This window comes from Pinus tabuliformis, chromosome 2_2 (genome assembly GCF_031772625.1).
Source record: "Pinus tabuliformis cultivar Carrire ecotype Pingquan chromosome 2_2, CPIR1, whole genome shotgun sequence".
NCBI lineage: Eukaryota > Viridiplantae > Streptophyta > Pinopsida > Pinales > Pinaceae > Pinus > Pinus tabuliformis.
Window position 1 is genome coordinate 797,134,651 of NC_142300.1, and position 72,089 is coordinate 797,206,739.

General features: G+C 36.3%; 1 pseudogene; it reads right to left on the reverse strand.

Moving 5' to 3' along the window:
- Positions 1-5,571: 5,571 nt before the first annotated feature.
- Positions 5,572-53,811, reverse strand: LOC149195100 (2,3-bisphosphoglycerate-dependent phosphoglycerate mutase 1-like; annotated as a pseudogene).
- Positions 53,812-72,089: the final 18,278 nt, after the last annotated feature.

The following is a 72,089-nucleotide window of genomic DNA, read 5'->3' on the forward strand; positions in this document are numbered from 1 at the left end:
TAGAGCTTGTGCATACAGATGTATGGGGACCTACTCAGGTATCATCTCTCGGTCGCTCTCATTATTATGTTACTTTTATTGATGATGCAACTAGAAAAACTTGGATTTATTATATTAAGAATAAATCTGATGTATTTGATACTTTCAAGAAATGGAAAGCTTTGGTTGAGATTGAGACAGGAAAGAAATTGAAGTGTCTTAGGTCAGAAAATGGAGGTGAATATTGCAGCAAAGAGTTTGATAGGTACTGTTCAGAACATGGAATTCGCAGAGAGAAGACAGTTCCAAGAACACCACAAGAAAATGGTGTGTTAGAAAGGATGAACAGAACAATCATGGAGCGTGCAAGGTGCATGAGATTTCATGCAGGATTGCCTTTACAGTTTTGGGCAGATGCTGTAGATACTGCTGTTTATCTAATAAACAGAGGGCCTTCAGGTTCCTTGGATGGTGGTGTTCCAGAGGAAGCATAGACAGGTAAAAAGGTAAACTACTCTATTTTAAAGCCTTTTGGTTGTGAGGCCTTTGTCCATATTGATAAAGAAAATAGAACAAAGCTTGAGGCAAAGTCAAAGAAATGTACTTTTATTGGATATGGTGTTAATGATTTTGGTTATCGCTTATATGATTACGAAAATCACAAAATCATTAGGAGCAGAGCTGTAATATTCAATGAAAAGGTCTTATATAAGAAACAGTTGCAGGAAAAGAAACAGGAAAAGGAAAACAAGGAATACACAGTTCTTGATGAAATCACTCAAAAAGGAAAGGTGCCTGAAAATAATAATAATCAACAACCACAACAACAGCAACCACCACAACAACAACAAGCACCCCAAACACCTGAAAGTGGTGTTAGAAGATCTACCAGGATAAGTAGACCTCCTGAACGATACTCTCCTTCATTATATTATTTATTGTTGACTGGTTCCGGTGAACCCGAATGTTATGAAGAAGAAATGCAGGTTGAAAGCAGGAAGAAGTGGGAGGTAGCCATGGAAGAAGAGATGGACTCCTTAATGCATAACCAGACTTGGGATTTAGTCAGGTTGCCTGTAGGAAAAACTACATTGAAGAATAAATGGGTTTACAAGCTGAAGGAAGAAGATGGAGGAAAACAAAGGTATAAAGCTAGACTTGTGGTGAAGGGGTTTGCATAGAAGAAAGGTATTGATTTTGATGAAATATTTTCTCCTGTTGTTAAAATGACTTCAATTAGAACCATTTTAAGTCTTGTAGCAGCTGAAGATTTGCATCTTGAGCAGTTAGATGTAAAGACAGTCTTTCTCCATGGGGATTTGGAGGAAGAGATATATATGCAGTAGCCACAAGGATATGAGGTGAAAGGGAAGGATAAACTAGTGTGCAAGTTGAAGAAGAGCTTGTATGGCTTAAAACAAGCTCCAAGGCAGTGGTATCTAAAATTTGACAAGTTTATGTCTGAACAAGGTTATACTAGATGTCACTCTGATCATTGTGTTTATTTGAAAAAGCAAAATGATGGCAGCTATATTATATTGTTATTGTATGTAGATGACATGCTTGTTGCAAGATCTAACATGCAAGAAATAAATGTGCTCAAAAGAAAATTGGCAAATTCATTTTCAATGAAGGATTTGGGAGCTACAAAACAAATCCTTGGTATGAGAATAACTAGAGACAGGAAAAATAGTAAATTAACATTGTCTCAGAATGAGTACATACAAAAGGTGTTGAAAAGATTTAACATGCACAATGCAAAACCAGTTAGTACACCTTTTGCTAGCCATTTCAAACTTAGCAAGGAAATGTGCCCAAAGACCCAAGAAGACATGGATTATATGTCTAAAGTTCCATATGCATCAGCAGTTGGAAGCTTAATGTATGCAATGGTTTGCACAAGGCCTGATATTGCACATGCAGTGGGAGTTGTAAGCAGGTACATGAACAATCCAGGAAAGGAACATTGGATGGCAGTGAAATGGATTCTCAGATATTTGAAAGGTACCACAAATCAAGCATTATGCTTTGGTGGTTCAAACATCTCCCTACAAGGATATGTTGATGCAGATATGGCAGGTGACAGAGATAACAGGAGGAGCACTACAAGATATGTATTTACTGTTGGAGGAACAGCTGTCAGTTGGGTTTCAAAAATCCAAAGTGTTGTTGCACTTTCAACAGCATAAGCAGAGTATGTTGCTGCTACAGAGGCTAGTAAAGAAATGATTTGGTTACAAAGGTTTATGGGTGAATTGGGTATGGAGCATGATATGGGCACGTTATACAGTGATAGTCAAAGTGCCATTCATCTTGCAAAGAACTCAGCATTTCATTCCAGGACTAAACACATACAGCTCAAGTACCATTTCATATGATCAGTGTTGGAAGATGGAGAGTTGAAGCTGGAAAAGATACACACTAGCAAGAATCCTGCAGATATGCTAACAAAAGTTGTAACCAGGGAGAAACTGAGAACATGCTCAGTTTCAATTGGTCTTCAAGGATGACGATGAAGATGAAAAACAACTAGGTCCAAAGAGGAGTCATTGTCCAGCAAATGAAGCAGCAGTGGAGTTGCTACAATCATTCTCCAAGTGGGAGATTGTTGTGTGTGGAGCATGATTGTTCAAAGGTCTTTGTTTCAGCCGGATGTATACCCCAGGAAGTCTTGTACACCCCTCCACGCGGGGGGGACTTGTCCCCCCCGCGGGGGTCCGGGGGGGCCGATCCCCCCTGGCTGGGGGGTCCGGGGGCCAGCGGTCCCCCAGCGGGGGCTCGGGGGCAGCGCCCCCAAAGCTAAAAAAAGATGTAAAATTTCCTTGTAAAAGTATAGTAATTTCTAGTCAATCTGGGCCGTTCATTAGGCAGATGATCTGACGGTAGAACTTATCTTTAGTTTAGGGGTTTTTTCCCTAGAAGGCAACCCCTCTCTTTGTATGAGGGTATTGTATTTGAGGCTGTGAAATAGATGTGTATTTTGTGAGTGAGAAACAGAGAGGTGAGACTGTGAGAGAAAAAAGAGGATATTACAGCGGATTTGCTGTAGGTTGTGTCTCTTCATTTTGCTGGATAATAGAAAGGAAGGACTGGCTGTTCGGGGTGGACGTATCCCAAACTGGGTGAACCACGTATATCTGTATCTCTCTTGTTTTGTGCGTTTTCTGTGTTTATATTTCTGCAATATTTTATGTGTTCCATTGCTCCGTAATATATAATTTTCTAACACCATCTCATTTATAGTTTGAAACTGAAATATTCCATCCTTGAGCCACCTTTCAGGTTTAAACTCCTCAGCATCGCTTCCCCAAAGATATGCCATTCTTCCCATAGAATAAGGAAGACAACACATGACACATGCTCTCTTGATTTTGAATCCATTTGGAAACATATCATTAGAAGCTACATACTTCCCATTCTGCAAAATGTTTTCAATTGTTGATAAGCTATATATTTGATCTTTGAACTAAAATAAAATGGTATTTTACAATCCAAAATTCATGTGAACTTATCTATGTCATGAGAGAAAATAATTTGGGGAAACACAAAGAAGCAACAGAAATTAGTATGCATTATATCCAGGTACCACGTGCAGTTATGGACCTCTACCAAGGGTGTTCTTATAGAAGGGGGTGATCAGGATGGTCTCACTTCCTGAGTGATTTTCTTTAGATGCGGCCTACATGACAACCGTCCTAATTTTTTAGCTGTATTCTGAAAGAGTGTTCAAAACATCCGATTTTATCACCAAAAAAATATAAAAAAATTTCTTTTTGACCCTGTGTTGGACATGTGGACATTGTGAAATCTAAAGTTAGAGTTGGTTTGGAAAAACATTTTGCACAATCCATTTAATATTTTTATTAGTTGTAATTAGATACTTGATACAATTTATACAATTCATAATTTGGTTTTATTAATTATATTTTTAATTAAAATAAGCAATAGATATCAATTTTTTTCAGAATAATAAGAATTAAATGGTATTAATGTTGTACATTATCTCTATATAATATATATTGGGAAAGTCATACATATATATTTTGTATTTTTCATTACATTGTAAAAGAAATGCAAAAATATTTTACATTATTATTTAATATTGTTATTATGATGTGTAATTATTTTTTTTATATATATATATTATTAATTATTTTTTATTTAAACTAATCAATAAATTGTTATTAATAGTGATATTAAAAATTAAATTTTATATCTATTTATCTATCTATATATATTGGAAAAAATGATTATTATTGGCTTATAAAGAATCTATTTTCCCAAGGATATAATTAGCAATTGCAACAAATGTTGCAAAGGAAACATCATAACGCATAAATTCGATAAGAGTTGTGACATATAAAAGAATATAAAATTTAGTGAAAAAAATGTATTTCAAAAGTAGAAGAGAAAGACAAAACACTTACATTAAGCCAAATTGATAGATTCTATAAACTTTCCAACACAGATTGCTTCTTAATCTTCAAATATGGTCTTTCAAGTTCCAATATAAAATATTTGATAGATTTTGAAAAAGTACAGGTAATAGATCACATCAAATAAGCTAAATAAAATAATATTAATTCATGAACAATACGATGATTAGCAAGCTAGTTACTTGCTTTTAGCTAGCTCTCGAATTTGGCAAGAGGGGATAGGATATCAAACAACTATTGAAGACATTTACTACTCCTATGATATCATATATATTTCTAGGTATGGAAAGAACAATTATAGTGATGGAAACGTAATGATGGTGGGTCATCATAGCTACATTTTGTATCAATAATCTATATTCAAATTAAATTTAAAATTAAAATTACAGCTATGAATTTACCAAAAAGTTTTTCCTCCAGAGCTGAGAGACAGAAAAGTTGCATTTGTATTTATAAATACAAAACTATAAAAAAAACCATCAATGGAACTTTGGCACCTGGGCATGCCAGGGAAGAAATAGGTCTAGGTTCTTTGCTTGGCCATCTTTCCATTTAATGGTACGTCGTGCTCCAACTGCATTCGAATAGAAAAGGGCTCAGCAACAATTCTTCGAGAAGCCTCGTAAAACATTAGGGTTTGAGAAGAGGTGGGTTGCAGAATGTCAAGTTGTTTACCTTGTTCCCTTGACGACCAATGTTAAAACCCTCACCACCAAATTCCTCAAAAGACCCAACAGTTGTCGTATATTTTCTTCTGTAACCTGCCGAAGTTTGTAATATCTCTTTGAATAACAATCCTAAAATTACATGAGAACCAATGACAGTGTCAAAAAGGAATTTACTAGAGTAACATTCCACGTACCTGGGTCCATTATCAACGGATAGAGGGTATATACATTTCAATTTAAATGTGTAGAGTTCAAACAAAACCCTTGCAGCTACACCAAATTTTTTGGAGAGAAAAATGAAAGTAAGGTACAGTAACCAGTGTGAATTATGTGCTGAGAGCAAAACATATAATATTACCCTGAAAAATTAAAAACTGTAAATGAATTTATGAATTTGCGTTGATTGGCTTTGGCCTCAGTCTTAGTCTTACCTTAGCAGCAGTTGCTACTACCACACGCCTACGCCATCCTGGTTGTAGAGTTCGAATCTAAGGAATCTTTGGTGCAAATGAATGAGCTGAACAGTGGACAGGCCATCGAGACGGTTTGGGGGCAACCGTTTTCTTCGAATTTGTTTCACCATGTAGATCAAACCAATCACATTGAATATCACACATCACTTTTCTCTGGCTCAATCTCACGCTCAGTCTCAGGCTCTTAACAGAGACCTGCAACAACTCATCCAAATTCCTCCTGTAAAGAGCCAAATTTTGCATCACACGAGTTAATGATGACTCAATTTATATCCACAGTAACAAAGATATATTAACAACGGTTTCAATATATTCTTATTAAGTTAATATTATCATAAATCAATGACCTTTTTATGGGACAACTAACACTACAGATCAGATGATATAATGAAAGATAAAATATACCTTCGTAACATCATAAACTCTAGCTTCTGAAGGTCCAATAGGAATTCCTCTTCTAAGAAATTTTAGGAATTCCTCTTCTAAGAAATTTTCCTTCCTTGAAGATATAAAGAATGGGGATCCTGGTGGATAGCTCTAGACTTATAACCTGTGTTAATGAAAGCTTCAAGCTAACTCTAATCGCTAGAACAAGTCGAATATATCAAAAAAAGAATACCACAATCCTAAAAGAATCTGTAATGAAGAGACCATAATCTAGAGGCATGTTAAATGATCAATAGACCTCCTGAGAAGATAACTTGTCCAAATACATTATTATAGACCGCAGAGAATTTCCACGAGAAGCAATCAACACATTTTTCCCACAATGAAGTTTAGCCACAATTTGTGAAGGCATATACCAAGATGTTACAATATCTCCTTTGCTCAAAAGAATTCAAACAAACAGAACAATATTTATGGTGGTTTTCATTCTATAGATAATGGAGGTCCAAACCCTCTAAGAAAAGTACATCCATCCATACAGTTATATTTAGTGTGTTGTGGAAGTGATATTAGTCTAAAGGAGCTAAATGACCAATAACAATTTCACAAATATTAAAATTGAATTTTCCTTATGACCACCAATTCAAAAATATAAAGCAAAGAAATTCAAGAGACATTGACAGTCATATCGAGCTACTTATACCACTCCGTAAAAGATCAGTAAAAGAAAATAAAACCGCTACAATGCAAGTGCAAGTAGTTTTGTGTAACTGTTCTTTGAAGTAGGAAACCACTCATTCTGCACACATCTAAAGGTTCTCACCATTTGGAGGAGGGATATCATAATTACGATGCCATTGATGGACCTTTTCCTTCCCAAATCTACCAGTTGTCTCTTGTTTATTGAGTCCTTGCAATTCGACATACCTACATTTCATTGAAAACATAAGCTTATAATAGTCATAACAACTTAGAAATAAACCTAATTGACAACCTATTATTAAATAAAAACAAGAAAAATAAAGTCCAAGGCCAAATTCCAAAAGTATTTTACATGCGCTCATTGAGTTGCCAAGCTATTATTACTGGAATAGACTAATTATTAGTATCTTCAGTGTATATTGTACTCCATGCGTTCTCGTGTTGACTCTCATTATGTGTTATCACTCGTACCTAAACCAATTTGCATTTAAATATTCAATATTTAGTCTTGTTTCACATCATGATAGATTTTTTTTTGTCCAAACTATGAAAACCAGATATAGAATGCTTCCAGGGATATAGTCAAATTGTATAAAAATTGTGGGTAACTAGAAATCCCCGAAGTTGTAACCCTGCCATGATAAGGACCAATGTTGCATGAAACTCGGATGTTTTTTTTGGAAGCAAAGCCTCTCATGAGCACAAATATATATATACACACACACACACATATATATATATATATCATCTATAGTATATCAATTATTAATTATTCAAGCATCAACCATCTAGATTCTAGCAATTACAAACATACGTCAAATTTTTAAGCATATAACAGAAAGTAGACATTTATAAGATAAAGCATTCAAATAACTTATCTAACAAGTGAGAAACTATCAACATGAGTCATGACCAAATAATAATATTTACAAAATAGCCCACCTTGCCACCACCAACTGTACAGTGAACTAGGAAGACTCAAAAGTTCAAAATCACAACACTAAAGTCTAACATTCTAATCTATCATCTATAGACTCCTCCAAGCTCCTCCTTCTTCACTCCTCCAAGCTCTCCTTCTCTCTATCCTCAAACCTCTCACAAATATTATCTCAAAATAGTTCTATCTCCACTCTTCTCCAAGCTCAAGCCAAAGATGCAAGAATAAGGAAAAGAGAGGAGGAAGAGGCCTTTTAATCTCATCTTCCCTTTCCCCTAACTCAACCTAGGCCCCACTTAGACCACAAGTAAAAAAAAAAAAGAAAAAAAAAGTCACCCGTGGAACCATGCGGGAGGGTTTCAGAACTGATCGACAACTGTGCTAAAAAATATAATATCAAAAGATTGCTATCTCCTCTCTTCTCAACAAATTATTTTCCAACAAAAGGCTTTGAAAATATTTCTATACCATGGTATTGTATCCGCATTGCCTTTTATTTTTATTGGCTATTTATTTAGCTTCTTTTCTGATTTCGATAGATTAGTGAGAAGATTTATTTTCACACTCCCGCCGTGAATTTACGCTAGTTGTACCTTTGAGTTGCATTGACCTATTTATTGAGGTCATTTGTGGGACACCAATAAAATTATATTAGATGTATCTAAATAGCTATGATGAAACCCCACCATTTACCAGTGTCAAGAGAAACCAATAGTGAAACCAATCTCTGTCCAATTTAATGAATGCAGCTACAAGTGATGTTTCCCTTGCACAATAGTGAGGGACTTGGGGCCATAGCCATGTAATGAAGCTCTAAATAGTTTGGATTCCATTCAACATGTCAAGAGTGGAGTTAACTAAGAATAACAAGAAAGTAAAAGTGAAACTAAAATCACATTAAGGATTACTACATGCATTAGACTATTTTACATTTTCAATAGAGTATCCCTTATTTTTAAATATTTTTCCCATAATGATATACTGTGTTTTAGCATCATTGAAAAATTAAATTGTTTCAAAATGTGAAAATATAAACCAGAAGTAATAACACTATTAAACACCTTGCCTTGCACTTCATACCAGGGCGACTAAGTAAAACAAAGAAGCCCCCAATAAAAATATTTAAGCCATCATCATTTGGAGATTTTGGGTGCTAACCTTTTTCCTACGGTGCTAAGTCATTGGAAGCATAACAATCATCTGAGCCCGAACCAATGTAGAAGTAAATATGGCATCGACAAGAATATTTCTAATCCTATTTTCTGCTTCAATATATTCTTCTACCCCTCTTTGTGTTAATGGTACATCAACACACGATGGAAACAAAATTTTCTCGTTCCACAGTGACTCTCCATGATGAATCAAAATCATGGCTACTTCAGCTGCAAACCCCCAAAAAAAAGAAAGGAGTTGGAATTAATGACAAATCCACCATATAGACTACCTAATTCAAAGACAGTTTCATATTTGCATCATTAAAGCCACTTTTTATGAAGTGTAAAATGCTATTTAATTATTGAAAGAGCATTCATATAACATAGATTATTAGTTGAAATAACTAAATAAGATGGAAACACTATACAATTTCATTATGTTTCTCTTTCATAAAATAATACATGATTTTGTTTCATGGAAAAGATGTGCTCCATGGAAAGCCAAATGTAAAGTGTTTGGGTTCAAAAGAAGTTGCAGTAAAAAACGCGCTGAAAATGCCAAAATCAGAAAATGAAAGGTTTCCATTCATTAGATGCAGGGCTTGTTAGTGTCAGTCTTTCCAGCCTTCCTACAGTGATCAAATATGCTCTTACAAAGTGGTCTCAGAGTGTCAAGGTCAAATTTTGTCATTTCAGTGAGTCTTCAAGCAAAATTTGGTCACTAGGCATTAGGTCTAGGGTTTGCCCAAATGCCAATCTATGTCACTATTCAGCTGAGTCTATCATCATTCATAGGGTTGTCATTATCATGTCAGTGTCTAATGAGTCATTTTACATCTTGTTCATGCTTCAGTTGTGCTTTGGCAAGTTCATTTCCCTCTCCTAGGGTTTTGAAGCCAATTTCTCTTGGACGGTCAAATAATCGGCAAAACTTGTATCCAGATGTTCATACACCTTCCCCTATCCTTAAAATACCTTATCAAACACTTCCCATCCCTTAGATCCGCCAAATTCCTCATTTTTGCACAAACCCTAGTTTCTAGAGACAACTTGGCAATTTTCTAGGTTTGGCCTGTGTTTTTCCCTTTTGGACCCCTTCCCCTTGCTCAATCTCTGAGATTCCACTTTCCCCTGCTTCCTAACAACCCCCCCCACTCCCAAAAATTTCCCCAAGAATTTAGAAGCCCCCTATCCCCTTCATTTCGCTTCATTTCGACAAAATCCCTTGTTTCACACATCGGGACAAGTTGCACTCAAATGATGTTTCAGAGAAATAAAAGATAAATTTTGGAAAACTGAGAGAGGTTTTTGTCCATAACATGCCAAAGAAGAAAAACCTCCTTCACTTTTTTCACAGGTGTCATGGTTTTAGAGAAATGCCAAAATTACAATCGCCGGATCCAAGGAGTTTGACCAAGGCACAAAAAAGGAGAAAGAGGCCCGATCCCCTCCGTATCTTGGCCGAGGCCTCTCTCACTCACCATGATACTCATTAGCATCCTCCTAGCAGCGAACCCAAGAAATTTTGAGAGTTTTGAAGCATTTTTGGGAATTTTACAGGTTTTGGCCAGTTGACTGGTCTCACCCCGCGCGCGACCATACATGGGGGCAACTCAGAACGGGGAAAACTTTGCATTTTTGGAATTTTCATGGAAAAATACACTTGCCTATGGATGAGTTTCAGATTTTATGGAGATTTGGGCTTCCAAAAGCTCAAAATACATGCAAATTTTGACTTTCTGCCCCTATTTTGAGTTGCAGAAATCTGTCTTGGGAGAAATGACTTTTGAGGGGTCAAATCAACTCCAAATTCAAAAATTCCGGTGGGGTTGGAAAATAAACTCGCAGACCTTTCCACCGAGCTATCTTGCACCTGATTTGGACACCGGGAAGGCCCTCAAACAGAGCCGTGAATGTGCGCGACCAGTCAGAGTGATGTGCGCGACCAGTCAGGGAATTTTCCTGTTTTGACTAGTTCGGCCCGAAAAACACTGTTTTCACTTGGTTTAATGTTTTGGGCATGTAAATGATGAATTTTTGTGTAATTTTCATGGCTCTATGATGCTTTTACTCTCCTTGATCACTTCTAGAAGATTCTTGAATGTAAATGGTAAAAATTTAATGCATGGATAGGTTTCCTAAGTTTTAGAGGCAAGTTGTTTTGACTGCCTATTATCTAGTGCTCAGTTTAGAATTAGTTGAAATAACTCCTAGGAAGCTGAGCTCGACCCCTAGAGGTGGGGAAAGGAGTTAGATCATCTATATTATGCCTTCTCTTGCTCATTTTCATGGTTGGACTCTTGAGGGAGAAGCTCCTATTGTATATTTTACTTGTATCTCTGCAATTTGAGGAGAAGGAAGACCAGGGTTTTGCAGACATCATTGGGGTTCTTGTGGACTCTTGTGTTGATGGTGTGTTCTCTTATTGTAATTGTAAGTGTGTTTATGTGTTCCATCCCTTTCTTTACTGCTGCTAATTAAACAAATGAAGTGATAAAGTTTGAATTCATGCATGTCATGCTCAGCTTTCAAATTTGTTTAATGTTTATGTTTTCCACTGTCTAAAGAGGATTCAAAGTCATTGTTTGCCCTCTTTAGCTTCTCTTCTTTCTTCCTTGATCATCCATCTCAGCTAAAGGCATCAGCACAAACTCCTACCTTGCCCCAAAGACCCACCTGCAGAAACTGTGTCAAATCCCCGCACCCTAAAATTACAGATCCTCAATTTGCCACCAAAAAAACCCCAAAAACCCCCAAATCAACCTTTTAATCAGTTTAATAGCCTAATATCAGTGTCACTGTATTGGTCATCTCTGTCCATTGAATATTTTACTGAGATTGACCGGAGAGAGCCTTCTCATACCCCGTAGGGCTAGCTACGAGGTGAAATGGTTTGATGTTGCCTTGAAGGTTTACCTTCCTCAGCCTAGGGTGAAATCTCAAGCGCTTACATAGTGGCGACCATACTGGGGAGAACAAACTTGTTTGTGGGTTGATGTGTTTGTTTCATAAGTCTTAGACAGAGCCTGAAGTTATGCCAGGTAGCCTTCGAAAACACTCTTGTTTTACATCAGCGTTAGTAGATAAACGTTGCTTCAGTCAATCTCCGTGAGCTTGTGAATACAGCAATTCATTTGCATTTTACCCCAGTACATATATCAAGTTCAGATCTGATTGTTGATAGTGGACAACGATCAGACACTGACAAGGTTGAAATCATTCACTTGGCGACTCCTTTCACTGAAGAATCCAGCAACCTATGCTTCATGGTGACTTCACTGCAGAGAGATCAGTAGCTTTGAGATTTTCAAGATGGATCAGATTGCAAGAAGATATGCTCCCTTGAGCTGAGATCACATCCCCGGTTTTCCGAATAAAATTCCGAAGGTAGATTGGTCAAGGAATCTGCCTATATTTAATGATGATGGTAAGAAGGATGCTGCTTTACATCTAGTTAGATTTCGTATGCATATTCGCAAATTCAAGGTCGATTTTCCTGAAGATTGCTTGATGAAGATATTCTTGGCCACTTTGGAAGGTAAAGCCCAACCATGGTATGAAGGTTTGCCGCCTGCTTGTATTTACTGTTTAAAGGATTTTCATGCTATGTTCATTGAAAGATATCTAACATCTTATCCATCATTAAATCTAGTTCAAGACTGTTGCCAGCATGCTTATAGTTTTATTGAAAGCCTTGAGAAATATTATGAAGATGATAATTTTATGGATGTTGAGATAATGGAAGCCCTGTATGAAAAGCCGTTTCAGCAGCACATAGAAATCTTAGAGGATACTTGTCAAGGTCAGGAGGTTGAAGATGGCCATATGGCTGTAATTGATGAAAGAGAAGAGCTTGTTTCAGATCTGCCCACAGAAGAAGACAGCGTGCAAGGTAGCCAAGATTCAATTTTAGAATGTAATTCAGTCAACTCAGCTATTTCAGATCAAAATTCAGATCATGATGACCAGGAATATCTTGTGCTGAAGCCCATCAAAGAGAGCTCTACTGTTGAGATCATAGACAGAGTTTTGGATTCCGATGTTCATGAAAATCAAGGTGAGATCTTTGCTCAAGCAAGTGAAAAAGTTTTTCTTCATGAAATTGTGGTAAATGATATAAATGATCATCTTGTGCTTCAAGGACCATCTGAAATTTCTTTTCTCATGATTGAAGAATGTAATAAGGAACTTGATCATTTGGTTGTGATATCATATGAAGATGACCTACAGCGCATTCACACCATAGAAGAACAAAACATTCAGGATTCCATTTCAGATTCTTCCTCATATGTCTCATGTTTTGAAATGTTATTTCAAGAGGAGATCTGCCCATTCATTTGTTCAGAGTTTTTTGAAGCCCGTGAGCATACTTTTACCGAAGCACATGATGAAGGCAGATTAGAATTTGAAACAAAGGACACCTTGTTCTTTCAGCAGCAGGTGGCAATGGCAAATCTTCATGTTTTTCACGATCCTCTAGCAATTTTGTTGCATCCAGCAATGAAAGTGATTATTGTTGTGTTCAGTGATGAAGGAGATCATGGTCAGCTATGTTTTTGGATGCCCAGTGATAGGTTTGTATTGTTGACCAAAAGATCTGATCAGGAGAACCAATCAAGAAGGCATCTGCTTGATTGGTTGCATTGGCATTTTGATATAGTTTGATGTATATAGTCTTGTAAGAAACACTGGTGGTTGTCATCATGATTCCAAATCTTGATGGATTGCTGCCGTTTTTCTAAAAGCTTTGTAAGTTCTTGTTTTAAGTTAAGTTAGTCATGAGTCATTTGTGTTTGGTCTATTGAGTGATTTTTTCAAGTTATTTCAGTTTGCCATCGAGTCGGTTTGAGTTAAGTTTCAGTCAGTTTTCAGTCAAGTTTTCATTCAATAAATGTGTCAAAGTTTTGTGTCAAAGGTGTAAATAATTACTCCATCGCCCAATGGTTGAAAGGCGCTGGTCTGCTCTCCCAGAGGTCTAAGGTTCTTGGCACCTCCAAGGAGCTACCATCCCCATTGGAGCCAATGTTAGTGTCAGCCTTTCCAGCCTTCCTACAGTGATCAAATATGCTCTTACAAAGTGGTCTCAAAGTGTCAAGGTCAAATTTTGTCATTTCAATGAGTCTTCAAGCAAAATTTGGTCACTAGGCATTAGGTCTAGGGTTTGGCCAAATGCCAATCTATGTCACTATTCAGCTGAGTCTATCATCATTCATAGGGTTTTCATTATCATGTCAGTGTCTAATGAGTCATTTTACATCTTGTTCATGCTTCAGTTGTGCTTTGGCAAGTTCATTTCCCTCTCCTAGGGTTTTGAAGCCAATTTCTCTTGGACGGTCAAATCATCGGCAAAACTTGTATCCAGATGTTCATACACCTTCCCCTATCCTTAAAATACCTTATCAAACACTTCCCATCCCTTAGATCCGCCAAATTCCTCATTTTTGCACAAACCCTAGTTTCTAGCTACAACTTGGCAATTTTCTAGGTTTGGCTTGTGTTTTGCCCTTTTGGACCCCTTCCCCTTGCTCAATCTCTGAGATTCCACTTTCCCCTGCTTCCTAACATCCCTCCCCACTCCCAAAAATTTCCCCAAGAATTTAGAAGCCCCCTATCCCCTTCATTTCGCTTCATTTCGACAAAATCCCTTGTTTCACACATCGGGACAAGTTGCACTCAAATGATGTTTCAAAGAAATAAAATATGAATTTTGGAAAACTGAGAGAATTTTTTGTCCATAACATGCCAAATAAGAAAAACCTCCTTCACGTTTTGCACAGGTGTCATGGTTTTAGAGAAATGCCAAAATTACAATCGCTGGATCCAAGGAGTTTGACCAAGGCACAAAAAAGGAGAAAGAGGCCCGATCCCCTCCGTATCTTGGCCGAGGCCTCTCTCACTCACCATGATACTCATTAGCATCCTCCTAGCAGCAAACCCAAGAAATTTTGAGAGTTTTGAAGCATTTTTGGCATTTTTGGGAATTTTACAGGTTTTGGCCATTTCACTGGTCTCACCCCGCCCGCGACCATACATGGGGGAAACTCAGAACGGGGAAAACTTTGCATTTTTGGAATTTTCATGCAAAAATACACTTGCCTATGGATGGGTTTCAGATTTTATGGAGATTTGGGCTTCCAAAAGCTCAAAATACATGCAACTTTTGACTTTTTGCCCCTATTTTGAGTTGCAGAAAGCTGTCTTGGGAGAAATGACTTTTGAGGGGTCAAATCAACTCCAAATTCAAAAATTCCGATGGGGTTGGAAAGTAGACTCGCAGAACTTTCCAACGAGCTATCTTTCACCTGATTTGAACACCGGGAAGGCCCTCAAACAAAGCTGTGAATGTGCGCGACCAGTCAGAGTTATGTGCGCGACCAGTCAGGGAATTTTGCCTGTTTTGACCAGTTCGGCCAGAAAAACACTGTTTTCACTTGGTTTAATGTTTTGGGCATGTAAATGATGGATTTTTGTGTAATTTTCATGGCTCTATGATGCTTTTACTCTCCTTTATCACTTCTAGAAGATTCTTGAATGTAAATGGTAAAAATTTAATGCATGGATAACTTTCCTAAGTTTTAGAGGCAAGTTGTTTTGACTGCCTATTATCTAGTGCTCAGTTTAGAATTAGTTGAAACAGCTCCTAGGAAGCTGAGCTCGACCCCTAGAGGTGGGGAAAGGAGTTAGATCATCTATATTATGCCTTCTCTTGCTCATTTTCATGGTTGGACTCTTGAGGGAGAAGCTCCTATTGTATATTTTACTTGTATCTCTGCAATTTGAGGAGAAGGAAGACCAGGGTTTTGCAGACATCATTGGGATTCTTGTGGACTCTTGTGTTGATGGTGTGTTCTCTTATTGTAATTGTAAGTGTTTTTATGTGTTCCATCCCTTTCTTTACTGCTGCTAATTAAACAAATGAAGTGATAAAGTTTGAATTCATGCATGTCATGCTCAACTTTCAAATTTGTTTAATGTTTATGTTTTCCACTGTCTAAAGAGGATTCAAAGTCATTGTTTGCCCTCTTTAGCTTCTCTTCTTTCTTCCTTGATCATCCATCTCAGCTAAAGGCATCAGCACAAACTCCTACCTTGCCCCAAAGACCCACCTGCAGAAACTGTGTCAAATCCCCGCACCCTAAAATTGCAGATCCTCAATTTGCCACCAAAAAAACCCCAAAAACCCCCAAATCAACCTTTTAATCAGTTTACTAGCCTAATATCAGTGTCACTGTATTGGTCATCTCTGTCCATTGAATATTTTATTGAGATTGACCGGAGAGAGCCTTCTCATACCCCGTAGGGCTAGCTACGAGGTGAAATGGTTTGATGTTGCCTTGAAGGTTTACCTTCCTCAGCCTAGGGTGAAATCTCAAGCGCTAACAGGGCTATCAGAGGACCATCCAAAAAATAAATAGACAACTGATTATAGCTTAAAATAAGGAGAAAAATAAATGTAAATGCAACCCAAATAATGTAGAATGCCCAGACGACTCAGCGTGCCAAATTCCCTGGGAATCCTTCTAGTGATCTTGTTGCTCGTCAAAGGAATCCCTTCGAAATTGTTGTAATATGCAAGTTTTTTTGGTATGTCCCCTATTAGAAAATTTTTGTTGAGGATCAAATTCTTGAGAATTCTACACCCACTGAGCTCATGAGAGATATTTCCCTCCAACCCATTGAACCACAACATCAAAATTTTCATATTCTTCAGACGACTGAGCTCGGGAGGAATTTGGCCTTTCAAAAAATTGAGATTGAGGTTTATGGTTTTCAACGTGGTGCATTGTGCTAATGTAACATATATTTTCCCTATTATGGGTTTATTTGAGATCCTAATCTCTTTAATCATAGATGCATCAGGCAAATTGTAAGCAGTAGTGTCTTGGACAATCTGTTGGAACTCAAGTCTGCAACTCTCAAATTCTTTCAGCTTGAGATTGATGGCATGAAAGGTCCTGTATTGTAACAATATATTATTGGAAGCATGGAGAAAAAAATAGTACATGACTAAGAAATGAGACCCTAATGAAAGGTGGATGCATTGTAAATTTTATTTACTAATTGGCCTCACATTAGAATGCAATTACTAAAAAAGTGAGTCGTCTAACAAGGGGATTGAGAAGTCATATTCTAGGAAAACGTAATGAATTTAGGAGACCCAGTCATGGTGCTCATGGTTTCCAAAACATTTAGCACCCAGACCTTAATGGGGATAGACATGAAGTTTGAGCCCTCGCTTATGGAAGAAATAGAAAAAATTAACAGAGAATGTAAACAAAGAACTTGTGATATTCATGGTCGTGAGTGGAAAATAATTTTTGTAGGCCACCTTGAGAGAGAGGAACCTATAAAATAGACAAGTGATAGCTGTTATATATCTATAGTAGAGAAGTGTATAGTAGGTGTTATAATTCTATAACATAAATTTTGTGTAGGGTTGTTCTTCGCATTCCTTGCTTGGGTTTCCTAGAATGTCGATGGTTCCTAAAACAATCATGGTCATGATCACTGCGAAAATCATTTGTGATGGGATGGTGGCATGAGAAAAATTATAAAAACAATACAACAAAAAGTCATTTTCTGAAACCATTTAAACCCTAGGTCTTAAAAATCGCAATGAGTGTGGGTGTCTTGAGTCGCGAGGAAAGTTGTAGGTCTTTGAGCGAATATGTTCATAGCCACTATAACTCTGTCAAGTAATGTTGTGAACCCTACGTCTTAAACCGGTTGTGTTCATAGTCGCTATGACTCTCAGAGGTCATTAGAGAAACCCTAGAGAAAAGTTAAAAATCCATTGACACATATTGAAACACTGTCTATGAATAAAGTGTGGAAGTAAGTGAAGTTATGTATGGAAATAGGTGAACATTTGCAGTAAAGTACACATCAATTGTTTGGGGAGACATGAAGACGAATGAAACCTTGTGCGGTGGGGAAGGACCCCATGGATGTAGTCGCTAACTACCACAAATATGTGTCTTAGATCCTAAACCCTAGACTGAGAGTCCCCAAAACCAAAACCCATCTTACGACAGATTGATTAACTGGGAAATGCGGTAACTAACATACCCTATCCAACTCATTTAATGGTGCATAACATTTCAATTATCTAACACAATATCAACAATGCTAAATAGTATAGAGTGGCAGCTATGGGAGTTCTTCCCAAAGGGAAACACCTTATGGTGTAAAGTTCAACTATATTTTTTTGGATAGTTGGAAAAAATAATTATTATCCTTTTTGTAGAGAATCCATTTTCCCATGTAAAATGTTGTACTCATATCAAGGATATTGTTGTACGAAAACTTAAGTGATAAATTCCATTCACCTATGCTATATATATATATATATATATATATATATATAGTCAACTATGATATTTTGAATAGTTGGGAAATGTTTTTATTATCCTTTTTATATCGAATCTATTTCCCCAAGTAACATGTTGTACTCATATCAAGGATATTGTTGTATGGCGGCTTCAAGTAATACATTTCCTTCACTTCTATTACTAGGTAATTATTTTACGAGAATAAGATAAATGAAATTTTTCTTCAAACCCTATCCAAAATCAGTCATGGATCAACCAGGCTTGACATACAGATGAAAGCCAATCAAGAGAATGGTCACTCTCCAACATAATATCAATATTAAAAAACGATTTTGTTTAACCTAATTTTCAAGCTAACAAGATGTTATCAAGTAACATTAGATTTAAAAATAATAAAATATTACTTACATTAACATATTAAAAAATAATAATAACCAAAAAAATCAATGTCATTTATAAATAAAATACTTTAATTTCCACCTTAATTTTATATCAAATTTTATCTAGAGAAATTAAGTAATTGAAAGTAAAAATAAATAAATTTGGGAGATACCTCATTCATTCACTATTTAATATGGAGTTGAAAATGACATGTAAAAATAATATTATTGATATTACATGATTTTTAGTTCATTCCATGTTCATTTGACATGTAACATTTAAAACAAAAATATATTAATAAAAAATTAAAAATTAAAAAAAAAAAAGATTTTTAATTCCTTCCATGTTTAATATGGAGTTTTAAGAGATATATGTAACATAGATAATAATAATAATAATCATAAAGTTTCTTATATTAGTGTGGCTAAAAACAACTATACGTCCATCTTAACTCCATATTTACCAAAAGTCTAAAGGAACCAAATCTCTTGATGTGCAAACCATTCCTTAAGTTTTGCACTTAAAAGAGGTTTGAATCTTGACAAATTTGATCATTCTCGGTGCTTGGTAAATCGTTCTTAAGTATTGCACTAAAAAAGAGGTTTTCATCTTCATAAATTTTCTCTATCTTGGCGCTTGGTAGATACAATGTTAAAATTGATCTATGCTGGTTTTATACAATTTACAAATTTCCTCTTATTAATTATATTTCTATTTAAATTAATCAATAAATAGTTATTGATAACGATCTTAGAAAGTAAATAACATTAACGTTATTATATATATATATATATATATATATATATATATAATAATAATAATAATAATAAACTATGATTTTTTGGATAGTTGGAAAAAATGTTTATTATCCTTCCAATAGAGAATATATTTCTCAAATAACATGTTGCATTGTTATCAAGGATATTGTTGTACAGATTTCAAGAAATAAATTTCCTTCACCTTTATTACCAGGTTCGTATTGCACAAGAATAATTTAAATGACATTGAAAACAATAAATTTCTAATATTGCTTCAAACCCTATCCAAAACCACTCATGGCTCATGTAGGCTTGACATAAAGATGGAAGACATTGGCTAAATCATTGGGGGATAAAGAGAAAAGTCACTCTTCAAAATAATATCAATATTAATGCAACATCCCTCTAAAATTAATTAGAATTTAACCACAAATTACCAATAATATATATATATATATATATATATATATATATATATATATATATATATATAAAAGCATAAACTACTTTGAACTTTCCTCCCCAATGTAAACATGTTGTTACTATGTAATCTACGTGCTTGAATTACATAATTTTGCATGGAAATTTACTTATATATCCCTTTACTACACAATGATTCCTCCCCTAATTTCCATCCTACATTCAACTAAGGTGTTGGCCTAGCCAACCATTTTTCATAGTCTAAGGATAAAATTATTTCCTTTGTGTTTTCATTACTTAATGTTTCCTTATATAATTGTATACACAATCAAGGGGTTGATATTACATTGTACTAGACCTTATATGTATATTGTTAGGTCCCTATAATACTAGTGTAGGCTCATATTGTTATTGTTGTGCCCCATAGAAGCCTACTATTTTTATTGTTGCACCTATAACAACCCTAGTTAAAATTCCATGTAATAAAAGTTAAAAATAATAACATGGTTGATGGGAGACTTATTCCAAGATGAATGTTGGACAAGACATCCTAGGGGGTGCTAATTTGGTTGTTTGTGGCTAATGAAATTGGCAAAGGAAATGGCTAAGGCTTTGGAAAGAAAATGACATTTTTGGCACATTTATTTATGAAAATAATGGAAATTAGGAGAAAATTAAGGTGAAAGGTCACAAGTTGCATGTGATGAGAAAAATGAATAAAATAGAGGCCTCATTCATAAAAAGGCTTCTGAGGATCAGTGGGTAACCTTTTGTCAATTCAGTTTTTTATCACTCTCCTTATTATCTCTCTCTCTCTCTCATTCTTGGACACTTAGAGTTTTCTTGGAGCACTCTAGCATTAGAGCAAGAAAGGTAAAGAAGGAAAGACAAAGCAAAGATCAAGCAGGGAAAGGGAGGATCAAGAAGCTACAACATGATTCTTTGTAAGTATCTATTCGCATGTGTATTTTCCTTACTAGATTTGGAATGCATGGTGTTTCATGTGGTTGTTTTGTGTCATGGCATGGGTTTTTTAGGTGTGACAGTGTTTTTGACCTAGCCTTACCATTTCCTAATAACCTTGATGTGGTGGCTTCTCACACTTCAGTTTTGCTAGATTGTCGGATGGATTTGGAGTGGGGTGGATCTAGGAAATGAAAAACATATGGCCGAGTGGTCCCTGAACCGAACTGTGGATCATGGTAAATCCATTGGCCTAGTAAATCCTGAGCCAAACTATGGGTTGCGGTAAAGACAAGATTGTGTGCCTTGGTGGGCTTAGGAATCCTTTTTCAGTGAATGGAGGGATATAAAGTAGAGCAAAGAGGTGGATTTCTCTCCATTGAACCTAGTAGTCCTAGGATGGGATGTACGGTAAAACCTGGAGAGTGGGTCTTGACGTAGGGCCTAGTGATCCCTAGATTAGAGTGTGGATTATAGTAAAGCCCGAGAGACTAGGAGGCACTAAAATTCCTCATGGTGTAGGTGGATAACTACGGTAGCATCCATTCTTGTTTGGTTCTTTTCAGTTGGGTTTGAGTCCCACATTCATGCTTGGAATATGGCACTAGGGTGATTGGCTGAAGATAGACTTGGCTTAGCCAATATATGGTTGGTGAAACGTGGTTGTCCCATCTCCAGTTGGTTTCTGCATTCACTAATAAGAAATTCAATCCCTTGGTTTTCATGCATAAATGTATTGGTTTATATGTGGATTTTATGGGTGATATATTTATGGTATTTGTGTTGTTACTATGTTGGTTATGTGTATGTTTTATGAAAACAACTATGTATGGCTCTCAGTATGTCTTTACTTTTAAATGAATGGACAATGTATCTATGACCTAATAGATGATAATGCAACAAAACACATGAGGGAATATGGTTCTTAACGATTCTCAGATAAGTATGAGATCCCTATGCTTACGTCTATTGTTTACACTTGAGATTACATGTTTACAATATGTTTGATGAATGCCTATCATGGCCAGTAGGGGTATGTTTAAGGGCTTGTTTAACTAATTGCTTCTACTTCATTGTTTCCCTGTTATTTTACTGCTCTTAAGATATCATTCCATTCTAGGCAGTGACCTGGGCTCTAGGTTGGAAAAGTGGCTCAAATCCCAGGGACACTGGAACAAAACTAAACAAATGGGTCCCTAGACAGTGCTTTGCAGGCCTGTGAGAGCATCCAGAGGTCCCTGGACGCTGGCATCCCAGTAGCATGAGAGCGTCCATAGGGAAAGTGATTAGAAGTTTCAGTGGGACTCAAGGGAAAGCTTCTTGAAGTGTTGGCATGGTTCTCAGGGGTCCTGCAGCTGATATGGAAGGTCTATTAGTTGTGTTTCCATCGATTCCATTTCCTTAAGGTCACATAGGAGGTTGAATCCAACCATAGTAGCCTCTTGTCACATGTTTACCCTGATTGGCCGGTTACTTGGGTAGATGTGGGAGGAGGGTGTTACAAAGTGGTATTAGAGCATGGTTCACCCCTCGGACTGGATGGTATGTGTGCGTTGGTCATGCATCCATGTTAGTTGCATATGTGTATCTTACACTTTCATTCCATGTGATTTTTTCATTTGCATGTTGTTGATCATGGTTTTAGTGATGCCATCATGTAAAAATTGATGTTGTTATTGTGGAGTGCGTTGTCATGAATGTAAGACTCGTTTTATATTATTATATTTCTCTTACATGTATCATTTTGCATGCATGGTTACATTCCCATATGTTTGGTTACATTCTTGTATGCTTGGTTACATGTATCATTCTTGTAGGTTTGGTTACAAGTATTTCTCGCTTATGCTTGATTGCATGCATCCATGTGTGTGTGTGGTTGCTTACACATTGCTTATGCATGTTGATGTTTGCATGTGGCCATGTGTATAATGGTGTAATGGTTGTCCTTGTCATGCATGAGGTCATGGTATGCATGGTCGATATGGTCATGTATTGATGACTAGACTCCTACTAGAATGATGTTTATGTGTTGATGCATTTATTTGTATATGTCTATATGCTGTTATGATTATGTTATACATGTATCACACTAATTTGGATGATATTGCAGGTGAGGTAACCTCCACAAATTATACTAAGTTACATTGTTTTGTTATGATTTGGTTTATCTGACATATTATGCTTCACTAGAAAGAAGGTGAAAACGAATAGCAAGATGGTAGACTACATGGACTCTCCCTATGAACCATATGAGCAACATGGTGGGAACTCTTCTAATTTGGTAGATATGACAGGATCATACATGAACAAGAGAAACAAGTAGAAGTTAATGCAATACTTCTTTTGAGTTTGTCAGAATTGTAGCAACAAGGGACACTTCAGATCATCCATGGACATGACGACATAACTAATGGGGTATATGGAAGTAGGTCTCCAAGTAGACATAGGTTACATAGAGCTAACATAGTGAGAGATGGCATGCTTTTGGACACTTCGAATAGGAGGGGTGATGAGTACAAGTACTATTATATTTGTGGTTCTGATAGAGATGATGACCATCATCGTTATCATCCTTATAGGGGGAGTGATAGGGGATACTTTCCAAATGAGTTTAAGAAAGCAAAGCCCCCTAATTTTAATGGAGATGTGAAGAAGATGGAAGATGTAGAGGTTTGGATACTTAGGATGAATGAATTCTTTGATTTGCATGAGTACAAAGATAACATCGAGGCCATAATAGCTATCTTCAGCTTGACAGGTAAATAAGACATTTGGTGGGAAGATGTGAAGTGGGTCAGAGACATCAGGTTGGATGACTTGAGTTGGCAGGATTTCAAGAGGCTTTTTTGGAAGAAGTACTTTTTAGAAAGGTATTATGACAACAAGGCCAAATAATTCTATGAGCTAAAGATGGGGTCAATGACAAATGAAGAGCACATGACCAAGTTTTTGGAGCTATTGAGGTTTGTACTGTATCTTACACATGAGAAGGCTAAGTTCAATGATTTGTCAGTGGTTTTCCATTAGAATTTAGAGATCGGATTGAGTGTGATGAGCCTCAGTTACTTGAAGAAGTGATTGGGAAATTGAAGCTTTTATATAGACAATAAAAGCGTAAGAATAAATCTCAACAAGGGAAAGACAAAGGTAAAGGTAAATGGTATCCTAAAAGAGCAAGGCCTTAGAATGTATATGGGAAAGAAAATTGGAAACACAAATTAAGTTTAATGTAGCTAGACAGGGACATGGGTCACAAAAAAATCATAGAGGTGAGGGAACAAGTTGGTTGGAGTGCTCGACATGTTGTGAGGAAAACCTTAGGAGAGATTGTCCAAAGAATTAGGGTGGTAGGCCTAAGATATACAGTGCGTAGGAGGTGCAGACTGTTGGGGATGTGGGGCAGAATATTCCTTGTATTTATGCAGCCATGGACAATAGACATGGAGAGCACTAGGCATCTATCATTGAGATGTACAATAAGCTTTACAACCAAGTTATTTCTATTTTGATTGACCCTGAATCTAATTATAGCTATGATGGTCCTGACTTGGCGGATAAGTGTGGCTTGAGTAAGGAGTTTCATTCATAATCTTGGTTAGTGCAATTGGCTACAGGTACAAAGAAGCGAATTCATCATTGGGTAAGATCTTGTGCATTTTATTTGAATGATATACCTACAACAACACATTTGAATGTATTACTGTTGGGATCATACAATACGTTGTTGGGCATGGATTGGTTGTATCTTCATATAACCAAGGTAGATTGTTATGACAAAGCCATTGAGTGTATTGATGACAATGGAGAACTAAGCGTCTTGCAGGGTAAGAAGAAAGACACATCAGTGAGGATGGTGATAGCTATGCATGCAAAGCATAGTCGCAAGAAAGTGTGTATGCTATTTGCAATGCACATTTCTAGTGATAAGGGTAATGAGGTTGAGGATGGAGATATGTTGAGAAGGTACCCGTTTCTACAACAATCTCAGGATGTATTGCTTGAGGACATTACAAAGTTTCCACCTCATAGGGAGGTAGAATTTTTTATTGAGTTAGTGTCAGGGGAAAATACAACATCAAAAGTACCTTACATGATGAGCACACCTAAGTTGGTGGCATTAAAGATGCAGTTGAAGGAAATGTTGGAAAAGGGATACATTAGGCCAAGTGTATCACCTTGGGGCACACCGGTATTGTTTGTCAAGAAGAAATATGGAACTCTCAGATTATGCATTGATTACAAGTAGTTGAATAAAGTGACCATCAGGAACATGTACCCATTACCAAGGATTGATGATTTTTTTTATCAGATGAAGGGAGCAACAATTTTCTCAAAGATTGATCTGAGGTCTAGATACCACCAGGTACACATCAAAGAGAAAGGAATTTACAAGACAACGTGCCAGACTAGGTATGGGCATTATGAGTTTGTTGTAGTTCCATTTGGTTTGAATAGTGCTCCAACTACATTCATGTGCTTGGTGCATAGTGTGTTGTGTCTGTATTTGGATAATTTTGTTATTGTGTTCATTCGAGATATATTGGTATATTCGAAAAATGAGGAAGAGCATGTCAATCGTTTAACAACACTGTTGAGGTTTTTGAGAGAGCATCAGTTGTATCTTAAGCTCAACAAGTGCAGTTCCTTTCAGACTGAGGTACACTACTTGGGGCATTTTATCTCCAAGGAGGGAATTGTAGTAGATCCAAAGAAGATAAGGGTCGTCATAGAGTGGGTAGATCCTAAGAGTGTGGATGAGGTGAGATCTTTCATGGGGTTGACTGACTATTATAGGTGGTTCATTAGGAACGTCTCGTAGATTCCTTATCCTATCCAATCATTGCAGAGGAAAGGTAAGAAGTTCGAATGGACAGAGGAGTGTGAGGCTAGTTTTGAGCATCTTAAGAAATTATTGACACATGCACTAGTGCTACAGATTGTAGATCTAGAAAAAGAGTTTGTAGTATGCAAAAATGCTTGCAAGAGAGGACTTGGTGTAGTCCTTACGTCGGATGGATAGGTGGTATTCTATGAGTCACAGAAACTAAACGAGTATGAGAAGAAGTAAACAACACATGATCTTGATTTATCAGAAATCATACATGCATTGAAGATGTGGAGGCACTATCTTCTTGGGAGGAGGCTTGTACTGATGAGTGATCATATTGGGTTGAGGTATTTGTTTGACCAGCCGATACTGAATTCCCAACAGGATAGATGGATGGCCATGATCAGTGAGTTTTATTTTGAGATTAAATACATCAAAGGTAAAGAGAACAGGGTGGAATATACTCTTCGTAGGTAGGTAGAGTTAAATCACTTGGCATCTACGAGCTCCTATGGGATAGACTTACAGGAGATGATCTTATAGGTAGGTCAACACGATTTCAGGTATATGGACATTGTGCATAGGTTACAACAGAGTACTAGTACATGTACATGTGGTAGTATAGGTGATAGTATAGGTGGTAGTACAAGTGTAGGTACAGGTGGTAGTACCGGTATAGGTACATGTACATGTGTAGGTGCATGGGATGTGGACTATTGTCTTACATCAGATGGATTGGTTAGATTCAAAGACATGATATATGTGCCAGATAGCAGTGAACTCAAGAAGGTGATCTTGAGAGATTTCCATGTGAAACCTTATTCCGGTCACTCAGGTTATTAGAAGACGATGACTATAGTGAAGAAATTTTATTGTTGGCCGAATATGAAGAGGAATGTAGCAGAGTTTGTGGTAGGTGTTTTGATTGTTAGGAAGTAAAGGCAAAGTGTAAACATCCAGGTACACTGCTACAACCAATCGTGATTCCAGAGTGGAAATGGGAGGTAATTTCCATGAACTTCATCATAGGGATGCCAAAGACAGTGAGACAACATGATTCCATCATGATTGTTGTGGACAGGTTGACAAAGGTTGCACACTTCATTCCAGGGAAGTCTACATTCTTAGCTAGTGATGTGGCATAGGTATTCGTCAGAGATTTCTCAGGTTGCATGGTGTTCCAAAGAAGATTGTGTCAAACAGGGATCAAAAGTTCACTTCCAAGTTTTGGAAGGATTTGTTCGTAGGTTTGGGAAAAAGTTGGCCTTCAATAGAACTTATCATCTATAGACAAATGGATAGACAAAGAGGGTTAACAGGATATTGAAGGACGTGTTGAGGATGTATGTGATGCATCAACAACAAAAGTGGGATGAGTATCCTCCCTTGGTTGAGTTTTCATACAACAATGGTTATCATGAGGCATTGAAGATGAGTCCTTTTGAGTCATTGTATGGGAGGAGTTGCAATAATCCTATCAGTTGGAGTGATCCAGTTAACAAGGTGCTAATTGGACCAGACATGTTGGTAGATATGGAACAGGAAATGCAGATGATCAAGAAGAATCTAAAGGTAACACAAGATAAGCAGAAGAGCTATGTAGATCAGAATAGGTTGTTTAAGGAGTTACAGGTTGGGGAACATGTGTACTTGCGCTTCAAACCGAAGAATAGCTCCTTGCGGATTGGATCATGTGCCAATTTGGCACCACGATTTTGTGAGCCCTTCGGTATTTTTGAGAGGATTGGGCCAGTAGCCTATTAACTTGCACTACCTCTGACATTGAAAGTCCATGATCTTTTCCATGTATCACTAATTTTGAAGTATGTTAAGGATGTTGATCATGTGATTGAATGGTCTGTATTCCAGGTGGAACTAGATGGATAATTCTAGCAAAAGCTCAGTGTATATTGCAAAAAAAGGTGCTCATGCTCTGGAGCCGAGCAATAGAGAAATTTAAGGTGAAGTGGAATCACTTTTGGCTTGATGAAGCTACACGAGGGGTAACAAATCAAATATGGGCAATGTATCCTTCCTTATTTTCCAGTTGAGGAAAATCAGCTGATATGGTGTTTTGGGTATATGTTTTGATATGGTGTTTTTTTATATGATTTGATATGGCGTTTTGGTATATTTTTTTATATTGTGTCTTGGTATATGTTTTGGTGATATTTCTATATGTACATATGTATATGGATGTAAATACCACAATGAGATATGTTATAAAGATCCGATAAGCAGTATGGGTATCATGTCATTATGATTGTCATGTTGTTATATTATCATTTTACTATGCTATCGATGTTGTTATGTTATCATGTTGTTATGTTGTCACGTGGGTTGGCACTCAACAGGGTGATCATTGTAAATACTGCATCAATCTATTCTATAAATCTCCATGAGGAGTATGGTTTCTTTCTAGTGGTTTACTAAGGTATATGTGTGATTGAACATCAAGGACAGTGTCCCCCAAGGGGGAGGGTTCTGTAACAACCCTGGTGAAAATTACATGTAATAAAAGTTAAAAATAATAACCACTATTGATTAGACACTTATTGGAAGATGAATGTTGGACAAGACATTCTAGGGGGTGTTCATTTGGTTGTTTATGGCCAAGGAAATTGGAAAAGGAAATGGCTAAGGCTTTGGAAAGGAAACATGATATTTTTGGCACATGTATTTATGAAAATAATGGAAATTAGGAGAAAATTAAGGTGAAAGGTCACAGGTTGTATGTGAGGAGAAAATTGAAGGAAAATAATGGAAAATGAAGAAAATATCGGCCTCATTCATAAAAAGGCTTCTGAGGATTAGTGGGCAACCTTTTTTTAGTTTATTTTTGGATCTCTCTCATTATTCTCTCTCTCACTCTTGGACACTTAGAGTTTTCTTGGAGCACTTTGGCATTGGAGCAAGAAAGGAAAAGAAAGAAAGAGGAAGCGAAGATCAACCAGGGCAAGGCAGGATCAAGCAGCTACAATAGGATTCTTTGCAGGTATTGATTTTCATGTGTATTTTCCTTTCTATATTTTTCATGCATGGTGTTGTATGTGGTTTTTTTCTTTCATGACATGGGTTTTGCCAAGTGTGACAATGTTTTCAACCTAACTTTGTCATTTCCTAATAACCTTGATGATATGGGTTCACATAATTTGGTTTAGCTGGATTGCTAGATGAATTCGAAGTTGAGTGGGGTGGATCTTCGAAATGAAAAACACATGGTGTAGTGGTCCTTGAACTAGACTATGGATCATAGTAAAGCCACTAACCTAGTAACCCCTGAGCTAGATTGTGGGTTGCGTAAAGCCAAGATTGTGTGCCTTCGTGGGCCTAGGAATCCTTGTTGGTTAATGGCAGGATATACAACAAAGACAAGAGGTGGATTGCTCTTCATTTGGCCTAGTAGTCCTGGGATGGGATGTCTGATAACGCCTAGAGAGTGGGTCTCAGTGTAGGGCCTAGTGATCCCTGGATCATATTGTGGATTACACTAAATCCTAGAGACTAGGAGGCACTAAAATTCCTCATGGTGTAGGTGGAGAACTGCAGTTGCATCCATGCTCATTTTGTTCTTTTTGGTTGGTTATGAGTCCACATTCATGCTTGGAATATGGCATGGGGGTGACTAGATGAAGAGAGACTTGGCTCAACCAATCTATGGTCGGGCAGAATGTGGTAGTCCCATCTTCGGTTGGTTTTCTAATCATTAATAAGAAAGCCATTCCCTTGGTTTTCATGTGTAAATGTACTAGTTTATATGTGGATTTTATGGCCGATATATTTATGGTATTAATATTGTTACTATTTTGGTTATATGTATGTTTACTAACAACATCTATGTATGGCTGTCAATATCTTTTTACTTGTAAATTAATGTACAATGTATATATGACCTAATAGATGATAATGCAGCAAAATACATGAGGGAATAATGGTCCTTAGTGATTCTCCGATAAGTACGAGATACCTATGCTTAATTCTATTGTTTACACCTGTAGATTACATGTTTGTGATATGTTTGATGAAATTCCCTATCATGGCTAGTAGGTGTTTGGTTAAGGGATTGTTTAACTAATTGATTTTACTTCATTGTTTCCCTAATATTTTTCTACTCTTAAGATTTCATTCCCTTCTGAGCAGTAACTTGAGCTATGGGCCAAAAAAAGTGGCTCAATTCCTAGGGAAGTTGGGACAAAACTGGACAAACTTGTCCCTGGATGTTGTCATGCAGGCCTGTGAGAGCATCCAGAGGTTGCTAGACGTTGGCATGCCCATAGCATGAGAGCATCCAGAGGGAAGTGATTAGAAGTTTTAGTGGGACACAGGGGCAAGTTTCCTGAAGTGTTGGCATGGTTCTCAGGGGTCATGTAGCTGATGTGGAAGGTTTTTTTGTTGTGTTTCCATCGATTCCATTTCCTTAAGGTGACATCTGAGGTCAAATCCCACCATAGTAGCCTCTCATCGCATGTTTAGCTTGGTTGGGCGGTTACTTAGGTAGATGTGGGAGGAGGGTGTTACAATGCCCTTATATTATTATTATGTAGGCTCTGAGTATATTGTGACCATTTAGAATCCTATATATATATATAAATAAGGCCTTTTGATTTGTATCATCCAAGAATTATTTATTTATGTGATGTAAAATGAGGTTTCTCCCTCGGAAAGACTTATTTTAAAGTTGTTGATCTATCTTATATTCTGCTTTGTGATCTAGTTAGATAACATTTGGTATTTCTCAAGAAGGGATGCGGATGTGGAAGCATTGCTATGTGCCAATTATATTATCCAACCTGATTAGATAAATGACGAAAAGGATGAATGGAAGAATGACGAAGAGGTTTGGACACTCATTCAAAGTTGCAACAAGATCCCAATAAATCTGATACATTTATCTGGAAAAATGGTTCATTATGGTACAAATATCACTTATATCTCTCTAAGAACTCCCAAATAAAAAAAAATATGTTCTTTTGGAATTGCACACCTCTCCTTTGGGAGAGCACTTAGAATTTTGAAAAACTTACCTCAAGGTGAAGATGGATTTTTTGGGATGGCCTTGAATTTGATATTCAGAAGTTTCTGAAAAAATATTGGGTTCACCAACAAAACAAAGTTGAGACAATTAAGACCCCAAGTTCGTTACAACCTTTAGCCATTCCAAGTCAGCATTGGGAGGAGTTATCAATGGATTTTATTATAGGTTTACCCAATTATGAAGGAAAGCGTTTCATCATGGTGGTAGTTTATAGATTTACCAAGTATGCACACTTTTTTGCACTATCTCATCCTTTCAAAGCAAGTATAGTTTCCATATCATTTATAGAAACAATTAAAAATCTACAAAGAAACCCAAATATTATTATAAGTGACAAACATCCCATTTTCACTAGTAAATTTTTGACAAAATTATTTTCCTGTCTTGGTACTCAATTAGCTCATAGTTCATCTTATCATCCTCAATCTAATCGGAAAAATGGGATACTAAACAAATGTTTGGAAGGATATTTTTGTTGCTTTGTATCTTATAAAAAAGCAATGGGTCAAGTGTTTACCTCTAATAGAATGATGGTATAACACTTCCCTCCACACCATAGCAAAATTGACCACATTTATGGCACTTTATGGATATCATCCATTATCCATCACATCATATTTAAGAGAAAATTCTAAGGTTCAAGCAGTGGAAGATCACATCAAGCATCAACAACAAATTATCCATCTCTTAAAGGATAATCTAAGTCTAGAAAAAAATCAAATGAAGCAACTCGAAGATCAACATCACAATGAAAGAAGTTTTAACATAATCGATTGGGTATTTTTATGGCTACAACCATACAAACAAATTTCCCTAAAGCAAGCTATTGGGCACCGTCCAACTTGGCCTAGATTTTGGGTAAAGAATCTTCTTTTTGTAGAGTTGAGTGCACAGTGGAGGATGCAATGGAGTGCGAAGTGGACAGTGTAGTAGAGAAGTGGAGCACTAAGTGGAACACGCAGTAAATATACCACATAGTATAAGGCCATTGGAGTGGATCAAAGCCCCTCCCTTTTGTAAAAGCATGTGATAATGTAAAGGATCAGTGGTTATAGCTGCTTATTTTAGGGACCCAATGGTATTTGGACCATGGTATTATAACAATGTACCCTTGATGTAATTATACATATAGGGTGAACTAATAAGAAGAAGAATCATTTTTATGGTCCAAATCAATGTTTATGGTCAAATTATTGTGATCTATAGTTTGTGGTGAAGGAAAGGCTATGCAGCTGAGTGCATGGACACCTGAGTCTATAGCTGAGTGTGGAGATGACCTACAACTTAGTGCATAGGTCAAGAGCTTTCTGTTGTACAAGGATTATTACTATAAGAAATAGTTCTTGTGGACATAGTCCTTCATTAGGATGAAACATGGTAAAATTTGTGTCTTCATGTTTATATTTTCTTATTATCTGTAGTTGAGTAGCATTTTATTACAACAAAGTGATGATGATGGGTTTATATGATATGTTTATTTGATTAAATGAATGTGGTGAAGATATTTACAAATATTAAGTGTAAGAAAACATAATAATACCACATCTCCACATCGCCAAGGTTACAAAAAATTGGTTCTACATCCTCTCATAGTTGCTTTGGGTGAGACTGCGATATGCTTGCAGGTCATTGCCAGAAGGGCCAGCGATTGAGGGTTTTGTTGGTGCGCATTATAGATCGAACCTGGGTCAGCCCAATCATAACCAAAAAATGGTTCTTCTTCCAAGTCTGGTATCTGGTTGAAGGATATGTTTATGTGGCATCCGTTGAAGAAGGAGATTCCATATTGGTTAGAATCAAAGGAGTGAGAATTTGCATATCAAGATAACATACACCCTCCTCTGAAGTTTGAAGCTTGGTTACCGAGATATATTTTCACAGATCAATAAGACATTTTCTTTCCATCATTTCCTGTTGAACTATATGAGTGGATATCAAGGTTGAATGAAATAAATACCTATTTTAATGGTGGAGAACCTACAATGTGGACTTCGGAATTGATACAATGACTCAAGAGCACTAACAATAGAATTTCAAGGGTTGTCGATTTCTGGATTGATAACATCTTGGGAGAATTCATTACTGAGTTTGTAGTAGACTAGACTGTGTCCTACAATGAAGTAGAATGACGATTCTTCAAAAGACCATGAGGTAAGTATTTGAATTCTTTAAAACTCTAGATTAAGATGCTTCTTTTTGAAAAAGGATTTTTAGGGATGTAACCAAATTGTTAGTTTACTTATGTTTGGAAGAAGGGGGAATAAATATGAGCCAGAGATCACAGTAACACAAAGTGGAAAAATATATAGAGCAGATACCAAAAAAAGAGCTCATGAACAAGACCCAAAGACCTTTGTAGAAACTGAATATAGTCCTTTTTTGAGTGAATATTAAAGTTAAAGGGAAGATGACCACCTAGATAAGCCCCAGGTAGCTTCATAGTATTCACCTTCCAAGCGTGAGAGTTCGCAGAAGCCAGAATACAACAAGAGCGAGGGTATTTTTAACTCTCCCCTTCCCCCTCTTCTTCCCCCTCCTTCTACCCCTCCTACCCCCCATCCCCTTCCCCTTACTTCTCCCCATCCCCCTCCCCCTAGAAGAAGAAATATGGATGATGATATTAAGTTGCCTGTTTTCAAAGGAACTGGATCAAACGATTGAGAGAAGTTTTGGTTTTTATGTGAAGTTGTATGGACTGCGAAGCAAATCAACAATGAAAATATAAGCATTGACATGGTCTATGAAGTATTCAAAATAATCAGATTAAAGCATTCATAGATATTAAAGTAGCGTTGATAAGAGAATTTAAGAGGCCGAAGTCTGAGTCACAGTGCATCACTGAGTTAAAAGAAATTAAACAGAAACCTACTGAGCCTATTTGGGAATTTGATCAAAGATTTAAGGAATTGTTTGACCAAGTGAGCTTTGAAATAGATCTGCAGCAACATCAAGAATGGTTTATAACTGTGGTGTTATTGCATATCAAGCTACCATTGATGAAACAAAAGATAACAAGTCAAGCCAAAGCTCTACAGATTGCGATGAAATTTGAAGCTTTGCCTATAGCAGATACTAATGTAGGTATGCAACAGATTTAGAATTAGTTGGTGAATGTAACCATATAGATACAAGATATCAATAAAATAAAATAAGCGAGAGAAGAAGTATGGTGTACAAAGTGCAGATTGGAGGGTCATTCTAAAGAATAATGTCCTATCTTTAAGGATTACATGGCTAGTGGGGCACCAAATCCCTTAAATGTATGATCCAACCTATGGTGCAAGATATGAAAGACCAGAGGCCAACATTTCTCAAAATATTATTACATGTTATACAAATATATGCAGACTCCAAGGAACCTATATTGAAAATTCTATAAATCAGTAGGATATGATGAGAATAATTGTTGAGCTTATGAACTAATGATGGAGCACAGTGCTGAAACTTATAGAGTGCAAGCAGAAGAACATGGACATGAAGGCAGTGGACAAAATTGTGGTTGAGGTGGATGCCAAGGATGAGGTCCAGGTGGTGGAGCTGGTTGAGGACGTGAAAAAATCATTTTCTATAACTACAGTCAGGTAGGTCATTTTGCAAGAGATTGTCAGAGCCCTACTACGAAATGTAAGTACTATAAATATTTTGACCATGTAATTGAAGATTGTCCTATAGTTATGGAAAATATGAAAGAAAAAAGGAATCAACAACCAACATAGAATATTCAAATGATGACCACTAAAAGAAGGAATGACGAACCTCAAATTAGTATTGTTACTAAAAGTGGAGCTACGACTAGTAGTGATAAAGCGGATGGAAAGAAATAATTTGAAACTGTATGGGTTAGGAAGTCTGTTGAAAAAGCTCCTATTTTTTATATTCAGAAGAAAAAATAAGTATTTATGGAGGCAGAGAAAAGTTTTACGGATGTTGGAGCTTCAACCCCTAGTGTGCAGCCAAAGAAGAGTACTAACTACGACGTATCATTAGCTTCAACAAAAATTAAGTTTCAATGCATAATGGAGCTCCAACATAGAATCATGTTGCAACGCAAAATTGACCTCCTACATAGGATCGAGATCTGACAAAGGACCATGAGTCAACAAATCAAGTAGGTATTTTAAAGTATTTTCTACAAAGTTGTATGAAATTATTAAGAGATCAATAGGCTATAGAAGGGTTTCAGCAGTTGATAGATTCTTATGCATCAAAATAAACACTGCGAGGTGAGATGCGTGCAGTGAATAGTTTGCATCAACATAAGAGAACTGGATGAGAAATTAGCCTTAGTGCATAGATAGGATAATATGAGATGGATGAAGTTATTCTAGATGTGGGATATGATGTTAATGTTTTAACAAAAAATACATAGGAATTAATGGGTAGGATGAAGCTACAGTGGTCGCCTATTTAGTTAAGGATGGAAAATCAACAAAAGGTCTTCCCGTTAGGAAGACTACTAGGTGTAACAATGAATATTAAAGGAGTTTGAACTAATGTTGACTTTGAAGTAATAGAGATCGTTGATGATAGTAACCCTTATCCTGCAGTTCTTGGTCTTGACTGGGCATTTTATAATATGACCATAATTAATCTGAAGAAGAGACAAATGATATTTTAAGGAATAAATATGAGAGTAATTGTTCCCTTGGATCCATTAGAAGGAGTAAGATATACAAAACTAGTCAAAGAAGAGTACTACACAACTGATATAGATAATATCTATCAAATGAAAAGAAAGGAACAAGATTGGGTTAACCCTACTGTAGAAGGAAAGTTGACTTGGGAGCATGATAGTTCTTGTACCTCAGATTTAGAAGAAGAGTTGGAAAACTGCCAGAATACTCTACATGAAGTATCCACAAGGTACTGTGTAAGAATCACCAAATCAGTTCACTGTATGATATCTAAGGCATGTAATATACCTTCTTATGATTTCTTAGGTGATGTAAATTATTTTCTTGATGATTATGAAGAGCAGGTTCTGGAAAATCAAAGGTTATTAGCCTTGGATATAGTCGTGAAAGCTACCCCTACTAGATGGTGGGGTGCACACAAGAAGAATAAAGAAGGCTGGAAATAATGTCAAATATTGATGTTGATAAGGTTTGGACATATATATACAAAAATAGAGATAAAATATTATGGTGACACTAATCCTAGGGAGCATATCCATCTATGTACTACAACATGGAATGAGATTCCACAACAAGAATGGGTACATGGATTTATTCATACATTAGAAACAATCCCTAAGAATTGGTATCTAGAAAGAGAGCTTTGACATGGTACTGTGAACAGGGTAGATATGGTTGATGGTTTTATATTAACATTCATCTTTGAGGATGATTTCCCATACATAGATTTGGCCCTTCAGACAGTTAAGAAGAGGATATTTGAGAATGTAACTCCATTGACATGGCAACAACTTGATTGGGCTGTGTAGATAGAAAATGCACTAGAATTATATAACCTTACTATAGAAGAAGAAGAAGATCCTCACAACATCGACATATCAGAATCAAAAGGATACCGTGAAGTAACTAGACCTGAGCCAGAAATACCAGATATAACGAAGCCACTGAAGACAAAGAAAGTCAAGTTTATATTTGAATACATATTGTCTAGATTTGGGTGTCCAAATATTTTGATGTGTGACCAAGGTTCACACTTCCTGAATAAAACTATTGAAGCATTGACTGGGGAATTCCAAGTCTATCATTATAAGAGTTCCCCTTATCATCCTCAAGCCAATGGAATAATAGGAGCATTTAGTAAGATTTTGGAGAACGCATTGACTAAGGTATGCAATGTTAATAGAGATGATTGGTATCTTAGAATTCCAACAATTTTATGGGCTTCTAGGACCACATTTAAAAAGTTGACTAGTCAGACACCCTTCAGGTTGGTTTATGGGCAAGAAGTTGTGATTCGCATGGAATACATTGTCCCTAGCCTAAGGGTTGCAACTTTTACAAATATGGCAGACCCTGACATAATGGAGGAAATAATGTCCTAGTTGATTGCTTTAGAGGAAGACAAATTTATAGTAGGTTTCCATCAGCAAGTACAAAAAGTAAGAGAAAAGGCTTGGCATGATAGACAGATTAAGCATAAGAAGTTTCAGGTAGGAGACCTTGTTATCCTCTAAGAAAATAAGTTTGTGAACTTTCCGGGGAAATTCAAGATGCATTGGTTAGGCCCCTATATTATCAAGAATTTTATTGATGGAGGTGCAATTGACTTAGCAAACTTAAATGGAGATTTGATCAATGAAAGAGTAAATGGCAGTAGGTTGAATATGTACAGGGACAACCCTTTCCCTACAACCTTGATCTAAGGAAGAAAGAGGAAGAGTCTTAGTGCCACCTATAGTTGAAAGTGGGCACTCGACTATAAATTACACTACATAGAACCTCGACGTAAGAAGTTAATTTGCTACAGCCTAGATTATGTCGAAGTACATAAGATATGCAACATAAGACAAATGTTCACTACACTATGGGATGTGTCAAAGCTCACTAGAAAGATATGACAGTTAAAAGGGAAAGTTAATGTTAAAATACGCGAAAAATTGCATGTATGAGGACAAGTTGGTAAGATCTAAGGATAGATATGCAATTAACGAACAAAATAGGAGCATAATATAAACAAAGTCTAAGCTAATAAGGGGGTTAGAAACTTGAAATTATTATGAAAATTTTCCTTCGGCCCAGATCGAACATTTTGTTGAATTGAGAATTTGAGTCTTGAGAGTGCGAAGAAATTGCAAAAGTTTTAGCTGTCGTATGTCATCTGAGCATTCTTGGGAATAAATTGTGTGTAATTTTCATGAGAAAGGATTATTCGGAATCATGGAAGCCATTGGTACACCTGGAACATCAGCTAATATGCCCACAGTAGCATGATGCACAACAACATCACCCGCAACAACATTGTCAAGAACACAACGAATTTCTCGAAGGAAGAAACTAACCAAGGAAGAAAGAACCAAGAAGAAAAAGGATAAGAAACCTGCCAAGCCTCAACAACAACCTGAGCAAGTCAAATATAGTGAGGAGGAAGTGAAGCATGCAGAGTAGATGGAAACAGAGGGTGAAGCATTTCCATCACCTCTACCACCATACATTCTGCCGAGGAAAGTAAATTCCATACCAGTGAAAGAATCAAAGGATGTAAATTATGGTACCTTTACACCCTTGTTGCCGAAAGAAGTACCATTTTCAGGAGAAGTTTTAGGGAAAATTACACAACTCAAGTTTTCAGACTATGATTTCAATGACAAGAAGAAGTACCCTCAGTTCGCACCAGATCAATATTTGAAACAGGTGCACTACCCACACAACAGTGTGACAAGGCTAGAACCTTAACAGTGGGAAAATGGGTTGGCGCAGTGAAGACTACTAATATGTTAAATGTGCCACACCTTGGGAGAAGTCTAAGGATCATAGTGTGTGTGTGACAATTGCTTGTACTGGTGCACGATGGAGGATTATGGATGGGAAATAAGATCCCTATAGACCCAATGTTCATTTAGAGGAAGAATACAATGAGGAAAAGCAGGTAAAAAAGACTCTGCAGCAGTTCAACCAGGCCTACAACAACATCACAACAAAAAACAGAGGCAAAGCAGCTAAGATGACTCGAGACGAGTCACATGTGAGTGTTGGGGGCCTGTTGGGTGCAAGAAAACTTGGCCTAGATTTTGGGTAAAGACTTTGCATTTTGTCGAGCGGAGTGCATAGTGGAGGATGCACTACAGCACGAAGTGGACCGCGCAGTAGAGCCACAAAGCGCCAAGTGGAATGCGCAATATATGTACCACACAGTATAAGGGAGTCAGAGTGGGTCAAAGCCCATCCTTTTTGTAAAAGCATGTGATAATGCAAAGGATCAATGGTTATAACTGCTTGTTTTATTGAGTCCATTGTATTTGGGCCATGGTATAATAACAATGTACCTTTGATGTAATAATATATATATGGTAAACTAATAAGAAGAAGAATCATCTTTATGGTCCAGATCAGTGTTTACGGTTGAATTATTGTGGTTTGTATTTTGTGGCAAAGGAAATGCTTTGCAGTTGAGTGTGCAAAGGTTTAATTTTGAAGCTGAGTGTCTGGACGACCTGGAACTTAGTGCATAGAACAAGAAATTTTTGTTGTACAAGAATTATTATTATAAGAAATAGTTCTTGTCGACATAGTCCCTCATTGGGATGAACCACAGTAAAATTCTTGTCTTCATGTGTATATTTTCTTATTATCTGTTGTAGAGTAGTAGTTTTTTACAATTGCATTTTATTATAGCACAATGATGATTATGGGCTCTTATGATATGCCCATGTGATTAAATTAATGCGGAGAAGTGATTTATAAATATTAAGTGTAAGAAAACATAATAATACCACATCTCTACATCCCTCAAAGCTGTAGAAACCTAGTTCTGCATCCTCCCATAGTCGTTTTTGGTGAGACTATGGTCGGCTTGGAGGTCGTTATCGAAAGGGCCAATGGTTGAAGGTTTTGCTGTTGCACAGTATAGATTGAACCTATGTCAGCCCAATCATAACCAATATAAGCTAAGAAGGATAATATATTATCACCTAAGTACTATGGTCCTTACAAGGTGTTGCAAAGGATTGGTACTATGGCATACAAATTGAGGCTACTTGCATCTTCCTAAGTACACCCAATTTTCCATGTTTCATTTTTAAACAAGGTTATAGGTGACAAGCTCCTAGTTCAAACAATATTGCTAGAAATTGATTAGGAAGGAAAAATCATGTTGGAGTCTAAAGTGGTCATGGAAACAAGAACCCGATAGCTACGATTTGATCAATTTTAGAGTATCTCATGGAAAAAAGTATCCGCTGAAGATTCCACATGGGAGTATGAGAATTTTATACAGAAGCATCCATAATTGCTCAAGAGTTGAGGACAACACTTTTTTGAAGGATAGGGGAATGTTAGGTCCCTATAACATTAGTATAACCCCATATTGTTATTGTTGTGCCCCATGTAGCCCCCATGTTGTTATTGTTATGCCCCATAGAAGCCCACTATTGTTATTGTGGTTCCCTTAACTTATTAATTTTATGTAGACCCTCATTATATCATTACCCTTTAGACTCCTATATATATAGGAGGTCTTTTCATTTGTATCATCCAAAAATTGGTCATTTATGTGATGTAAAAGGAGGTTTCCCACTTAAAGAGGCTTATTTTCAAGTATTTGATCTATCTTTTCTTTTGTTTTGTGATTTGACTATATATATATATAGTCCATGCAAAGATAACACATATGTAACAATGCATTGATATTTGTTCACAGTGTTTTTACCCTAGAAGTTTCATTTTATATTCCTTTGCATGAGAGTGAAGGTTCTAGACTCCTTGGGGGCTTGCATGGCTGTCTCATGCCTTTATGGACACCTCACAACCTTCAACCCATGTGAAAAATTACACTTGAGAGCATGGTCCACCACCTAGTCAACCCTTGAACATGTGGTAATCTCGACGAGAAGGATTGACTACGGTTTTAGTCCATGGTGATTATGGCTCCGGTTTAGTTTGAGAAAATATCTACTTGTGGAACCTCTGTTTCTTGGGCCTCATTTTCACTTTTGCTAGTTTGGAAACAAGCTCTGCAACTGTGGAATTAAGTTAGTAGAGTATGGTTTTTCCTCATATATTGAAGTTTTTGCGTAATGAACTCTTGCCAGTCTTGAACAGAACGCTAAAGGAAAGAAAATTTACTTAAGACTGACGTGGGGTTCCATAACTAGGTCTGAGATTGAACTTTACAAATGTTCTTTTGACTTTTTTTTCATTTATTACTTTTTATAACTATTGCTTAGATTTTTGGGTATTTTCGTTGACTAAATTTCCTTATTTCTCGGCTTAATGATATACAATTATATGTGTACATCAAATCATTAACTTTGATCGGGGTTTGGATACTATGCCTATTTTCTCCATAGTTCTTAGTAATGGAAGCCAATTATTATGTTATTCACAAGGAAATACTCTTTAGAATTTGACCCTAATTTCATACCCTAACTTGTTTGTTTCATTTTTTTTAAGGGCTTCCCTTTATTCCATATTTATTCGAAATTAACATATTGTATTTGTAAAACAAGGTCTTAATGTGAAGGTTTCTCTTCTGCCACCGTAGGTAAAAATCCAATTGTCATAACCATTCTTCAATTTTTTTTTATTTTAATTCCCTAATGAATTAAAAAATTAACTGAGGAACACTTCTTTTTTTTCGTAGGTTAGTCTCGACGGTGTTGGGGTTTTTGGCTTGTCATTTCCTGGATCTGAAAGCTTGTGATTTATTTTATTTTCACCCACAACCACTACAGGTGCTTATTTATCTTTGTTTTTCATAGGTCATCAATGGCATTAACAGGCTCACCTTGTTTGGTTCGCATGAAATATTATTGAGCTTAGGGTTTTACAGAGAGGCCTTATTTGGCCAAACATACACTTATTCGTTTGTGTCTCTATATAAAGGGTTGCATTATAAGTATTTGGGAAAATTCCCATTTTCTATATACAAATTTTAAAACAATTATATTTTGCAATGGGGGTTTCGCCCCTTCCATAAATTCCAGGATTTCTACTTGAAGTTTGATTGTGACCTATACTTATGGCGAAGCATGTAAAATTCCTTGTTTCTCTTCCAGAATAGAAACTGCTTCTTGTGCTTTTGTAATTTATAGTGCATGACAATGGAATATGTATACCCAAACATGGTTTCTTAACTTATGTATAATTTTAAGGTTGAAGCCTATAAGGCTCTGCATTATTTATTTATTTTTTTTTGTCTTGGAAAAACATACTGGTATGAATCTATTTCTTTTTGCTTTTAGATTATGGCATATATTTATGTTTTCTATTGAAGGTTTATACGCCCTCAAAACTAGTTCCATTCTATTTACTTGGCGAACATGTAATATTTATTTTTTTGGTGCTTTTGTATGCAATTAATATAGGTATTTTATGTAACTCTACGGTAGGTCTGTAACTATTATTTATTTATGGTAGATTTGGTATTAGGGTAGGGACCTAGAGGAATTTTGTCGTGGGAAAGAACTAAGAATTCTCTTTAGGTCCTATTAATACTTTTGTCTAGGACTATCTATTTTATAACCAACTTACAAGGTTCCCTTCCTTGTCCCATCCTACAACCACTGACCTTGGGCATAATTTTCTTATTCTTCACTTGTCTATAATAAGTTCCTATAAAACGTAAAATGTACATTTTTAACATAAATATATAAGCCTTCAACACATAAACATGCATATTTGTAATTTTCCTATAGATATTAAAACATAGTCTACTTTAGAAGGGGGCTCATTTATTTAAAAAATAAGATGTATGCATATTGTTTCTTCCATAACATTCTTATACCTTAGCCCCATATTTATATTTCTGTTGATACCCATTTTTTTATTGGTTTCCATGGTTGGTTCATGGTCAGTGTTCCTATTCATGCCCTTAGACAAAATTGTTTCTTCCACTACAATATTTGTATTTATTTTACTGTAAATATATGGCAGCTCTGTAATTATTATTTATTTATGGTAGATTTGGTATTGGGGTAGGGACCTGGAGGAATTTTGTCATGGGGAGCACCAAGAATTCTCTTTAGGCCCTATTAATACTTGTGCTCAGGACTATCTGTTCAATAGATGATTGATAAGGTTCCCTTCCTTGTCCCGACCTACAACAACTATCTTGGGCATAATTGTCTTATTCTTCACTTGTATATAATAAGTTTCTATATAATGTAAAATCTACCTTTCTACCATAAATAGATAATCCTTCAATACATAAACATGCATATTTGTAATTTTCATATAGATATTAAAACATAGTCTACTTTAGAAGAGGGCTCATTTAGTTTCAAATTAGATTTATGCATATTGTTTCTTCCTAGCATTCTTATACCTTAGCCCCATCTTCATGTTTCTGTTCATACCCCTTTTTCTACTGGTTTCCATGGTTGGTCCATTGTCAGTATTCCTATTGAGGCCCTTAGACAAAACCCTCTATTGAGATGCCTCTAGCTTTCCTCTAATAAATTAGTCCAAATTCACACACATATGTATACAAATATTTTCATTATAGGAAAGTTAGCAACATTTATCCATTCCATTACTCAAGCATATATAAGAAACAATAAGAGTTACTCTAAAATTTCCTATTCAATACCTCTTATAGTGATGAGCACCAATATTGCAGCAAGAATGCTACAACTCCTGGGCTACCAACTTTACTTTATCAACCTGGGGTTCGTACAAACTTGGAGGTGACAGTGCTGTATACATGAGTAAAAGTGATGGTTCTGCCTTTTGTCATTGTTCAGCTAGCGAGAGACCGCTAGGGTTTTCAAGCCAGACTTCTATGGATTCAGAAGAATCTTGGTTCTTTGATGAAAGACATAGAAATCTACTCTAAGAGAGAGTTGATCAAATGTAATAATGAAAAAGACTGAAATTCAATGCTGAGGCACACCATTTCCTAATTAACTACTAAGAGCTATGCTTTGCAATAATGCTAAATTAACATGAAAAAAATGCTACTCTCCTAAGTATGGAAGTTAAAACACCAAACATCACTGTTATGCATGTAAAAGGTTGTAATAAATTTGTTTTGTCTTTTTAAGCTTTTCATGAAAAATCAAGTGTGCAAGCTAATCCCTTTTGGTGATGTGGAAGGTGGCTTAGGGATGCTGGTAGATGGACGGAAGGTTTAGGAGATGGTTGGAAGGTTTTGGAGACCCTCGGGTGACCTTGGGTGGATTCCTAGAGGTTTTCCCTCAATTCAGCCTCAAAATAGGTCACTACAGGAAAACCTACATGATGTACTAGAAACCTAGAGGATTCCTTGTATTTCTACAGGATATAGCTGAGAGAAAAACGATGGGTGTTTGAGGTGATGGAAGGCTTAGGGAAGGTGTTTTATGGGTGAAATGGAGTTAGAAAAGGCCTAGGATCACTCAGAACCAAAAACCAAGTTTAGGAGATGGTTGGATTTGTTCAACATGCTTGGGGGAATTTCTATGTAAAATGATTAAATTGGTGAAGCTCTTGATGAAAAAAAGGAATGCCTATGGGTGGATGAAGTTGGAAGGAGGTTGCTTTCTATGAGATGTCTTTCTACTTCTGAAGCACCTGCTCTGCATTAAACATGTGTAATTTTCAAAAAGTCATGTAAACAAGAAGAATTCTCATGAGCTAGAAAAGCAGAATTTAATGAACTAATTGTCTACCTTATGCATGAGGAAATTGCTGAATAAAATGGAATCATGGATGAGATCTATTACAAGAATGAAGATAGAAGAGATGGCAATGAAATCCTACACTTGAAAAACTAATCAAATTCTCATTCAAGTACAGTAAACTCTAAATCTTATGAAAGAAATGGAAATCTGTCTTTTTGGGGCTGCATAAGGGTATTTTCCTAAAATCATGATCCCAAAAGGAAGAAGTGAGGCCAGGACACCTAATGGAAGCTTTGTGCTGCTTTTTTATCCCTTCTAACCTGCTACTAAAGTAAGGCACAAATGGAAGAAAACTAATAAACAATTAATCAAATGTACACTACTTGCAATGAAATACTTCTAAACACAGTTTAACCATGAACCTATGCAACTAAGTTACGCATACAGATACAAGAAGCAGAGAATTTACTGCTAAGGTTAGGCCCTAACCCAAGAGCCTCATCCCTCTGAGTTAACTCAGTGCTGGATCAAGAAAAAGCTCATTCCTATTACCAAAACAAAAAATTACATCAAAGTCTTCCACAAGTCTAGAGCTTGAAAATAACTAGAGTGTTTACAACAAAATTTCGAATTCTAAGGCTCTAGGCCTCTCTACTTATACAACTAAAGTCCCCAATGAATTCCTTAAATTTATGGAGGCTCATATCCCAAACTTGAGATGAAATAACTCTTTGTCTATCACTTGCTCCACTGCCTTCTGATCTTCATGACTTGGGTGCTTGCACTCCGAGTTGGTGGGATTAATGGAGGAATATTCGAATGGGGGAGGAGTAATTGAGGAGGATTTACCTCCTACGATCTCTCTCCCTTGTCCCATTTGAGTTTCAAACCTTAGTCTTGCCAAAATTCCTTGATTTTATCTTCTAAACCTACATTCAATGCATATTAGTTCACTAGGCATAATATCTCACTTTAACTCATCTCATTAAACAAAATATAATCAAAACATGTAATAAGTTGTGAGAAGAGTTGGTTTGACTAAGCTAAGAAGTGAATTAAGGCCTATATAATTACCCAATGATGAGGCTCATCATATAGTTCAAAACTGTAGAATGAATATAATTAACACAAATGTATTTCTAGGTAACCATGTATTCTTATCTAGAAATACCGAGAATAAATTAAAGGCTTCAATGTTCCTACCAATCATGAATTACTCTTGTTAGCAGTGCCGCCTGATCTTTAATCCTCCCTTCCAAGAAGATAATCACAACAAATATTTTTGTTTCACCTCCTTAACCCTGCCAAGATAAAACATATAAAACACTACCAAGATACCATAGATAAAACAATGCCAAGATACCATCATAGAAGTTTATCCCAATGCAAATTTTGTAGTGCTAGTGGAACTAGAACCAGTAGTTGAATCAAGCAAAGGAAAGCAACTAATGGGAAGCACTAGTTGTGCAGCTCGACCAACACGTGATTCTGCTAGGTCTAGTTTTACTTCTATTATTACTGCTATGGTTGTAGAGGAGACATAGGAGTCCTCAAACTCTAAACTAGATGATGTTTATGTAGCTCTTGTTGATGATCCCTTGTTTAGTAGTGGTGATGTGTTTGATGAGGTGTGACCATGTTGATCATTGATATGTAGACTTATAGTAGTCCACTGGCCCAATGGCTTGTAGCATTATTTTTGGACTCTAGAGGCCATTTAGAGCCTCAATTATTATGTATTTTTTTTTCTAATATGTATTACACTTGGTTCCATTTTGATATATTCACCCTTACATGGTATATAAATTAGAAAACTTTGCATATTTTTACTCTAATGGTTTGGAATCATGGTTTATTAATTATTTTTTATTTTTATTTAAAATTAATTATTTCATGTATTTTTTTAAAGAGTCCAACACCAGTCCATTAAGATTTGACCTATCTAGGTTTTCCAATTCTGTTTTAAAAACTGGTTTGAGGTGGACTGGCTCAGTTACTAGTTCTACTTTTTAAAACTATGATTAGTACTTCAACACCCCCTGGAAATCCACGTCAGACATTCATACCTACAGATAGGATACTCTTAGCCACAACCATGGTTTTGATGCCACATTGAAAAATTAGATAGGATAGGACTATAATCCATGACTTTCACCCATCCAAAGGGCTACCCTGCCACTGATCCATATGTCTAGTTGATGATGTCACCCCCCTTTAATTGATAGTAAACATTTATACCTATGGATATGGTATTCCTAGATACACGCATGACTTTAATAACATATTGGAAAGTATAACAACTTAGGAATCCAACCTAGGACTAGCCCCTTGTTGGTGGTTTTCTCTGCTACTGAGCTATATGCCCATTTGATGATGGATATCATACATGTTCAGGTGTGCATTGAAAATCCAACATTCCCCTTCAATCCACATTGAAATTTCAAACCTATGGATTGGGAATTCGTAGCCACAGCCATTACTTTCATACCATGTGGAGAAACTAAATAGGATAGGAATTGAATGCACTACCTGCCCTAATTAATCGGTCATTCTACTACTAAGCTACATGCCCATTGCATGATATGCAATGTCTATGTTCATGGGTGGATTGACACTCCAACATCTTCTCTCAATCAACAATAGTAATTCTAACCTCGGGATGGAACTCCTAGCTTCAACAAGGACATTAATCCCATATTGGAAAAGTAGATAGGCCAGGAGTTGAACCCAATCCATGCTCTTGACCATTGTATTTTTCTAACCAGTAAGATACACAGCCTCTTGATGACAGGAGTGTCCATGTTCAACTATGAATTTACACTTTAATACCCCATATGCTTCCATGTAAGCCATTTAGATCTAGAGATAAGGAATTCTTGGTCCCAAACATAATAAAATATATATTATATCATTTATACATCTGTCTATGTACATAACCATATGGAATTCCTAAGCACAATAAAAGGTCCAATACCATGTGAAAAGCTAAAAAAGGAAGGAATGAAAGATAGGACATGTGGCTGGAAAGCTTCGAGTCTACCATTGAGCTAGATTCTCTCTAGATGAAAGGTCAGGCTGCTCTACCATTGAGCTAGATCACGTATTGGAAAAGTTGATAGGCCAAGAGTTGAACCCAATCCCTGCTCTTGACCACTATATTTATCTAACCACTAAGCTACACAACCTCTTGATGTCAGGAAATGTTTATCTATGGATTGACACATATATACCCCCTTTGATTCCATGTAAGCCATTCAAATTTCAGATCCAGGGACAGGGAAATATTGGGCACAACCATAATAAATAAAATCTTATCTTATATCATTTATACATATGTATATGTAAACAACCATAGGGAATTCCTAGGGACAACTATAGCTCCAATACCATGTGAAAAACTAAACAAGCAAGGATCAAAGGCAGGACCTATGGTTGACATGCTTCTCTACTATTGAGATATATGCCCTTTGGATGACAAGCCAGGTTGCTTTACCATTGAGCTAGATCCCATATTGGAGAAGCATATAGGCACGGAGTTGAACCTAATCCCTTCTCTTAACCACTGTATTTCTCTAACCACTAAGCTACATAACCTCTTGATGACAGGGATCTCCATGTTCAACTATGGATTGACACTTTAATACTCCCTTTGATTTTGCTTAAGCTATCCAGATCCAAGGTTAGGGAATTCATGTGCATAACCATAACTCCAACACCATGTGAGAAACTAAACAAGCAAGGAATCAAAGGCAGGACTTGTGGCTGACAGGCTCCTCTACCATTGAGCTAGATACCATATTGAAAAAGTAGATAGATCGGGAGTTGAACTCAATCCCTATTCTCTACCATTCTATTTCTTTAACCACTAGGCTACATAACCTCTTGATGATAGGAATATCCATGTTCAACTATGGATTGACACTTTAATACCCCCTATACTTCCATGTAATCAATTCAGTTCCAGGGATAGGGAATTCCTAGGCACAACCATAGCTCCAATACCCTGTGAGAAACTAAACAAGCAAGGAATCAAGCACATGACCTATAGCTGGTAGGATGCTTTACAATTGAGCTAGATGCCCTCTGTATGACATGAAATATGAATATTTTGGAGTGGATTGAAACTCCAAGGAGTATATCCCTTATACATGTGTTTATATAAACAACTATTAGGAGAGGTATGTTATGCCCCCATGCCGACTTTGATTTTTGGCTTTGGCGACCTCTTCATGACTATGTTGGGGGAGCCAATTTGCATGCTAAAGTTTTGGCTCGATGATGTATGTTGTATGATTTACTATATTTTATTCAGGAATGTGATCTGAAATTAAACATGAACACAAAAAGATACATATATACCCAAAAATATAGATTTGTAGTAGAGATAACACTTCATTTTATTAATATCAAAGCACTAATATATGCTTACATACATAATGGAAATAAAATAGCTTGGGCGATTGTATCTTATCTCTTAGAAGAGATGTGGGAGCTACATGCCTCTGAACTGTGTTACAATGAGCTTCAAAGGCATATTTATTATTGAGAAACAATGGAAACACATAAAGATCTAAAAACTTAACCGTAGGAGATGAAGCGCCAAAATTGTGGGCCCCATTTGGGTAAATTTGTACATCAACTTCCCAAGGTTGTAACTTTGCCATACGATCTCTGTTTGGATATCATTATACCTAGTTTTGAATATAATAAAGAGGAGGTCGAAAATATGTTGGAAAATTGGTTTGGGACTTTTCCAGTCTCTCCATTTTCCCTAGAAACATATTTTAGTCCCTCAAAACAAATCTAGAAGTTTAAGATTCGAAAACCTGGCAAAACTAGTAAGTTGTGCTATAATTAATGAAATAGAAAATAAACAATTGTGGGGGTCCAAGTGGAATAGGTGAGTGGCCACCAATATCCACTTGGATCGGTCCTCCCCCCTTAGGAAGAAATGGTCCCCATTGCATTGAGTGCCTTCATGAGATGGGGAAACTTCTGTTGAATTTGACCCTTGGTGAGCCACTTGCCTTGGTGCAGGAGTTGGCCAACTTTGACAACCTGATATAGTTGGATCTATTTTGGGTAAAGACTTTGCAAAATGAAGGGAAACTTTCTTAAAATCTTGGTTGAAGCTCGTTGTGGTCACAAAAGGTTTATATTCAGTTTTGTTATGTTGAAGGCATTCTTTAATCGGAGGTTTCTTACTATACTTCATTTCCAAAGTACCCATTATAAAGCACCATTTTGTATGTTTACATCCCATTACAGACCACCCTATATATTCTTTCAAAAAATTATTACAAATTGATATGTGTATGGACTTCTTTTACCGTCTATCTACAACTCCTAAGCTATAAGACCCTCGCCCACTCCAACCAAGGAAAATTTTAAGGATGGAAAATTTTCTTGAAGTTTAAAACATTGGCGAATCTCACTAATCCATAATATGCAAATTATAAATGTTTATTGATATATTTGTAAAATTAATCAAATTTATAATTATTTTATATATAGTCTCTCTATAATGTTGGCGATTTTTAAGGTAAAATAATTTTATATTCTAAAATTTGGGCGATTCGTCTTTTATAAAATTGGAAATTGGCGAATCTTTTTTTTGGAAAAATCATGGAAAATTAGCCCATTGGGCGAACATTAGCCCCTAAAATTTTCCATGACTCCAACGCACCATAAATTTATTTTTTGGAGTACTTTTAACTTATAGATTTAGAGGAATGTATGTTCTATGCCTGTCTGTTCTCATGACCTCCCAAGAAAATGAAGGGGAGGGTTATTGTTGATTTCTACTGATCCTATAGGTTAACATCTCGATTATTTTGATCAAATCCCTCCCTATACACTATTTCTGAGTTTAATTACAGTGGACTCCAATGTCATTTCAAAGGATCCATATCCGAAGGCACCCAAGTTTTCTCCTAGCTAATGGAGCAAGATACTCAACCTCAAGAAATCCTAAACCTCAATTGCAAGAACCCAAATATCTCATGAACCTACTTTCTACATTGATTAAATCCTTAATCGTGTCGTAGTCGTTGTTACCACCTTGTGACTCAGTAGTTAGCTACACTTCAACTTGATTTTTGGTCAAATATATGGATCTTGATTTGGACTAACTGTTTTGCTACTTGATTACCTACAGGCCCATGAGGATTAATATCAAACCCTTGATAACACAAAAGCTGAATAATAAAGACTTGAAAATGATGACCGATAGGCCACAAGTTCAAAACACATCCAAAGAGATTTTATGAAAGCCCATCGAGGAATGCTTTTGGAAAGATCATGTTGAATGGTTTGGAGAGAAGTTCCAACTACCCAAGTAACTTAAATAAGAGAAATAATATCCATAAGGTGATTTAAAGGTCTTAATCTACAAATGCCAAGGTGGATCTTGTTTTGAATGTTCCTAAGTGCATGAGGGGCAAAAAGGGACTTAAAAGTGGAATTTTTAGTCTAACCTACTTATTTTCCTCCATTAAGCCCAACATGAATCTCAATACCTCTCCCTATCAAACGAAGCAAATTTCTAGAGAACAATGACAAAGAATCCACTATACAAAGAACTCTTAGATGAAATCCATGTTGTAGACTCAAGAGGAATAAGGAATTTTCCCTTTCTTTTCCAAATTTATTCTTGGTGTTTGATTTTTTTCAGGTATTTGAGGGATTTCATGAACATGTTTTTATCCACTAGTTTCTAATGGATGTGTTGTAATCAAAGGCAATCTATTTTTCGATTTCTATGCATTGTGAGAAATATATTTATAGTTCATGTTATGTTCTAGAAGATGGGCATAACTATTAGTAGTGCCTTGGATTTCCAAATAGGAGGCTTTTCCTCTTCTATGTTTGAAGCAGGGGATGGGAATAACAACCCTATGGAGCCTTGCTCTAGGTTTTTGCACTTTTTCATATGTGGAATATAAGTTTGAACAAGCTGTTCGGGAGCTAGGATTTTGACAGAATCGATTCCTCCAACTAACCTGTCATCTGCTTCATCACTTTGTGTAAAAAAAAAGACCATTCTGTATGTTTCAACTAGGGTATCAGGGAGGAAATCAGGTGGCATGCACGAGTCAAGCGCAAAATCATGAAAGAGCAGAAAAATGGTTAACCAAAACATACATTAAATATTCAAATTTGATCAAAAATATATTGTTTTCCCGACCATGGTAAAAAAAAATTTCACTTGAGAAATGATTTTAAAAACCCTAGGTAAATTTGAAAGATGGAAACCTATAAAAATAGATCTAATTTTTCAATCATATCTATCTTCTATCAAATGTGGAAATAAGAAACTACAATGCAATAACTTAAAACCAAAAGTGTCAAAACAATACAATTATGTGCCCTCTATCTCCTTTATATATTATGGAGATGAAGGAAGATACAATGAATCTAGTCACATGCATGAAGCACTTTAGGTGACTCAATCAAACTCTAAGCCAAATCTGATCACCAAGCATGCCTTAATTGCATGGATAATTCTACCAGGTAAGTGCACCCATCAACTAGAATATGAAATGGAGCATGCATGTGTCCCATTAGGAACTTCACTGTCCACTTTCGCATGAAATCACCTTAAGAAGTCTAGGGATTTGCACCCTATATAAGGATAAGTCATACATGTATTCTAAAACTTAACTAAACTGAAGAAAACTAGAAATTCTAATTCTAGAATGGAAGTAAAGTGGATATAACTGAAGGTGGAAAAAATAGAAATGTACTAAGATTAGTGAATGCATGTGCTATCTACTCTCTAACATAATTATGCCTCCCTCACACTCTGCTGTGTGGAGGAACCAGGGAAAATTGTTGTCATAGTGTTGTTGTATAGACTTGAAATAAATGTCCACTTATTGGTGCTATATGGACTTGCCACAAAACCTACTCACTAAGTGCACCCATATTGCAAAGAAGACTGCTCGAGCTAAATAAGGTAAAAAATTAACATTCACTTTTAGTGAGAAAGTGTTCACCATCAAACTTAGTCTCTCTTGAACATCTCAAAATTCTTGTTTTCAAGTGCCTTAGTCAAGATATCTACAACATGCTTATCTTTTTGAACATCTTGTAAAGCTATTGTTCCCTTCTAAACTTTTTCCCAAAGAACGTGGTACTTGATGTTGCAATTTCTATGTCTAAGCCGTTAGAAATTTTCCTGCACTATCTGGTTTATTTCTCCTACTCGTTTAATTACTAAACAAGCTATTTAACGATATAAATACTGAAATAAACACAATTCAGTCTCAAGCATCTATAAAACGTCAACTGAAAGAAATAGAAAAACACACAAGGGACACCGATATTTTTGGGTAATCATCCCCGAAAAACCCAATGCGAGAAAATCGGTGCAATAGTTCTGAGGATTTTATTATTAAGCATATTTTCTTGAGTACAAATGGGTGCCAAACTGGCTCACCTGACAAAGAAATCTATCTGGAAGTAATACCTCTCTTTGGAAGCTTATATTCTGAAAGTATGTAACATGAAACTCTCTCCAATGCCTCTTTGAGGCACTGTGTCATCCCTCCTAGCCTCTATGTCAGCTTGAAACCCTCTACGTCAGACCTCTGAGTCTTTGCATAGGCTCTTTGGCCCTTTGCGTCACTTTTGTAGCCTCTGCATCACTCACGCAGGCCCTTTGGCACTCTGTCAGGTCACTCTGGCCTTTGCATGGCTCCTGCTAGCTCTATGTCTGCCTCTATGCCTCTGCCTAGTTATTCCAGCACTGTCTCTACCTCTCTGCTATGCACTCACTGCCCCTTGCCACAACTCTGATCACTGGTTCGATTTCTCTTAGCAAACCCCGCTCTAGAAAATCAAACTGAATGATCAATCGAGTGTGTCTCTAACTGACCCTCAAGCCTCCTCTTATACTTTTGCTTTTGAGTCTTCAACGATTGAGATTACATCTCTAATCAACAACTAAGATTATATTTGGCTTAATCCATGTCATTTAGAACCTTCTAACCTAGTTTTATATTAATACCCATTAATATTTTTATTTTCCTAAGTTTAGACTTAGGAACCAATTAAAAATATTAATTATTTTAATACCTCCTTCATCGGGTAGAATTTCCATAAACCATTTCTAGGTCTTGGAGATCTCATGTGTTATAGCCTCTCCACCAATTTTCATGGCTAGAGCACATCCGGTTCTACCCTAAATCAACACTCCCTCTTAGTGAGGAATGTGCTCTAGTAATACTCCACCAATGAGCATTACCCTGATCATCCAACATTGGTACCTGTGCTGATGTTTGGCCATGTTGCCCAACATCCTTTTCACTGCTGCATCTTGTACTGCTGCCCATGGATCTGCCACTGCCACTGCTACATCTGTATGACAACTCCTCTGCATCTGTGTTGTTGCTGGTCCTTCGTCCCAACATTGCATCTGTATTACAACCCTCTCTCATCATGTTGCATCGTTCTTCCCATAACACTAGCATTGCTACTGCTGCACTGCAACTTAGTTACTTAGACGATCATAACCAATCTACCCAACTAATGACATCCTTGTCAGTCTAGAAGCCTTCATGATGTTGAAGCCCTCTCTGCTGCTATCCTATGCTCCCTCTGCTATGTCTGCACTGCTGCAACAACTCTGTGTCTCTCGCATTACTGCAAACACCTCTGTGCCCTCCTGCATTGCTACAACCTCCTTTGTGCCTCTTACACTACTCCAACCCTCTCTGTGCTTCTAGGGACTACTGCACTCTAACACTCTCTACCGCTCCATCCGCATCTGCTTCTACCAACATCCACCATCCTACTACTATCACTCGGGGCTCCCGTAGCTAGATATGATCCAAGAGTTTGGGTACCTCAACGATCCTACCCCACATCCCCTGTACTCGTCTTGACTGCAGCTTGATTTCACCCCACCTCTTCTCTAGAGGTACATGAGAACTCATGGCACAATTGTCATCATCCTCTACCTCCTTCTCTGCCTTTTCCAGCACTGCCTTGGAGTTAGACACCTCTCCCTTATTCTTCTTCCTAGGGCACAGGGTTGCATAATTACCCAGATCCCCACAGTTGCAGCACTTTATCTTGGAGATGTCCTTTTTCTTCCTCTTCCCTTGCTTCCCCATAGATGCCATAGCTGCATCCTCTTCTCTTTCTTAACTCAGGCTCCTTTTCCACTACTTCCCGCCTTGGTCAGCCGTTTGATCTCTTGTTGGTGAGGAGCTACCCATAATTATTCCCATCCTAGAAGATTCACTCTACCCAAAATTCTTTAGATGGGTGTCTCTCACTCCTTAGAGACTGCATTCAGGGTGGTCTTCACCATTAAATCTTGATCTCGCATGGCTGCTATGGAAGTTAGTTGGTCCCGCATCTCTTGCAACCTGCTGAGGAAGTGATCTATCTACTCCCCCTTCTGCATCTGATACGACTGCATCTGATTCTCTAGTAGCATCTTCCACTGCACAGAAGTGCCCTGATACAATGTTGTCAAGGTGTCCCACATCTCCTTTGCCGTATTATTCTTGAAAATATGCTGAACTACATGATCCTTGACCCCATCAAGGATTATGCACTTTACCTTGGCCATCACATCCTCATACTTTTTGTTATCAGCGTGGTCGGCTGGGATAGCCACGATTCTCAAGACGAAGGCATTGATGTGATGTCTATCTAGAACAGACAAGATCCTGGCCTTCTATATGACAAAGTTGGATGCCCCATCTAGCCTACCGTGATCCCTGAGTCCATTCATGGCCACCTCTGCTCTTCTTTTTGACTCTTCTGAGTCTCTAATTCCCTCCTGGAAGTTCTCTCTTTGACTCCCTTTGAGTCTCTACTTTCCTCCTAGAAGTTCTCTTCTAGACTCCGTCTGAGTCTCGATTTCCCTCGAAGAAATCCTTCTACCAAAAGTCAAATTGTACCTCTCTGATCCCCTTTGCTCCTGGAACAGTGATCCCGATTTCTTGGCTAGAAATCTACCTAGGTAGTGACTCCCTCTACCTCAGTTCTGTCCCATTAGGTATCATTCTGCCTCGACAACAACAACACCCCACCAACTTCACACTCCACAATATGCCCATAGCTTCCTATGCCCCAGCAACTGAAGAAACTGAGCCTGTTGGCTCTGCGCAATCTCAACAATGGTTGAATCACTCCACTAGCCAACTGCATCACTCCTACTTGGCTAAGCAGGATGACGTGGCTCTTCGTGAGCCTCTTCTGCCTCTCATTTCTTCTGTGCTGACCCCTTCTCTAGCTCGAACTGATGATGCAAGCCCTCTACATCACCCCTTCTTTATTGCTTTATGCTTAGGAACAACTTCTGTCACTCGGGATAGTTGTTTCTACTGCAAATTTTTTGATTCGGCTGGTGCCTTTAGCTCTCCTGTGATCTGCAATGCTCTGATACCATGTTGAAATTTCTAAGTCTAACCCGTTATAAATTTTCCTCCATTATTTGGTTTATTTCTCCTACTTGTTTAATTACTAAACAAGCTATTTAACCATATAAATACTGAAATAAACACAATGCAGTCTCAACCATCTACAGATCATCAACTGAAAGAAATATACAAACACACAAGGGACACCATTATTTTTGGACAATTGTCCCTAGAAAAACCCAATGCAGGAAAACCGGTGCAACAGTTCTGAGGGTTTTATTATTAAGAAGATTTTCTTGAGTACAACTGGATGCCAAGCTAGCTCACTTGACAGAGAAATCTATCTAGTAGTAATACCTCTCTTCGGAAGCAGATATTCTAAAAGTATTCATCACAAAAGTCTCTCTAATGCCTCTCTGAGACACTGCGTCAACTCTCCTAGCCTCTCCGTCAACCCTCTGATGCTTTGCATAGGCTCTCTGGCCCTCTGCGTGACTTTTGCATCCACTGTTTCACTCAGGCAGGCCCTCTGGCCCTCCGCGTCTGCCTCTGCGCTGGTCTTCCGAGACTATCTCTGCCTCTCTGCTATGCAGTCACTGCCCTTCACTGCAACTCTGATCGCTGGTTCAATTTCTCTTAGCAAACCCCGCTCTAGAAAATCTAACTGACTGATCAATATATGTAGGAATTTACAGGGTAAGTTCCTCAGACAGAACACCAAAGGACACCGCTCACAAACAGATCGCAGATCAATACACCAGTATTTTTGACGTGGTTAAAACCCTCAAAGAGGGAAACAATCCACGTCCTGAGCCAACGCGGCCACTTCAGGCAATTTATTAATAAAAGAATGAAAATTTACATAAGTTCTCTCATGAACCGGTTAACCTACAAATGACCCTCCATGCTCTTTAAATAGAGATCATGGACCAATCGGGTGTTAAGCCATGGATCAAGTGTTGGTAATACCGAGGAGAGAATTAATCGTCGGATCAATACATGTAGTGACCGTCGGATTGTAAGTTACAAAATGTACATAGTAAAGAAACACACTTTACCTAACTCTATACTAGACCAAGTTGTACTTAACTATTTCATATGTGTCGGAATATCCTAACATCCCCCCTTAAGAACAACTTGGGATAGGATTGAAGGATTTACAAATATGACACAATAGGAGAAGGAAGGAGGCACTAGAGCCTATCCCCCTTTAGTGACAACTTCCTGAACTCCAACCATCAATCGAAGTTTAGTGAACTTCGCCTCTGTGAGAGCCTTTGTAAAGATGTCTGCAACTTGATCATCTGTTGAACAATATTGCACTTCAAGAACATGGTCATGAATGAGCTTTTTGATGAAGTGCATGTGCAGTTCAATGTGTTTGCTGCGCTAATGTTGGACTGGATCTTTGCATAGTTGAATGGCACTTTGATTATCACACCAAAGTGTAGTCGGATGCTGCTGCTGAAAGCCAAACTCTGACAGGATCTGACGGATCCACAAGGCTTCCTTACTAGCTTCTACGACACCATGATACTCTGCTTCTGCTGAAGAAAGAGAAATGGAGCCTTGTTTCTTGCAAGCCCATGTAATAGGTCCTGAACCAAGAGTGAACACATAACCTGCAGTAGACTTCCGATCATCAGGGTCACTAGCCCAATCGGAATCAATGAAACCAACCAATAGAGGAGATGCTTTGGCACTGTAATGAATCCCAAACGGAACTGTACCTCGAACATAATGAAGTATTCTTTTAGCTGCTTTCCAATGACTTTCACGTGGGTTTTGCATAAACCAAGCAACAAGGTCAACAACAAAGGAAAGGTCAGGACGAGTATGGGTTAGATATAAATTTTTTCCTATAAGTTGACGGTATAAGGTAGCATCAACTTCAGGAGAAGTATAAGTGACTGAAAGTTTGACTCCAGACTGAAAGGGAGAAGGGGATGGCTTACAACCTTCCATGTGAAAATGGCGTAGAATATCACAGGCATACTTGGATTGGGAAAGGGAAATACCTTCCTTGGATTGCAAGACTTGAAGACCAAGAAAATAATGTAAGTGTCCTAAGTCTGTCATTTCAAACTTCCTTTTAAGGATAGACTTCACATGGTTTATAAGGTTGGGATCACTACCAGTCAGGATAAGATCATCAACATAAAGAACAAGAATGATAAGAGACTTGCCCACTTTCTTGGTGTAGACAGTATTGTCAGAATGACACCTAGAAAAGCCATTTTCTAAAAGAAATTTATCCATTTTGGCATACCAAGCTCGAGGACCTTTCTTGAGACCATAAAGGGATTTCTTAAGCCAACATACAAGGCTGGAGTCTGTTTTTATAAAGCCAATAGGTTGTTCCATATAGATTTCTTCATGCAAGTCCCCATGCAAGAAGGCGGATTTAACATCCATCTGATGGAATTCCCATTTGAAGGAGGCAACAAGGGAAAGAACAAGGCGGATAGAGTTCATTTTGGCAACAGGGGAGAAGGTTTCAGTATAGTCAATGCCTTCAACTTGTGAAAAACCCTTAGCAACAAGACGAGTTTTATGTTTATCAACTTTCCCATCTGGTCCATACTTGGTTCTGTAAACCCATTTGCATCTAACAAGTTTTCGTTCCTTTGGTAGAGGAACAAGATCCCATGTATCATTTGCCAATAATGAATGATATTCTTCATTCATAGCTGCTTCCCAATCTGGATGGCCTGAAGCTTCTGTAAAGGTGATAGGATCATAATTTACTGAAGCTTAAGCCAGTAAAGAAGAGGCTCTCTCGAACTGAGAACGTGTACGTTGTTGATCTGTAGGATCACTGGCATTATCACCTGTTGCATCCCGAGTACCACGGACCCATTTTGGAACTCAGGAGCTGAAGGAGGATCCTGAGAAGGTGGGGGTGGATTTTTATCCTCGCTTTCATCATCTGAAGAAGAAATATTTTCAAAAGTAGAAGAGATAGGGAGAGGTGGCACATCCGTCGAACTAGGCTCGCAGACCGATATATTTTTAGCAAACTTTACATCTCTTCTAATGATAACATTTTTGGTCTTAAGTGGAATAAGTCTATATCCTTTAACATCTTCAGAATATCCAACAAAAATGCATTTTTCACTCTTAGGTTCTAAAGCTTTATGTTTCTCATCTAGAATATGGGCCCATGCTTCACTTCCAAAAACACGAAAGTGACTTACATCCGATTTGATTGAGCTCCATGCTTCTTCTGGAGTGATATTCTTTAAAACCTTAGTAGGAGTGTGATTTATTATGTAATTTGCACAGTTAATTGCTTTTGCCCAATAATTAAGACTAAGTCCTTTAGATTGAAGCATACAATTAGCCATTTCCTTTAAGGTGTGATTCTTCCTTTCAGCTACACCATTTTTTTGTGGAGTATATGGAACAGTATGTTGCATTTGAATTCCATTCTCAGTGCAAAAGTTGATGAATGTGTTTTTAACATATTCTCCGCCATTATCAGATCTTAGCTTAAGAATTTGATGTCCAGATTGTTTTTCAACAAAGGCCTTAAAGGCCAAGAACATGTTAAATAATTCACTCTTGAGTTTTAAGAAGTATACCCAAGTGCGTCTGGAGAAATCATCAATGAAAGTTAAGAAATACTTGTAGCCAGAGAATGAAGCAACTGGAATTGGACCACATAAATCACTATGCACGAGCTGTAAAGGGGCTGAGGCATGCCAAGATGCATGTTTTTCAAAACTGTCCCGTTGATGTTTTCCGAGTACACATCCGGAACAAACACCATCTCTGCAAGATACCATTGGAAGAACTGTCACCATATTTTATTTACATAGATTCTGAAGAGAGAGATTGTTTAAGTGACCAAATCGCTCATGCCAAAGTTTGCTCACTTCATCATTATGAGAAACCAATACTGAGGGAAGATTTGATGACCCAAAGTTGTGAAACTTATACAACCTTGTAGAATCATCAACAATGCTAGTAGCTAAAATCTGTTTAGGATCTCTTAGGTCCTTAATTACAACATCGTGAGGTGAAAATTCAACGATTTTACCTTCACCTGAATGGGTTATCTGATATACAGATAGAAGGTTGCAGGATAAGGTTGGAACACATAATACATCATTAAACTGACCATTGTCTAGATGAACAATTCCAGTCCCTACAACACTAAGAGATCTATCATCACCGACATATATATTTTTGGTGTTACAATCATTTAAAGAAGAAAACATGGCTTTGTTTTTGGCCATGTGATAAGAAGCTCTAGAATCAATGAGCCACTCATGAGAATGAGAAGAAGAAGATACATTTAGTGCATAGCCACACCGAGATGCTTGACAACCACATGTAGAAAGTGCCATTCCTGAAGATGAAGTTGAAGTTGAAGATTGCTCCAAATGGATGTTATGCTGCTGCTTCCAAGGCTTCCATCTTCTTAAAGCATTTGGATTCTAAGTGGCCATCTCGATTACAAAAGTTGCAATGTCTATCAGTCTTCTTCCATTTGTTTTTATTTGTCTTATCATTTTGTTGAAATTATTTTTCATTTTGAGGTGGAAATTGCTTAGGACCCTTGTTTGGTTTAGGACCATTCCTTTTAGGATATGACTTCTTAGGATTCTTTGAATTTGGTTGCTACTGGGCGACTAACGCTTTCTTAGAAGAGTTTCCAAGATGAAGAAGACCAAGGTGTAAGAGTTGTTCTTTTTCTCTTATTAAAGAATCCCAAAAGGAATCAAAGGAAGGGGACTTATAGGCTTGTCCTTGAGAAATGAAGGCTTCTCTTATAGAATAGAAGGTGGAAACAAACACAGAATAGGCTGGTCCCAACTTAGTAAGAATGGAGTAGATAAGGCTATTATCTTCTTTCTTAACCTTAACAACTTCCAAGAGAAGTATAAGGGTCTCGAACTTGGACAAAAAATCTTCAATGCAAGAAAAATTATTGGGGTCCAATGTAAGCAATTCATTTTCAAGTTGATGGGCTTTAAGTTCATTTTTAATTCCAAAGACTTTAGTAATCTATTTCATTGCTTCATCAGGAGTATCAAGTTCTGCAATATGGAATCTAAGATCTGGAGAAATAGGCATCCATATCAACCCACGTGCTTGGTCTTGCCTATTTTCCCATTTAGCTCCCTTGTCTTCATCTTTCGGTTTGGTCTCTTGGCCTGTGGCTATTCTGTAAAGACCTTTACTTCTAAGTAAATCCACAATGTAGGACCACCATTGGAAGTAGTTGGTGTTGCCAAGAATAACTTGGCATGGACTTTCATTTAAAAAAAAAACTGAAGCAATAGATGCTGAAACTAAGTGTTTCAATGGAAAGATCTCGAAAAATTAGGTTGTTTCAAAAAAACGGTTTTGAAAACGGCTTCCGGATGAAGAAGTTATGGCTTTTTGAAGAAAATTTGATGAAGTCTCCGACGAAGTGCGGGAATGTGCGGAAATGAAAAATCCACCCCCACAAAATGGAGATTTGAACCCAAGACCTCTACTCTCATAAATTAGCTTTGCACCAAGTGAGCTATACAAAAGTTTGAGAGAGAGAGAGGGGGGGGGGTTTGATGCTTTGGGTTGCGTGCTTGCTTTGAGAAAGCTCTTTTTTTTCCCTACAAAACAAAAAACACAAAACCCAACACGGACATACAAAAAAAAACGAACCTTGCGGCTCGAAGTTAGCTTTAGCCGAAAACTAAATATTTTCCTCAATGTTTCTGATTTTCCAAGATCACACTAAGGTGCAGCGGAAAAGAGCATATGCATGAGAAAAATCCTTCCTTTCTGTTTCTGATCTGCCCAGATCGCACAGAGTCGCAGGGCAAAGAGCATACGTAGAAATGAAAGGTATAGATCCGGTAATAAAAAAGGCTAAATAAACTGAAAACCGAAATAAACAGAGAGAAAATAACTGTAAACTGCAAATAAACACTGTATACCTCCAGATCTTAAAAATGACGCAGCTAGGGCTACCGCAAACCTTTTTGCGTGAAACGAAAGGGGTTCCTCACTAGAACAGATGCTCCCAACAGAACAGAGCAGTCATCTCGGCCCGAAAGCAGTCAGAAACAGTAGATCTAGGAAACGGTAGTCGGATGCAGTTCTACCGGCTTCAGATTTGGATCACCAATGGACGCGGCCCTCAAATAGCTCTGATACCATGTAGGAATTTACAGGGTAAGTTCCTCAGACAGAATGCCAAAGGACACCGCTCACAAACAGATCACAGATCAATACACTAGTATTTTTGATGTGGTTAAAACCCTCAAAGAGGGAAACAGTCCACGGCCTGACCCAATGCGTCCACTTCAGGCAATTTATTAATAAAAGAACGAAAATTTACATAAGCTTCTCTCATGAACCTGTTAACCTACAAATGACCCTCCATGCTCTTTAAATAGAGATCATGGACCAATCAGGTGTTAAGCCATGGATCAAGTGTCGGTAATACCGAGGAGAGAATGAACCGTCAGATCACTACATGTCGTGACCGTCGAATTGTAAGTTACAAAATGTACATAGTAAAGAAACACACTTTACCTAACTCTATACCTAACTCTATACTAGACCAAGTTGTACTTAACTATTTCCTATGTGTCGGAATATCCTAACAATCTGGTGTGTCTCCAACTGACCTTCAAGCCTCCTCTTATACTTTTTCTGTTGAGTCTTCAATGACTAAGATTATATATATAATCAATGACTGAGATTAGATTTGGCTTTATCCATCTCATTTAGAACCTTCTAACCTAGTTTTATATTAATACCCATTAATATTTATATTTTCCTAAGTTTAGACTTAGGAACCCATTAAAAGTATTAACTATTTTAATATCGCCTTCACTAGATAGAATTTCCCCAAACCATTTATGGGTCTTGGAGATCTCATGTTCTTTAGTCTCTCCACCAATTTTCATGGCTAGATCACATCCGATGCTACCCCAAATCAACACTTGATGTCAGTGTGCTCGAGCGATCATGGAACTCATGATTCCCATAGATTTTGATACAACTCTGATTGTCATACGAGATCATATTTGGTTATAACATCTCACTTGCTAGCTTTGTTATCAACTTGCTAAGTCACATGGATTTACATCTAACAATGTTTCCTACCATGTACTCTACCTCTCATGAACTTAATGTCATTGATTCTTACTTCTTTTTGAGATAAGATATTTCTCTTGAGCTTCAAATGAAGAGACAACACTAGGGGAATTTTGAGGTAAAAAATGGCCCTCCTAAGAAAAATTTATAACCAAAATAAACTTTATATGAACCAATAGGATTCAAAATGATTATGTCAACCATGGGGATGGTTCACCATTTTCTGAGTAAAAAAGTAAAAATAATAAAAAAATAATAAAATAATAAAACTACTTTTTCAGCTTGTATTTTCAGCTTATATCCCTAAAGTTTTAGGCAAATTTTGAGCGGGAGTACTCATTGGATGAAAAATTAAATTATTTATTCAATGAGTACCCATGTTTCATACTTTTGATGTTTCCTGCCACAAAAAAAAATGAGAAATACATGAAAAAACATGATTGCAGTCATGTTTTTGATGTATTTCTAATTTTTCCGTGTAGTAGGGTCCATTGAAAGTATACAAAATGGGTACTATTTGGATAAGGAATCGAATTATGCATCTAATGAGTGTTTCCACTCAAAATTTGAGTAAACCCATAACAAGATAAGTTGAAAATAAGAGTTGAAAAAAATAGTTTTTTCTTTTTTCCCTCTAAAATTTGATAATGTAGTCTAATATTAATTTATTATTTCCACTATTATTTTATATTTTACTTAGGAGCCCATTTAAACCTAAAAATTCCCCTTATGCCTCACGGCATCTTTGAAGAGTAATTTCTTTCTAACTGAACATTAGTGCCTCACCATTCTTTAAAGACAATGAACATTAGTGCCTCACCATTCTTTAAAGACAACAACCAAGAGAGACTTGAGACTTGCTTGTTATGTACTTGGATAATGTAATTATTTAATAACTTAGTAGTTATTAATATTAACAACATTATGAATTCATAATTATGATACCATTACATTTATTTTATATTATACATACAAAGTCGAGGGTCAACAGTCTAAATTTAGTCCTTAATTGCAAAATTCTAATGTGTCTTCAAGGTAAGAATTCCCCACTTGGAATTATAGTCATAGTCATGTTCATGAAATGTTCTCTATATTACAGTTTTTATGTCTCTGTATTATTGTCGGCATTTAATATTTAACCTCTATTAATTCTTAATTTTACATGTTTCCTATTTGCTTGTACTGATTTTAACAATTGTTATGCTAGATCTTCCCGATCTTTTGTTATTTTCCACATATACATTACTTGTCTTGTTTTGGATTGAGATTTATTATCACCTAAGTGTAGTAGATCAAACTTTGTTTTCTTGTTTTGGATGACAATTGAAATTATGCACGTGGTTAAATTCCTAATCATATCTTCTCTAACAAAGAAGAAGCCTTCTTGCCGATTCTCTTTAGCTTTCCTATTACATAATCAATGACGGTATATATTTTATACAAGTATACCGTGAATGAAATGCTATTATGTTTGTCGATATTCTCTTCCGAACATAATACTGACATGATAATAACTATTTCAGGCTTCAGCTACAACATTTTTGAAATGATGGATGATGGATACCAGTTTACAAAAGTTCTGGAACTTTTAGGGGTGTCAAATTTTGTTTGTTCTTTTATGAATCTCATTTTTTATTTATTTTAGGCATGCATTTGGATATACCTTGGGGTAGAAGATAACATTTCATCTGAGGTAGTTGCAAATTCTTCTTCACAGGTATTAATGTCTACGTCGGTTTGGAAAATTTAGTATCCTAGCGTATATATAATATTATCACACATGGTGTTAGCTTGAACTTTTGTATTATAGATGTGGCCTCTGTTTATGACTGTTGCAACAAGAGAACTCTTATAGAATAGGTGCTTATTCTGGAGGATCTTTATTGAACATAGATTGTACTAACTTGGAAAATATGTGATACCTGCAATTGTATCACTCTTTTCTACACCGAGCTTCTTATTTTATGGTGGAAGTTAGTGCAATGTAGCAGAAAATAGTTTTCTTTGTTTACTATTTTCTGAAGTTTAATGTTATGGCTGGATCAATATGATTAAAATAGCCCAGTTTTATTTTTAAATATTTCTTTCACTTTTTCTAGAGGATTCTCTTTATGCATAGGTGTTTCCCAATTGAATCAAAAGGGAGAAGAAATAAACTAAACGAGTTCTGTAAATCTTTTTGTTTTTTTTTTTTAAATATAGATGTTCTTATTCATTTGTAGATGCTTAAGTTGTATTGTTTTTAATTGTAACTATAATTGGAAAAAGTAATGTTTTTCATTTGAGTTGGTTATTTTTTCCATATCTTAGCATCATCAATGTTATTTCTGTTCATTTTTTAATATACACGAATTTGCAAACTCTATGTGAATCTCTATTTACTTACAAGAATCCTAATATATTAGTTAGAATTGATTATGAGTATTCTCTTTATGGTACACTATATATGTTTTATGAATATATAATAAATAGTAATTGGTTGATTTCCATAGCAGAGATAGTTACACATTGTTCTTCACTGGCACAAAGATAGACACAAAATGTCTTTGGTTGAAACTGAAACCATTTTCATGTCTGGCCATTGGAATTTCCTACCTAACACTTGTCTCTTTCCTTCTTTCCTCTAAGATGAGTATATGTTACGGATAAAATTTCATTGGAAAAGCTTCATTCACAAATTTGTGTACTTAACTTCCTAGTCTTTTGAAATGTTTCTTTCATTGGTTTACCCAGGGATTGTCATGGTTGACTACTTGATCCAATAGATGTTCACATTATATCATACCTCTCACTGAGGAGTATGGGATAACTAGAAAATTCAAATGCATGTGATCAACTAAAAGTAAAAATTGGGTAGAGAGTCACAAACAGAACAATTAGTTGTAACTGAAATGTTCAACGTTAAACTATTTCAGAAAATAATCAAGAAATAGAACCACAACCTCATGTATTCACATAGGAGATATTGTTTCTAAAGCTTCATTTACAGTTTTCACCTTTTGTCGTTGTTGATCATCCTTTTGGTTGTAAGAAGTATACACACCTAAAGTGATACATTTCATTATGAGGTATTTACTTTGTAGTTTCTGTATTATTATTGTGTTGTAGTTGAAAAAATTTGAACATGTGATTACGAATTGAAAAGTCGGTCTCTATCCACTAGATAGTTATAAATAGATTAATATGTTAGATGACTATAACTCGCAAATCGATTTCAAACTTGTCCCAAGCAATAATAAGTTTAAGTTTTTCAGTTGTAAATGGATTAGTATGTTGAACAACTACAAACTCCCAAACCAGTTTCAAACTATCTCAAGCAATAATAAGCTAAATTTTCTCATTCTTTAAAAGGTGCTAGCTCAATGGAAGAGAAACTTCCTTATAAGCAGGTCCTTGGTTGTTCGATTCCACTATGGCCTAACATGAATTAGTTAATGATATTATAGTTTATTTTTAGTTAAATATTTATATATTGATTTATTTCAATGGTGAGATATTTTTCTAGATTCATTGTTTTATATTGTCTCTAAAGAGACAAAAGTGATATTATGTTATCTTTAAATATAATTTTTTATTGTCTCTAGAGACACAATAGATATGATTAAATACATTGTCTCTATAAATACAATAAGTCTTTAATCCCCACAATTGTCTCTGGAGAGACAAAAATGAAATTGTCTCCAAAGATACAATAATGATTCTGTTATATATTGTCTTTATAGAGATAATTTTATAAGACAATAATTTGAGACACTCGCTTAAAGACAACAGTTAGGACAACACACTAGTTTTTTTGTCTCAACTTAAGACAATTTAATCAAAATTTGTCTCAAATGTTGTCTTAAAACCCCCTTTATGTTGTATTGTCCCTTGGATTTATAATGATGGTCAACCATGGTACAATGTCACATTATGACAAATATTGTCTCAATATGAAAATCAACCATGCTCAACCATCATAAATCGTGGTCATTTATGGTGAACCATGGTCCAATTCCAAATTGTGACAAATATTGTCTCAATATGAAAATCAACCATGGTCAAGCATGGTCAAATGTCGCATTGTGAAAAATATTTTCTCAGTATGTAAATCAATCATGGTAAACCATGGTAAATTGTAGTTAATCATGGTCAACCATGGTGAATCATGGTCAATATCAAAATCAACCATGGTCCAATGTCACATTGTGATAAATATTGTCTCAATATGAAAGTTAGCCATTGTTAACCATCAACAACAATGATCAACCATGGTAAATCATTGACAACCATGGTCTAACATTGCATTGTGAAAAAGACCGTCTCAATATGAAAATAGATCATGGTCAATCATGGTCAATGATCATTAATAACCATGCTTACATTGTGACAAATATTGTCTCATGGTCCAACATAACATTGTGACAACTATGGTCATCGATGGTCAACCGTGGTAAACAATGGTCCAATGTCACATTGTGACAAATATTGTCAATAGGGAAATCAACCATGGTAACCCATGGTCAAATGTCACACTATGATAAAGGTTCTCTCAATACGAAAATCAACCATGGTCAACCATGGTCCAACATCACATTATGGTAAATATTGTCTTAATATGAAAATCATTCATGGTCAACCATGGTAAATAATCATGGTCACATTGTGATGATGATTGTCTCTTGGTCCAACATCACATTATAACAACCGTGGACATCTATAGCCAACGATGGTCTAGTGTTGCGTTGTGGCAAAGATTGTCTCAATATGAAAATCAACCATGGTCAACCATGGTCCAATGTCATATTGTGACAAATATTGTCTCAATATGAAAATTAAGCATTGCCAACCATGGTCGAATGTCGCATTGTGACAAAGATGGTTTTACTATGAAAATCAAACATGGTTAACGATAGTCAACCATGTTTATTTTAGGGCTTGTAATATTTATCTTTGGGTTTAATATTAACCCCTTGGGTTTATAAATCCCTTGGGTTTTTAATATTAATCCCTTGGGTTTATCAATTCCCAAGGTTCATAATATGAATCCCTTGGGTTTAAAATTATTCTTCTTGGGTTTATTAATCCTTTCAGATTAGAATATTAATATCTTTGGGTTTTAACATTAGTCCTTCAGGTTTTTAATATTAACCCCTTGGGTTTATAATTTGTAATATTAATCTATTGAATTTATAATTTGTAATATTATGGTTTATAATATTAATCCATGAGGTTTATAATATTTATCCATTGGTTTTATTAATCCCTTTGGTTTATAATACTAATAGTTAGTTGGGTTCATTAATCACTTGGGTTTTAAATCCCTAAGGTTTATAATTTTAGTACCTTGTATTTATAATATTGATAATTAGTTGGGTTCATTAATCCATTAGGTTTATAATATTAATCCTTTGGATTTGTTGATCGTTTGTGTTAATAATATACAAAGATTATATTATTAATAATTCTTTGGGTTAATGAATCCTTTGGGTTTGCAACGTTAATCCCTTGGAATTATTAACCCATTAGGTTTTTTATATTAATCTCTTGAGTTTTTAATCTATTTGGTTTTTAATATGGATAATCCCTTGGGTTTACGGTATCAATCCATTCGGTTTATAATATTTATCCAATTTTTGAACAATAGCTATATATTTTTGTTAATTATTAATAATTATAGTTATTAATAGTATTTATAATTATTAATCTTATTATAATTACAATTATTTACAATTCTTAACCCTATAACTATATTATTATAAAACTTTGCAAGATTATATATTAATCTATTTAATATAATTAAAATAAATTAGCCCCTAACAAATATTTTATAAATAAATAATATTTTGCAACCAACTTCTAACCCATATAGTATTATTTTAATTAATTTAAATATCATTCTCACTATATAAAAATTATTTTTATATATAATTATTCCTAACCTTGATAATTAAATATATAATATTTTAATAAATAACCCCTAAGAACCAATTCTAGAATATTATTTTATTCACTTTATTAAGTAATTTAGTAATGACTAGTTTTCAACAGCTAACTCTGGGTAATGATGCATCCATATTATTTATTCCTGAAGATCGATTGATATTTTCACCTTGTCCTTAGGATGAGCCACATTAGTTGGTTCAAAACGTCGACCAAATCCTAACAATATAATTAATCCGAAAAACATTTATCTACATTAAGTATCACAAAAGTCTTAAAACTAATACAATTATTTAATTATTTAATCACTAATAATTATAATTATTAATTAAAATTAATATTATTAATAATTAATTAATTATTATTAATATAACCATGGTGTATAATATAAATCTATTTGATTTATAAATAATTATTATAATTATAATTAACCATTATTTAGTTTTATGATTATAATTATTATATAAATATAAATATTTGTAGTATTTAGAGAAACAAATTTAAGATCAAATCTAATTGACTGCCACTATAAACCTAGACTAAGTGCAACAGCGTGCCAACCACACAATAATAATTAAATTATAATTAATTCTTTAATAAAAGTATCTATATCTACCACGCTCACCTGAATGTATGACGTTGACTTTATTTATCAGCAAATATTTTTAATTTGTGGACTAGCGCTATTGAACACCAACAAAATATGCTTCGATGTCGATGGGTGTGGCGGGGGAGTGTGAACCGTTGATGCCAAAAATATTTATGCCCAAATTTGTTAAAATTTGCAACAAATTGTAAAAATTTGTTAAATGGTCATAGTCTCGCAGTAAGGTAGTAAGGTGGTGGCATTGATGATGATTAATTTGTTAAAATTTTGGAATTCAAGTTTTGTGGTCTATAATTTGTTAATAAAAATTTTTCGAAAAAATTCAGCCATAAATTCCTTACTATATAAATAGTGAGTGACTCAGTTCCTAGAAAAGTGAAAAAAAGTATTCTAAAGTGGTGTTTTGATCATCAAGATCACCCGCATAGTGGACGTCGAGAAAGGCAAGAAAATGGATGTTTTTATATGATCGAATCTATTAATGCAAAGAAAACTAAGACGCCAAATCCTAGGAATCCAAACTATATGAATTCTTCATCCATATCTCTTTGTTTTGGGCCACTCGTGCTAATGAGGTTTCTTAAGATAGATTCATCCAATATTTGTACAAGACACACTTAGAATATTTAGACGACCAATTTTGAACCACCCAATGTGGTTTATTTGGTTTATCTTGTACAGTGTAGTTCATCTGGTCCATTGTAGTTCATCTTGTCCCAGAATACACTGGCCCGTTCAAAATGCTCGACCAAATATTCTCAAATTGTTAAAATTTGTTAAATGGTAATCGATGCGTTGGGGAACTGGAAGCGTCACATCCTGGCTCTAAGGTGATGGTAGTGACGATGATCATGGTTGTTAAGTTAATGTAATGGCAGTGATGGCGATCATGGCGCTTTCGTCCGTAGTTTTCACTAGATTCAAGAGAGTTACAAAGGATCGAGGCTAGATCGAGGCCACCAAGAAAAACTGCTTCAGGAGAAGCAGGGCTAATTTGCACAGAAGAACTGCTTCAGGATAGGTAGGGCTAATTTGTACTGCAAAATGCGTTGAGGTGAGGTGAGGTGAGGAAGGTCGGTGATGTAGCTCGCTACAAAATGCATGAAGGTGAGGAATGTCAGCGATGAAAAAGCCATGAAATATCAGGTATCCTCGTTCATGCAGCCGAGCATTTAGTTTGAATCGAATGAATTTCAATTTGATGTCATGTTGGAAAGCTTATTTATTTCGGTAATTTAGGTAGGCCATCCCCGCAATCCATTATGACATTTAATTACTTTGTGGGTTGTGATGAAGAGAAGAGGAGATCCAAGCCACTAGTAGAGAAATCCGCGTCAGACAAATATTAGGACTACACCTTGCTTTGTGGATATCTTGGACTTTTATATGTCAGTGCATGAAAATATAACGATAGATATCTCTGATATTGCAAAATAATATTTAATGTAGCTGGTATTTATGATCGCCTCCACACTTTTGTTCTATACATATAAGGATTTCTGATGGCGTGAAATGTATTTGTATATCCTTCTAAAAAACAATATTCACGTCCTACATAAACCAGCCAGCAATAAACCTACACCAACATGAGAAACCTACAATGTTGCCTCTCAGATGTAAGAATGCAAATCAATGAACGCCTACCAAGGAAGCTGTCAAATCGCATGATGAATCCGGACAGGTTTTCATAGTCGATGACTATATCTATCTCCGGTCCCAACAGGTACCAAATTTGATCCTATTTCTATCAAGCTTCTCTGTTTTAAAATTTCTTGATCTTGCTAGGGTTTGTAATTTCTTATTTACAAGCGATGCAATGATTATCGAAAAAGAAATTTTTATTTTCCACAATACAAGGAAAATCTAATTATTCAGTATATAAATGCAATAGCAACAGTACTCGAAAAAATTAAAATTATATTATATATGGACCACCTAGAGAAAAATGTTGCGTATGTCATAAACTATGTCGTAAACAAAAAACTGTTAGCTCAACCTGCATGGGCTTCCGCGAGGAAAATAGAACCCATGACACAACAATAATATATACCTATTGTATAAGTTCAAAAAAAATTAAACTAAGGTCCTTAGAACACTGTTAACTGCAAATGAAAATAATTCATACTACATAATTCACTCCTCTACTAAATAATTCCTCTCATTCAAGCCATTTTCACTAAAAGCCAAAATGATTTCACTTCCAATTAACAGCCCAAAGATCATCAATACCGAATATTTTACAAACAGAACTTAACATGATCTATTGTTTAAGATGACATAACTTGATTAACAGCGGAAGATGTAATGGCTGCCATCTTCTTTCTTCTGACTCCTGACGGTTACTCTTCTTCGAACTCGGTTTCTCTTTCTAGCCCTGTTTCTTTATGCGCTTCTTGATGGAGAAGAATGCGACTCTTGGCAGGGGGAGAGAGGACCCAATCCTTTTTATATTATTTTAACTCTAAATCTGGTACGTCCATCATATACCAATTCAACGCTTTAATGCTTTTAACGCTTTTAACGCTTTAATGCTTTAATCGGGTCACATTAAGATTTAGAAACTGCAGATTTCTAACATGTGAAACATAAAACACAATTAGCTAACTGAACAAGGTGTAAGGTAAAATGATGAAATGATCACAGCTTGCGGCCAGAGCAGCACTCGCAATTTCCTCCCTAGCAAGACATTTTTCAGCACATAGAGAATCAAGCTCCTCCACAAACAAGCTCAAATGCCTCACCGCAAAATCCCCATCAGACAATATTGCACTAAACAAACCATCGCTCTAGCTGGCTATTTACAGAAAACTAAAATTAAAAATAAAAATCCATTGCTAGCCCATGATTTCTTCACTGGAGTTAGAAAAATGGGAAAGAGTAACTTGGCTTCCCCTTCTTCAGTTACTCTTCCATCGAACTTTGTTTAAATCCAGCAAGCAACGATAGCCAATTAGTCCAAAACCTCCTACATCCTCAACCATTTTTGCATGGGTGGCACATAATGAACTGTTTCCGCTAAGGAGGGAAAACTTGATTGAAATATTTTAGGTATCATACCTTAGTCTTGTTGAATAGACAAAGATCAACCTAATGTGTCATTCTCATTTTTGGTCGTATGTGAGACTGGATGAAAACAAAATTAATGTGTCGCTTTTAACTCTTTCGATCTTCTACTACTGCTAGGGCCCCAAGGTTCGATCCTCTTTCACATCAATGGGTGAAAGGCTACCACAATATTCAAATTACCTTCTCGTCGAAATATTGCACACCTTAAAACAAATACCACGGCATAAAAGTGCACCAGCATGGAACAAACATATTAGTTTATATAGTTTCGATAATATAAAGAAAGAGAAAGCAATTTATTTATAAAAGTGCACCAGCATGGAACAAACATATT